At 36.3% G+C, this 60948-nt stretch overlaps 2 protein-coding genes across 2 annotated transcripts; one reads left to right on the top strand and one right to left on the bottom strand.

Moving 5' to 3' along the window:
* The first annotated feature begins 439 nt into the window (after window positions 1–439).
* On the top strand, window positions 440–9767 carry LOC110793791 (mitochondrial uncoupling protein 1). Its single transcript, XM_021998689.2, has 9 exons — window positions 440–756; window positions 1405–1620; window positions 1709–1787; window positions 1954–2087; window positions 2183–2281; window positions 2380–2484; window positions 6243–6320; window positions 8840–8926; window positions 9435–9767. Exons 1-9 carry the CDS (start codon window positions 673–675, stop codon window positions 9468–9470), a joined length of 918 nt encoding a protein of 305 aa, XP_021854381.1. The 5' UTR covers window positions 440–672; the 3' UTR covers window positions 9471–9767.
* Window positions 9768–16121: 6354 nt separating this feature from the next.
* On the bottom strand, window positions 16122–25358 carry LOC110793790 (auxin transporter-like protein 4). The gene is made up of 10 exons (XM_021998688.2): window positions 25023–25358; window positions 24753–24836; window positions 24443–24648; window positions 24166–24351; window positions 23375–23487; window positions 23026–23209; window positions 22029–22126; window positions 19473–19680; window positions 18037–18294; window positions 16122–16766 (listed from the first exon to the last, which is right to left on the bottom strand). Exons 3-10 carry the CDS (start codon window positions 24620–24622, stop codon window positions 16545–16547), a joined length of 1449 nt encoding a protein of 482 aa, XP_021854380.1. The 5' UTR covers window positions 24623–24648; window positions 24753–24836; window positions 25023–25358; the 3' UTR covers window positions 16122–16544.
* Window positions 25359–60948: the final 35590 nt, after the last annotated feature.

Here is a 60948-nt window from a genome sequence, read left to right as displayed (position 1 = left end):
ATAAACGTATAAAAGACCAAACGTAAAGAACATAAATAAATGAAAGGAGTATGTCATAAAAATTTGCACATTACCCGAAATTATGATTACATTCCATAATTATATAAAAAAAAACGATTATGTATACTCGGTATAATTATTGATTCGATTCCAACCACCCTTAGTATGAATGATCTACATACCTAATACCTAATGGCTAATGGAGTAATGGTCCGGGATAGAAGTTTTAACCAACTGAGCTATCCATCACTCTCGAGTAATGGGCATATGTAGCTTTTGCGAAAATCTTTGTTCTCCTCTCCTTTTGCTAGCTTTTACTACACGTACAAGTTGTACCATAAAAAAATTGTCTCCTTTTACATCATGTCTTATTTATTTTTCAAATATTCGTATTCAATTCGAAATAGATGGACAAGTTTCCGCGAGAAGGAATGACTTTAAAAATTCGCTGCTCACGTGGAGCCGCCCTGCTGCTGAAGCAGAACAGCGTCAGTGCCAATTGCCATAGTGTAGCGCTCATCCCAAACTTAATTAAGTTTCCCATTTCTCTTACTCTTTCACATTAAATTCTTTCCCTCTCCAATTCGAATTAACCCTAATTCTTTTCCTTTCAATTTTCGCCCCCTTTCTTCTCTTAATCGCCATTAAACTTTCTTTGTCACTGCTTTTTCAATGTCTCCACCGGCCGATCAGAAGTCCAACATCTCCTTCCATGGTACATTAGCTAGCAGTGCTTTCGCAGCTTGTGTTGCTGAGGTGATCTATAGTTTATACACTGCTTAAATTTATGCTTCGAGTTTTCGCATTTTGTTGTTTTTTTTATTATGCAAAATTTGAGCGTTGTCATGTTGTTTTTTATCGAATTAATTTTAGTTTTTTTTTAAAATAATTTATCCCGCAATTCTGTCGATTTGATGGTTGTTGCAGGAAGATCAGAAATAAAAAATTGAACTAATAATTAAAGATTTTATTTTTAGGATTTGGATCCACCCAGATAACTACTCTTAGTTGATAGAGACATTTTGTTTGATTTATGTAGTTTTTTGCTTAAGATTTTTGTATCTTGACTTTTCCTAATTTGTTGAAATGGACATAGCATATAGCATATTAACATGTATGTAGTTAAAAATTGATGTATGGCTAGAATTTAGAAAGAGAATGGTTGAAAATGAAGAAGGTAGTGATGATCATGGTCCTTCCATATCTGTCATTTTGCTAAGATGAAGAATCTTATGTTAATTAGTTAAAATATCAGAGATCCCATAATTTAGGTTCAGAATTGTAATGACAATGAGTGCATATAACGAAAGGTGATTAATGAACATTGTTCCAACGCTTGTTTCCTGCACACATGTTGAATCTTTACTTTTTAGTTGTGGAACTTTACCTTTGGGGGTAATGCAGGTATGCACCATCCCTTTGGACACTGCTAAAGTCAGGCTGCAGCTCCAGAAGAAAGCAGTTGGAGATGCAGCAGCTTTACCAAAATATAGAGGTATGTTAGGTACAGTGGCGACTATTGGCAGAGAAGAAGGTGTAGCGGCACTCTGGAAAGGAATTGTGCCAGGATTGCATCGTCAATGCCTGTTCGGTGGTCTAAGGATTGGATTGTATGATCCTGTGAGTTTTAGTAAATTTTCCTGATTAACCCTAAAAGCTGCGTGACATCCATCGAATAAGTGTAACTGTAGTGTTGCTATTTGTACAGGTTAAGACATTATATGTGGGTAAAGACCACGTTGGTGATGTTCCCTTGTCCAAGAAGATACTTGCTGGACTTACTACCGGTGAGGAACAAAACCTAAATTATTAGTTTTATGCCGAGATAAGATACTCAAAGTGTCAGCTTATGGGAGGGTAAAGAAGAAACTGAAAAGATATATGTCATGATGTGTTTATTTTTGTTCAATACATTGAGGGGCTAAGTCGCTAAGATGTTTGATTCTATTACAGGTGCTTTGGGAATCATGATTGCTAACCCAACTGATCTTGTAAAAGTCCGCCTTCAATCTGAGGGGAAATTGGCACCTGGTGTGCCTAGGCGCTACTCTGGAGCATTAAATGCCTACTCAACTATAGTCAAGCAGGTTCTTGCCTAATTATTTCTACATCAGAACATTTGGTTTGTTTGATTTAATTCCTAATTTCTCACTCCTGGCTGGTTAATCCTGTGGTGTTTCAGGAAGGACTAAGGGCCTTATGGACTGGTCTTGGGCCAAATGTAGCGCGTAATGCTATTATAAACGCTGCTGAACTGGCTAGTTATGATCAAGTGAAGCAGGTGAAATAGGACTCTAGCTCACTAGTTATGTTTCTGAACAATTTTCTATTCTCAATAACTTTATATGGTTTACTGACCCATATTTTTTTTAATTGCAGTCCATTTTGAAGATACCTGGATTCACAGACAATGTTGTCACCCATTTGCTATCTGGTCTTGGAGCGGGATTTGTTGCTGTCTGCATTGGCTCACCTGTTGATGTGGTTTGTCTTTAACTTTTCAGAGCAATCCTGGTTTCTCGAGTCTTGTTGAGGTCCTGCCATTAGCATTATGCATGGTTGTATTTTTAGCATAGTCCCAATTCCCAAAGATTGGTAATGAATTGTTGTCTAGTTTTGACCCCGTGCACGACTCTTGTTATGTTTAAAAAGTGAGTTTTAATTTTTCAGTTATAGAAAAAAAGTAAATGCATTTCATGTCGTGTTTCACTAAGAAAACAATGAACGTAGAAATATGAATTGGTATATTACTTGAAATTAATAGAAAAACTAAAAGATGCAGGGTCATGAGATTTATTGGAGGTGAAAGTGCATGATTTTTTTTGGTGGTGAAGAGACACGAAATTGGAGAAGGAAGGGGTGTAAAATTTAAAGAAAATAAAACGGGAAGATGTTTTAAAGGAGGGACACGTGGCACTCCAAATTTCTTGTAAATTTTCCTGCTATTAAATATTAGTATAGATGTAAAACTAGCATCAATTTACTAATGACTGGGAAGGGACAGCTGAATATTAGTATAGTGGCTTAAATTAGGGGTTTTCTAGATATTTATAGTTATTAGTGGTCATTGATTTGAATATTTTGGTTGATTATTTCAAAGTATATTTTTTTCGCTTGAAAAAGTTAAATAGGTTGTAGAAATAGTACTTTGCCAGCATCTTGGGTTGTGAGTTGACAAAAGCGGATGTGGGGAAGGCGAATTGAACGAGCCATTCATTAGGATGAGACGGAATGTGAAGCAGGAACAGTCTAGTGTCAGAGCCGATTGATCAAAGAACTGTTGAAACTAAGTCCCCTGTTTTGGTTTACAAGAGGAAAAATTCAGGAAATATGTGCAGAGTTCTATTGTTTTTTTAAGGGCTATATGAGAGTTCCACAACCATCCCCTGATTTCCCCTCAATAGGAAAATAGAGAACTTAAAGAGGAACAAACATTAATTGTTAATCTTAGTATGTAACCGGGTAAGACCTACAAAATTGAATGTATGCGATTTCCATAATTCTCTGAGGTTTTTCAATAGAAGTTAAGTGAATCAGAGCTAGCAGCTTTAGCAGGTTCGCTCAATGTTGATGTAAGCTGAGGCATAAAGTAAAAGAGGCCTTCCTTTCTTTTGTAGGGAGTGCTTCTCACAATGTGGAAACTGGAAAGAAAAGTAGGAAAATTCTCTTCAGACACTAGGATTGTTTCAGAACTCTATGTTTGTCATAATAAGATTTTTGATATGATGATACACATCATTTTTTTTTTCTTTTTTATATGTACAACCATCCTACAGAATCATTTTCTAAGAATTTTGGAAAGGTTTTATGTGAACCTGCTAGTTCTGGTCTGATGACTAAAAATAAAAAAAGTGCTGAAAGGTAGAAGTTTAGCATGTAGTTCGGGGAATTGTGGTGTCCGAATGCATATGTTTAACTTGAGCCTTTATTCTTAACCGAAAGAACTCTAGATGAGGCCCAAGAAAAGCCTTATCTTTTCAAAACAAATGCTATGCATTTAATTTCAATAAAATCCTCAATAACCATGTCCGAAAGGTAAGCCCTTGTTGTTTTCATTGTTGTTTCGAGCATTCAATTTGTTTTTTTCAGTCCATTTGTTATGAATATCTTATCACAATTCTTATTTTGAGCTTGATATTTAGGAGAGGAGATTAAGGTCAAAATGTAGCTGATGGGATATTTACGAACTTGAGAAGATGAATTATGTACGGGCAAGGTCAAAGCTACATTTATTAACCAGTTCAAGGACATGCTAGGATGCTACTATAATCCTTGCTTCTTAAAGATAGAAGCAATACCCCAAGTTTCCTAGATTTAACCTAGTTTTGCATCCAAAAATTGGGAGTCATATCCACCTAGTATAATAGTCATTCAAAAAAACGCTAAGAAATCCACTTCAAGGTGATGAATATCACTCTCTTTATGCGTCAAAAGCCACACAAAATGCACAAAAAAATCCGCCGCCACCACCACCACCAACAAAGCGGCAAAGTCCGAGTCCCAAAATGATTTGGTGCCTGCTAACATGATCCGTTATAAGGAACCGTCTTACCTAAAATTCAGAAAGTGAAGGTGAGATGTTAAAGAGAGTGCATACGTAAAATACAGAAAGTGAAGGTGAGGGTCATGAGACATGAAAAATAGGAACAAGAAAACAAGGTCGGTTTAATGTAGAACCATAAAATGTTAACAAAACTATTTAAGGAAAAGAAGTTTGAACAGGAAAATACATTAAGAAGTCAGGTTGAGTCGTCGACATATATTATCTCCATCCAAACCGCCTTATTTGACGCCATATTTTCGTTAATCCCCGATAAACTCATATCACTCTCAGTCACCCTATTCCAAGTTTGTTTTGGTCTTCCCCAACCCCTTGCAATTCCATATGTTTGCCACTCTTCTAACCGACACATCATTTGGTCTCCGTTTTATGTGGCGAAACCACCTTTGTCGATTTCCCCTTGTCTTCTTCTCCATCGATGTAACAAAGACTTTCTTCCTAATTACCCCATTCCTTAACTGATCCTTTCTGTATGGCCATATATCCAACGCAACATAGAGAACGGGGTGAATAGATGGCATTGCTAGGCAATCAGGATACCCTTGTGGGTTGTGGCATGTTTTGGAGAAGAAAGGAGTATGTACTATACTCTTGGAGTGTTGGTCCATCAAAAACATACAAAACATTTGGTATGAAGTTGCTAAGTAAATGGATCCCTCTGTCAAATAATTTGAAATTAAGTGAATTCTTCACTCCAATAGTGACCAACTAACCAATAGTGTCAAACATCTTGTTAGACTCAGATAGCTAGTTAAATTTGCAACACAATGAGAAGGGCCTTAAATTGCCAAGGGACGAAATTATATTTGTGAAAGTATTTTGAATGGAATGTTTAGCTTGTTTTTTCTCCCTTGAACGACTAGTTTAAGTATTTTGGAAGATATTAATAGATTGACAAAATGTTGCAATGTAAATGAATTGCTAAGTTCGAAAATGTTGCAGATTCATTTCAAAAAAGACTCGCATGAAATCTTATTTAATTTCGTTTTAATCCAAGCAAGGCGTTTAAATTACATTACTACGAAAAGTCGAAAACAGTCAGGGAGGTTTATCCTCCAATATTACAGCCATAACAAAGTCAGGGACTTGTTCAAGAATAAGTCTATTGTAGCTATGATCCGAGTTAGTTCTACACATTTTTGCTAAGAAATCTGCAACCTTGTTTGCCGTTCTTCCCCCGTGCTCCACTCTAATGCCCGGAATCTGCAAAATCAGCTCCCTGCAATTTGCACATGAAATCTATTTACTAGACATACCTTTAAATGTAAATAGTGAGTTGTAATTGACAATAATTGTGTGTTAGTATAGTGGAAAGTGAAAAAGGTTGATTCGTTATATACATATCAACTAACAAGGATAACTTGATTCCCACTAATTCCACTTATACTGTCAAGCTAAGAGCCTTTAGAAAAACCATTTATGAGAAAAAAAGAAGGAATTATTTTTAATTACCATTCCCATTAAAAAGGGCGTTAATTTTGTGGAGGTTTGTTATCATTGTATTGCTACAGTAGATTGAAGATATTAACTTTTGGTCGTAAATGTTACCTAGTATCTTAATAGAATAATAAAGTAAACAAACCAGTTTAGATTCTACCTTTGTTTGGCATGAAGCCTGCATGCTGTATTGCTGTTACTAATTGTGTGATTTTGAATTTAATGCTTGATGTATTTATTGCAGGTCAAATCCAGAATGATGGGAGATTCTTCTGCATACAAGGGTACACTTGATTGTTTTATGAAGACCTTGAAAAATGATGTATGTTGATAATCCTCTTTTTTTAAAGCTCTCTTAATGTCTTTCTCTTCCACCTCTTCCTTGAAATTGATGACCAAATGATATCATTTGGAGGATACTAAGGGCATGTGTGGATTAAGATGAATGCATTTGAGGGGGTAAATTAATGTCAAACTAAGAAAAAATAAGGTGAGTAGAGATTGTGATTAACGGGATGAGGTGGTGGTAGAGGAATAAGGTGTTGTTGATATGAGGAAGAGAGAAGGATGAAGGAATTATTACCCTCGTATCTGGAGCAATAGTTTTCTGAACAATTATCCTCCAGACCTCCATATGAGGATAATGGTTTTCCCCTTCCTCTTTTTCATCACACTTGCATTACTTCACCTCCTTACAACCACCTCTTCTCACTTTAATTTTTTTTTGTTCGACTTTTATTACTCCCCTTAATGCATTACCTTCAATCCAAGCATGCCCTAAAAAATTGATTTTTTTGGGAAACTAAAATGATTACTTTGATAATGCTTATTCTACATATACATGTATCATCTTTTAGTATAATAGTTTTCATGGTCATGTTTATGTTGCACAAGTAATATACATAAAGAAAAGGTGGGATGCCAAATTGCCAACGTCAATAATCTTACTAAAATTTCAGATTCAAAAAGAAAAACAATGGGTTTTCATGTAGGGCAAATCAGGAACAATGAAAGAACAATGGTTTACAGTTTCTACTAAAGATTAATGAACAAAAGGTGCAAGAAGAGCAATCTAAACTCTATATACAATATCCACCAAAAACCAATCACGACAAAAAAACGCGGTTGGCGGTTGCATTGGGCACAGTGCAGGTTCTTACATCATTCCATTGTCATCAAGTGTACTTACCTAATTAGCTAGTAATTGTACGTCGTCATTGCACTGCCGTCGAAATTTCAATTTCAAACTACCTTGTCTGTCTTATTTCTCTGGTAGGCTTGTCGAATGATTAGAATCCTGCCAGACCAGAAACTTGGACCTAGATTCCAGAACAAACCCGGATTTGAAGATTATGGTTAGGTATCATAACTTATTTTCCGGAGCTTGGGTTATGGTCTGGTCCAGGCCCTAAATTTCCCAGTTTGAATCAGATAATGTTTTGGTTTCGGGAGTCACCGCAACGAGCTGCACTTGAGCTCACCGCACCGGCTGGCTGTCTGAACTGTTAACCTATTCATTGCCCGCAAAATTGAGTCTGCGGCTTTTATCTCACTTACTGCTGTACCCAAGATTTAAAACGGTGCAACAAATTCTATAATTTACTTGTGTCTTTATTTGGAAACCTACCAATACTAATTTGTTGAGATTTTAAGTGAATATGAAAAACCAGGATAGTGGAGAAAGGGCAATGCTGCATCTAACGAAAAATAAAATTCTCTTCTCACAAATTTTTTCTACTGTTCTGGTAATCTTTGTTGGTAATTAGGTGCCAAAAAGTTTATTCAGTATCTTTTGATAAGTTGCAAGCACAAAACTTAGAAGTTGGTAGGTGTTCATCACTCCATCAATAAATTTAGTACTCTAATTTTTTATTAATATGTAAGCAGCTAAGTAAATATAAACAAATCACAAAGTTCAACAAAGAGAAGGAAAAAACTGTATTCCGTCGTTTCCGAACTCCTTTAATTTTGTTTTCCTTTATGATCCAGTCTAATAAAAAATTTCCAAGTTCAGTTTGTGGTCCATTCTTTTGGTTGATTTCGGTCTCTAATCCATTGTTGGAAAGCTCTCTAACATAACTTTGTATGCCAGTGGACTAACCTTTAAAAGATGAGTACTGAACGAGATATTGCTGATGCAAGTTGACCCTTGCACAAATAACCTAGTTACACCTAACTTTTTTTAACCATATGGGATCCAAGAATGTCCATTATACCTGCATTTAGATACAGTACATCTTGCATTTTTTCTATGATAAATATGTCTAACACATCTTGCATTTATAATCGCAATGAACATATCAACTTTGCTATAATGGTGTGTCCACACTCATTTTTGCTCATGCTCTCCAGATGAGCCAATGAGCAAAGATAATGGCCAATGTGCCATGTAATCTGTGCCTCAAATAATACTCAGTCAACTCAAGCCTATAAAGTGCACGAAGGACAACAAAAATCAACCTAACTAGAATTCAAAAAACAAAAACTATCCTTTTTCTTTATTTGAAGCTACGTGAGGAAGTTTAAGGATAATTGAAGTCTGTTTAAGACTTGCTATAAATGCTCTAGCATCACCTGGGAAGTTGTTACCTTCTGTTTAATAAATTGGATTTTTGAGCAATTTTGCCCTAGCTTTTTTTAGTACTGTATCATGTCCTTAGATATCTTAATTCATAATAAAGGATATGAAGAGGGAAGGCTCTCCCCCTTACCCATCCACCCCCCCCCCCCCCCCCCCCCCCCCACACACACACACACACACTATACCTGTATCCCATCTCACAGTGGTTACACTGGATAAATGGGAGATGCTTCACTTTTTAATCTCTCTATATCTTGCAGGGTCCTCTTGCATTTTACAAGGGTTTTGTTCCAAATTTTGGACGCCTTGGATCATGGAATGTCATCATGTTCTTGACTTTGGAACAGGTATGAGTTTGAAGTATAATGATAATTTCTATAAGCTTTATTGATGATCTAATACTTTATCAATGTTTATAGTGTGGTTGCTGTGTGCGCTTTTCAGATTAGTAGAATAATATCCATATATAGTTGAATTAGGTATGTTCAGAAGTATGGTAGAACTAAAAGGATACTCTATCAAGTGAATTAACCTCCTTGATGGAAAAAGGAAATCAATATGATTATATAGGAGAAAATAGCTGCATGGGAGAATTGAGAAGTACTAAGTGAGAAGTAACTTTTGCAAATAATGAAAATATGTAGGGGCATTGTGAGGGTACTAAGTGAGAAGTAACTTTTGCAAATAATGAAAATACATAGGGGCGTTGTGAGGGTTGTGTCTCCGAAGTACTTGACAAACATTGTTAAGAAAGGGTAGAGAAAGCTTGTGGATGTCATCATGGGATAAAACTTGGAACAAATTTTATTTTTGCATTTTAGTTCATCATAATGAACATCTCTTCCACTTTGGCAGGCGAAGAAGGCCGTGAGGAATTTCGAATCATCTTAAGTTGAAGATTTGCCGATATTCTTTTTTAGCATTGTCTGGGAACTCGTTAAGAAAAACAAAGCCTTTCTGTCGCAGTTTGCAAGACCTGCTATTTTCATACATGGCATGCAAATAAAAGCTAAGGTGGTAACAAAGTAAATGTAGGAGAAGAGCTTACATAAACTGTGAACGCAATTACAGGTTACAATTTGATGGGGATAATGTCAAACCCCAAATACAACCTTTGTATTCTTGTATTTCTTCTGAATCATATCAGAATGGCTGATTAAATTCATCAATATAAATTGTTTCAGCAAACCGCTTCTGCTTTATATTTACATATCAGAATGTTGACAAAGTAATGTTTTACCTAAACTCGGCTACTTTTGCTTGCCCGTGATATCCACACTTGAACTGATCAGTGATCACCGTTACTTAGGAGATGCACATAAGAAAGGATGGCTATTTCTAGAGTTTCCCCTAATCTCCTAAAAATCTATATACAATGTGTCGTAAACCACGAGCAGGCCGGCCTAAACTGTGAACGTAATTATAGAACCTCTAATCACAGTTTAATATTTTGAACTAGTTTAGTTGGTTAAAATTCTGTGGCTAGTACGCAAGACTAAGATTTCAATTGGTAAAAGGTACACCCAGTTGCATGTAGTTTTACGTGCAACCAGTTCATTTTATACTTTTAACCCCTCAAAAATATATTTTTATAGTTTAAAAGCACATATTTACAAATTAAAAGCACTTTTTACAGTTTTAAAGCACATTGTTACAGATGAAAAGCAAAGTTTTGCAAGTACAAGAAAATGAAAAATATATAAGTATGTGCTTTTAAATCGTTAATGTGCTTTTTAAGTATGTAAATGCACTTTTAAGCCGTAAAAATATGTGATTTTAACCCGGTTGCATGTAGAATTACATACAACCAGGTGTACCTTATAATTTGTGTCCCGGTTGCATCATTTGCCAATTGTGACTTAAAAAAAAAAAACTACACGAACTTGTGAATATAATTGAACTTGATTTTCTCCGGCTTTGTTTGGGCAATGATTTAGATGGATCAAGAATTTGATTTGAATGTCTTGCTTGCCAAATAATAGTGGAAACTGCACCGGTTATTAGGCCATCTCGTGGTTTACGATAGATTGTATTTTCATTATTGCTACGGAAGTTCTAGTTTGGAAACATTTTTATTGGAAGCCAAAATATTGACAATGGGTTAGATTTTAAACGTTTGCTCTAGATTTTTAACTTCTTTTAATAATATTCCATTTGATTTTCCACGTTTTTCAAGACACGGCTTAAAACTTAAATAACTCTAATTCCACACGCGTAAAAATTATAAAAAATTGATATTTCAAAAATATATATTGAAATGAATCTAACAAGACTCCACATGACTATATTATTTCTTATACGCTAATGGGAATTCATTGTTAAAGTTTTCAAAGTTTGACTCAAAAAATTGCAATGAGACAGTCTTTTAAGGATGAAATGAGTTGTTTAGTTTGATGATTTTAAAAAAGTATGGGAGGTGATTATTCCATGAAAAAATTTCACTACTTCCCACTAAAGTATGGGAGGCGATTATTCCTTATTCGGTCGTATTTTGATAAATGTTACACTATCTATTTTTGGTATGTCATGGTCCCTAGTCCCCACTCACAATAATATTAATATTTCTTTCTCTTCAAAGGTCCTCACACATCTCACATCCTATATTTTCCACAATAAATTATTCACCACTATCAATTTATTACAATAAATAATAATCTTCTACCCCCACTTTCATTTTATTTTAATAAAATCAACTTAACCTTCTAAAATCCGTTTCGGCCAAACTGTATCACTTAATATAATATAGAGGGAGTATATGCTAAAACATACACGTAACAAACTAACAATTTTAATTAGCTTGAATAATCATAAATTGTATGTCAATTATTACCTAGATTGTTACTTGTTAGTGAGTTGTCAATTATTACTTAGGTTGTTACTTATTACTACCTACCTTTCTAACAATTGATGTCAATTGCTACCTTAGTTCACTAATGGCATTATAATTAACCCTTAATTATAATTTATTCATTTTAGTCATTTAATAAGAATTAGAATACTAAAAAAAATCCCAAATTTAAATTCTAAAGTTACTTGGAATTACTTAAAATTAAAAAAAAGTTCCCGAAACTACCAAAAATAATTTTGGGAGTTTTTTTCACGAAATTACCCAATTTTTTTTAAAAAAAGATCCAAAATGATCATTCTCGAAAAAAAAATTCAAACAAAAAAAAAATTGATGTTTTGGAATTTTTAATTTGGGTAATTTTGAGAATAATTTTTTTGGCTTTTAATTTTTTTTATTAATTAAAATGATTAAATTACAATTAAGTGTTAATTATGATGTTATTAGTAGACTATTTTGCACTAAGGTAATAATTGAATCAACTATTAGAAATGTAGGTAGTAACTGACAATTTTTAACAACTTAGGTAGTAATTGAAAACCTTCTAAACCCTAGTAGTAATGGATAAATTTTCCTAATTTAATATATGTGGAGTAGGAATTTTCTTAAAATGGTAATTGGTATCTATTGCAACTTATTTGCAAGTAGTGGAATGAGTTATAAATGAGCAATTGTGAGTTTGTGGTTACTCCCAACACCCTCTTGTCTTTGTGAGTAAACTCACCATTGTAAATGTTGACTCTTAACTTGCTCACGGGATGGGCTGTAGTAACTGTCGGGTCACTTACATCCTCAGCCCACGCACCATGTTCCAATGGGAAGCAAGCATAATTTCATGTGGTTCAAGCAGAAAGTGACACTTGTCACCTATTTTTGGGTTTTTCTACTACTTGAGAGTGGTGGGTAACTTCTCCATTGTCGTAAAATAAAAAGAGGTGACACATAACAGTAATTAAGTGATGTGGAAGAGAGATAACTTAATGTATTGTTGTGGGCAACCTCTATTGCTTATACTCTTAACCGGTCTCTTAGTTTTTAAACAAAAATTTAAAGCAATAGATGGTCTCTCATGATCTCATCCATAGATTTAAACACTTGATTTCTCCGGTTACTGATCTCTTAGTGTTTTTAAGAATTTGACCGTCTACGTACCCGATTTCTTATTTCTTTGTTGTATTAATTTTTTAGTAGAATAACTGGTCTCTTAAGTTTACAGTTTCTTTAAAAAATTGAGCATTGGGGTACATTATCCGCCCTGCAAGCCACCAAGGCACCAAGCACGTACTCTCGTTGTTTCTTTATTTACTTTTTTATTTCTTTTTTTATTTTTTGAATTAATGGGATAAATCTCAACCGCTAATTATAATAAAGGGTTAAGATCTTCTCAACTCTATTTTGTAGAGTTTTTCTTCAACTTCAGAGGATCCAGACCCCAGACTTTATAGGTTATCAAAACTAATCAATTAATTTAAAATGACTAATTTGAATATCTGATCTATTAATTTAAAATAATTGACTAACTTATAGGTCAAAGAGCAGCATATCATGGGTTTGTTTAATTTGTAAGCAAGCTTAACAAATCTGATTTCTGTTTTTATTTCGCCCACCTTTGGGCATCATCTATTTAACCTTTGATACAAATATACGTAGTACATTGTAACCATATTTCACTAATTGACTACTGGTTCAGTGGTGATTGAGGCTGAACTTGGTAGGGAGGACCCCGTGTTCGATCCCCCGCAGTAACAATTGGGAGGGGACTGAAACCTATCCACTCAGAACTCGCTCCGAAAACGGATTAGCCCTAAGGGTGAACCGGGTAGTACACCAAAAAAATTGTAACCATATTGTTAGAATAATGCCTTGAATCGGTCAAGCCCCTTACTGCAACGCCCCAGCACGGTATCTGTTATTCTGGACTAGGGTTATCTGTTTTGGGCCTATTTTCTGGGCTTTTCGCATCTATCCAGAGAGTACTATATAAACTCTCTAGGTCATAACCTAGTTGTATTCTGTAATCTGTACTCCTCAAGATCAATAAAGCTTTCCTCCCCTCTGCCTGTGGACGTAGCTAACACATTGTTAGTGAACCACGTTAAATTCTCTGCGTTCCTTATTACGTTCTTTATTCTTTTTGCATTAGTTATAACACATATTTTCACTTAGGCAAAAAAAGATGGGTGATGATAAAGGTCGTAAGTTGCGACAACATTTAGCTGTCGCAATCCTATGTGTCGGATTCTAAATGTACATATAGGCGCCACGTAGGTCATGCATCATCAAAATATTTTACTATCATTGCAATATTTTTACTATGAAAACTAGCTCTTGAGCCCGTTCTTGGTGGTTATTGAACTGTCTTTTAAAATTCTAATTTTTGGAGGGCTTGTATTTGAGTAGAAATACATGATTTAAGAGAGGTGGGAAATTTGAAGGTTAAAAGAATATATAAAATTAAATTATAGGTGAATTAATAATAGTGAAAAAGAAAGAGATGGAGTGGAAAAAATTGAATAATGTTATATGAATTAAAATTGAATGGAGAAGATGAAGTACGTGAAAGAGGTGCTAGAGTTGTAAAATATAAACATGAGAAACAATTGAAAAAATAAATGATGGATGAAAAAAGGGATGCCACATGTCAAAGGATGAATGAAAAAAGGGGATACCACATGTCATCTAAACATCTATGGTTTTGCTTTTTAAATACTAGGTATAGATATGTAAATAAGATAGTCGACACAAAGAAGAAAACAAATATTTATTATATTTATAATTTATAAATAAATTTGAATATTAACATTTTCCTTTTTTTTGTAACATGTATAATAGTTATATAAGTTAAATATTTTAGTTTCCAATTACGTTAATGACACATAAGCATGATATATCATAATAGTGACACGATTTAAAGGTCGCAAATTGAGACTTTTATCATTTTCGAAAAACGATAACAGGTTCGGATCTCCATTCTTCCATTTACAATTTGTAATGTCCTTGTAAATTGTGGCTCATTCGTAAAAAAACTAGCAACCGTGATGCATATTCATAAGGTACTCCCAAACCAAATAATGGAAAGAAGAAGAAATTATCTTAAATAATTCACATTTCTAATAAAATACACGTTCTTATAACCTTATTTTCACTTAGGCCAAAAAAAAAAATACGAAAATGATAAAGGTTGCAACTTGCGATATTTAAATCATGTCAAATGAGGACATGATATGCTTAAGACCTTATGTGTCATGAAGATAATTGGAAACTAAAATATTTAACTTATACAACATATTATACATGTTACAAAAAAGTTTAATATTCTAATTTATTATAAATATAATAAATATTTGTTTGCTTCCTTGTATGGACTATTTTGTTTATATATTTTCATAGTGAAAGTATTGCATTGATATTTTTGATGACACAAGGCCTACGTGACGCCTATATATATCATTTAGAATCCAGCATGTAGTTATCACAACTTGTGACATTTATCATCACCAAAAAAACATTTCATTCCTCCATTTATAATTTGTATTGTACTTATGAATTGTGGCTCATTTGTAGCAAAATTAGCCATTATGGTGCATATTTATGAGGTATCCCCAAATCAAATAATGCAAAGAACAAGAAATTATCTTATGAAGTTTGTGCTGAGGTGAAAAATTAAAAAACTTTCGTAAATATTAAGCACACAAAATGGAGTTATGACTTATGAATAGCATTTGACTTATAACCTATTATACATGTTACAAAAAAATGTAGGAAAATCTCAATATTATAATTTTATTATAAATATAATAGATATGTTTTTCCTTCTTTGTATCGACTATTTTGTTTATATATTTTCATAGTAAAAGTATTACATTGATCTTTTTGATGACGCAAGCCTACGTGACGCCTAATATACAATTTCAATCCGACATGTAGCTATCACAACTTGTGACCTATATCATCACCCAAAAAGATATTTCATTCCTCCATTTATAATTTATATTGTACTTATAAATTGTGGCTCATTTGTAGCAAAATTAGCCATTATGGTGCATATATATGAGGTATCCCAAATCAAATAATGCAAAGAACAAGAAATTATCTTATGAAGTTTGTGTTGAAGTGAAAAATTAAAAATCTTTCGTAAATATTAAGCACACAAAATAGAGTGTTTTTTTTTTTTTTGATAGCACAAAATGGAGTTATGAATAGCATGTGATCCAAGAGTGTATGAAGGCTAACGTGCAAGCCATGTGATGTGGTTAACAAGGACAAGGGTCCCGCCGCAATTCACTTCCACCCATCTTTTGTTCTTCTTTAACCAAAAATACAACTAAGGGCAAATAAGATCATTAAGACTCCATGTTCATACCCTCACTCTAAGATCAAATCATGTTACTCCACAGAACCTTTTTTTAATTTTTTTTACACAAGTTTAAAATAAAAATTAGAACATGGAAGATATTTTATTAATGGAAGATCCTTTTTACTAACATGGTTTGTAATCATGACATTCCAAAAGTTTAGGACATTTTAATAAACAACTAAAAGGATGAGGTTTTAACTTATTAATAATATTGAGTGTATGTCCGTATAAGATATGTATTACGAATGATATGTATTACGAAGTAGATTTGAAATTCTTCCAATTTATACTTTGTATTACCCTTATAAATTATCCGTAACAAAATAAATAAACAACGTACTAAAAGGAAACTAAAAACATCACTTGCTATTAATTAATAAATAATGATAATAACTTACATTTCCAACATCATTTACCACTAATTCTATTCTTGTTTTTAGTAGAAAATAAAAAATCAAACTAAATATTCTTTAACACACTTACTCCATAAATGATATCTAATTCTGTAAAATAAATAAGAAATCCTTATTCCTAAAAGGAGTAAAGGATAAAAAGTAAAAAAGCAAAGCATAATAATGCATTGTTATAGTAGACAAAATAGTGCTACTAGGTTTTTCCCTATGTATGCATATGCATGGTACAAAATCAAAATGCAGAAGGGTTTAGCCCAGTTATCTGCTTGTTTGAGTACCACGTCCGAGAGCGGTGCACGGATTGGATAGGGATCGGATCGGATCGGATCGGATCGGATTCCAGAGGTTGATCAATGAAGCGAAGTAGCGTTGGAGGGATGCAGTGGAGGTGGTTTGCACTGGTAGCACTTAGCAAAGAGTCCGAATGTATCAACCTGCCTTATAAAGTTGGTCATGCTAGCCCATCCTCCAAAACCAAATCCTACTACCAATACCCACACTACTATAAACATATTCACTACATACATTGCTGCCCAACTTGGGAAGTACTTTGGAGGCTTCTCTGCTGCATTCTGCATTAATAATAATAATAATAATAATAATAATAATAATAATAATAATAATATAAGCGAACTGCTTTGTGAATTCATTTCGTTTGATGTATGATTAAACCGATATTAAAATAAAAATAAAAAACTAAATTCATAACAAATGAAAGTGGTGACAAGTGTAACATTAGGGTTGGTAGACTTTGCCAAACTTTTGACTAGAAAAAAGCTGATTTTTGGTACTTGAATAAGATATTGCTACACTTAGAAAGCAATTTTCAAGAAGTTAATAGAGTACCGAGTACCTAAATGATTGTCCCATATTTTTTAAATACTAATACCGATTTTAAATACTCCCTCCATACCTAAATGATTGTCCCATATTTTTTTTGGGTATCCCTTTAAATTTAGAAAATGTTTAGTAGAAAACAAATTTTGGCTGACAATGTGAAGTAAATCAAAGAAAACTAAATAATTATCACTCTCAAACAATACTAGGCAATTTTCACAATTACCACCATAAAACTACAGTGATATAGGTAGCGACAAAGGCCGGGTTGAATATAAGAAGTCAAAATAGAAATATTATTAATTACTCCGTAACACTTAACCTTAAAAAACTGCAATCGACGCGTAATTTTGTGTGAATTTGGAAGAGGGGGCATGTAGTAAATCATTAGGGGGTTATGAGGTGAAAATAAATAGGTACTCCGTATATATAATACTCCGTAGGAAAGAGTTGATAATGGCAGCTCACTAAAGATATGAGACCAAAGTGGTCATCTGGATATGACTAGTAGGAGTCTAGGAGAGTAATAATAACTAAATGAAAATGACAGACCCGCCCGCCCAGCCCATTTGCCATGCCATCCCTAAAATTATTATTATCATTCCTATCTTCTCATATCTTAGAGTTTTGACTTCACATGTCCTTCTATCCCTTTGTAATTCTACAAATTCACAGGACATTAAATGCCCAATCAAAGCACTGTTGGAGTTAGGGAACATAAGAATAAGAATCCCCAACTAAAGCGGGTCACCCCCCACAGCTCATTCCACTTCCCCATTCTTTAATGATATTATCTATCACTTATTCATACACTTGATGGGCCCGGGCCCATTTACTTGTACGGTGCCCGTATCGTGTATGTATATACCTTTTTGATAAAAAAAATAATACGGGAAAGTAACTACTCCGTACTAACCAACTAAGATATACAGATAACAAAATACAATGAATACTACGTTGATAATGTAATTTGAACAAGAAACGTCAAGGAAGATGAGATGATACCTTTCGAGCGGAGGCGTCTTTATAAGTGAGCATATGGGCAAGAGCTGGGATGATATAGACAGTGAAGCTAACCAAGAGGGCACCCACAGCAGAATTGATGGGCCCAAAGAAGGGGAATATGATGGCTAAGAACCATATTGGTATCACAACTGGTAGCCTTGCTAGAGCTCTTAAGCATATACTCTTTGTGTCATGCATTCCAATCAATTTCTCCCATATGAAGTATAATGGTGTACAAGCAAACCCAAATGTAATGAACTGCCCAAATTACCCAACAAATTTTATTAGATCATTTCCACAAATCTATTTACATTTTCTAACATTTTGATTGTTAATTACTTCAAACTATTAACATCGATTTGAACTTTAATATAAGCATAGCTAAATTTAAACATTTATCATAATAGGATCGTACATACTAAATCTATTCAAACTTATTAGACATTATTTAAACTTATCTATTAAAATATATTAGATCTAAAACTTATTCTTTGATGCGAATGAAAAGGCATAAGTAGGAGATTAAGGAGTTACTCATGATTACATTGGTTTCCAAAAGTAACAAGTGATTATATATTTTAAAACATGCTACACCCATTGGATATTAATAAATGACATTAAAATTTATTAATCAGACAAAGAACTGGAATCAAGGAAGCAAACGAGTTCACATTTTTTTTAATTATTATCTTCTTCTTCACTAAATATACTTTGTATTTTTTTTTTTAAAGTATTCAACTTTAGTTGTCCCATGACATAACTTAAACTCTTTTACAAATAAATTCTTGGTAGATGAGGTTTGACAAAATTCTTTTGACTCCAAATTCATAGTCTTAAAGGTTTATTTATACTAAATTATTCTTTTGACATTAAATTAGGGAAAATGTTAAACAAAAGATCTTGCGCGCACAAGGTGTACAATAAATTTATTGTACACCAAGATAACTTTTATGCAGTTTTTTTGTAACTTTAACCTATTTTTCTGTAACTTTTATATTATAAAATTAAAAAGTTGATAGATAAACATTTTAAAGGGTTAAATGATTAATTTATACATTATTAGTGATTTTGAAGAAATAATTTTAATTCAAATGAAAAAATTTATCATTAAAAAATAGATAACTTTTACATATATAAATGTAACTTTTAAGCATTTTGAGTCAACTTTTACTCCGATGTACAATATTTATTGTACACCCATTATAAATAAGAATTTGTGAATGCTAAATTGGCGGATTTTTTACCCGACATAACAATACGATACAAAACCACCCGAAACCTAACTCGTTTTGATCAACTTGTCATAATAAAATTATCCTATATTTTACAAAATAAACATAATACTCCAACAAACACAAATACGATACGACACGTCTAATATAATAGTCCATATGGTTAGAGGATCATAAAACGATGGTAAAAGAAAGGTGGTGAACCTGATGGATGAGCATGAGTATAACGGCGGCGTCACGGAAACGAGACTTAGGGAGGAGAGAGAAAGCATTTGAATGGTTGAGAAGTTCATCACCAAACGCCCAGTAGACAGCCGCAGCAGACGGTAGTGTTAGTGTGAATACATATAGTGTGGCCAGCAGATAAATGTACTTGAATTTTTGGGGTTTCCACATGGCATGCATTATTTCCCTACATAATCCCAATCATTAACCATAATTAATTATATAATTACTCCAATGATAAAATACAATTAGTCCAATGATCAACACGATAAATACAATCAATTATGATCAACACAATAAATACAATTGGCATCAATCTAATTAAGAGCTTTTCAAATAATTCCCACTCGATCACTAAACAAATGTTATTATATTCCTTCCAATTGATTAAATTAATTATTCTTGTTACATCGGATTCTTGGAACAAGATTTGGATGCATCTTACACACAATTTGACTTGGATCATTATTAATGGTAATATGGAAATTTTAAGTTTCACTTACTAAATTTAGAAAAAATGATCTAATTCGGAATCTATTACTATATACTAAAAGAGACACCAGGAATGACACGTGTCATTTCCTGGTGCGATTTTTTCCCGCCAAATTTTTTTATTTTTTTACTTTAAAATAAATAAATTACATTACGCTTTTTTTTAGTAAACTAAGATAATATATTTTAATCACCATAGATGTGTACTGCATAATATATTATTGGAGGAAAGCTAAATCAATATTATTTTTTCCTTTATGACACTACAAGAATTTTTATCTTTAATGACAACCTAATTACGACGGGTCAAAAATCCCGTCGCAAAAGCCTTTTGCGACGGGGCTAACAACCAAACAATGACGGGAATAACCGTGGCAAATGTCTTTTACGACGGGTTTACAACGGGATTTTCTATTAACGACTGCCCCTTTTATGACGGGTTCGCGACAGGAAATCCCGTCGTTAATCAACGATTATTGGCCTTTCGCGACGGGATTTCCCGTCGTTAATAGTACAATTTCTTGTAGTGTGATATAATTTTATTTATGTATTATTATAACTTTTTAATCTGATAAGAAATATAAAAAATATTGATAAATGAACTTCTAATGTTAGTCTACTATTAATAATATAATACATGGTAAGTAGACTAACATATAAGTTTATTTATCAAGATTTTACTCAATTCAAAATATGTTGTATTTGACTAACACGGCTATGCTCGGGTCTTTTCGAAAATTAGTTTTGAGTCATTCGGGTTTAGTTAACGTTGTTAGATCGTTCTACATACAAGTAAACGACTATAATTTTTAAGTTTGTATAGTAATATGCAAATTTAGTTCATTTTAATATTTTTTTTACACAACTTTGAATTTATACTTTTTCATATATCCTTTTTACTTTCATGTTTTCCTAATATCACAAGTCTTTTAGTTACTATTAAAATAATAAATTATTTTAGTAGTAGCCGTGCGTGCACGGGCCCTAAACTAGTACACTTATATGGGTCTCTTGTGCTAATAAGGGTCTGTTTGATTGTTTCAACTTACTTAAACTATTTTGACTTATTTCAGCAAAAATAAGTTAATATAAGTTCATATTAGTATATAGATAGGTTAACTTCGATCAAATTCAGTTGTATGTAACAGAGCCTAAAAATAGGAATTTAATCCCGAGAATATCTAAGAAGAATGCTCCTGTCGATTAGTGCAGTTCATCATTATAATAAAAAGATGTGGAGCTGACTTTCGAAAATGGGTGGGTTTAAACTTTTTACCAACTCTAAAGAAAAGGATATCACAAAAAAAAAATAGTCGTACTAGAAAAGCACAAAATTCTCTTGTTCAAAGATTGAGATCTATATTTCCTCTATCCCACAAAAAATATTCACTTAGAAATTTGTTACTCAAAATTTGTACTAAATCCACCACAAGTTTTTAGGTAGATAGGGATGTTGATAATTTAATAATAGGACCCTCGAATTATGAGATGAGCGGCAAAGGCTGCAATGTGAAGGCGCGTAAATACAAGAAATTGATGGTGAGCAAAGCCATTGGATAAAACTAGAGTCGGTAACACGAACAACATTATATATACCCGGGTGTACGGTGAATATTGTACATCTTGGTATACCCGTGTATTCTGGTATACATTGTGCTCTCATACTTTTATGTATGTATATTATATGAGGGAAAAGTACGAGAGATGTCGTTCATGCGAATGAAAATACCCTTGAATATACGGTACACCCAAATACACTTGAGAATTTGTAGGTTAATACCACTGAAACCGATACAATACTGACACAAAATTATGTAGAGAAAGCACGATATGACACTAAATTAATCCGAACACGAAACCCCGTTCAGATCATTATTTTTTATGTTATGCAATTTTCCTACATTTTTATATGGTGTGATAAACTTTCTGAACATTACGAAATAAATACAACACCAAATACGAGTATGATATCACAAGACAGGTTCATTAACTCTAGATAAAACATTTAATAATCGGTAGGGTGAGGGATAAAAGAAATCTTACACTGTGACAGCATGTCCACCAAAGGTATACAATATGTTAGTGGCTCCCGTAAAATACAACACTAATTTCGTTGGTCCGGAATGTGTTACCCCTTCAACCTGCAACAATGACATTAACATATATAAATATCGTTACATACTAAAGCAAAAGCTATTAAATTATCCTTTCTAATATTGCCTCTTCCACAAATATTGATTTTTATTTCAATTTTGGTCGAATTTCCAAAGTGTTATATTCAATTTCATACGAAACTAGTCAAAGCTTGTGCTCCATAAATAAAAGCATCAAGTATAAGAAAACGGAGAGTGGTTAGTCAAATCTCCTACTTTATGGCGGGAAAAGTTACAATATATGGAGCAATTGATTAATGTCCAATTGTTTCGTTTACTAATTTACAAACCAATCCTGCTTCAGTCATTACCTACTTACCGTATACACAGACTCCAAATTTTCTATCCCACTCCCACGATTTATGCACCACTTCTTATTGATTTTTATTTGTAAATAGTCAATTGCTTTTATTTTAATACTTCAAAATAACATTAATACAATAAAAAGAACCGACACACAAATGATACATGAATTGTGGAACATAAGATTTAGACTCATATATTTGAGTCAAAATCCTCTAATTTCACAATTTATGTACTCGCTCCGTATTTATTTAAGAGATACACTTGCTATTTTTAGTAACTTATCAACCCCATCATCTAATTAATTAATCTATCTACACCTACCCCCACCTCCCACCCCTAAAATGACATGGTCCCCACTTGTTTTACTTATTAAAATATCTATCTAACCCCACTTGTTTTATTTCATTCAATTCTTTTTCTTAATACTCGTGCCCGGCTAAGTGTATCCTTCAAATAAATACGGAGGGGTATCACTTTAGAGTCAAAACCTTCTACGTTTGACAAACAAGAGAGGTACATAGAAGATTTAAAGTCGTATATGAAATCGAAAAATGGATAAAATAGTGTATAAGATGGAATACCTGCCCATTGACAAGAGAAGCAATGGCCATATACCAAGCCGTGTAAGTGGTCATGCCAAGGCCAAGAAAAGACCAAAGACGATAGTTATGGAAAGAGGGGATGAACACAGTTGTAGCACAGCATGCTCCGAATATGTATGTCCATGTGCGTTTGTCCAAATGGTCATTGATATAGTATATGTTACTGTCATAATATTTCCAATTTTCAAACAAGTATCAGCCAAAAACTTTGTTCCCCCTTAATCATCATCATCACTTAGTTTTTGTTTTTCTATCCCAGATAACAAAAAATTGTTTCTGGATATAAATAAACTCAATTTAGAATTAAATAAGTTCGGAGAGATCTAACCTTGCACAGGCAATGAGCTGAATAACTGACCCGAAGCACAGGAAAATAACATTGAAGGCTAGACCCACTACTTTCCAATAGGGTCCCAATAATCCATCCAGCACTTCAAACCACTGCACATACAAAGTAACCAAATATATTTATTTTGGGATGTAAAATATTTTCCGGAAAATTTCCTGTTATGGAAAATTATCTTACAATTGTATTTTGTTCAAGGCAAATTTGTCTACATACACTGTGTTTTTGTAAAAAATTTGAACGTTAAATCAGAATTCCGTGATTGAATTCACCATAATATCTCACATGCCATTTAATTATCTTTCCTCGTGAGATATACCCAGTATAGTAAACTCGAACTGTCAGCGTCTTACTAACTCCGTTTCAGAAAGTTCTTTACGCTTTGAAAAATGTGTCCAAAGTATAAAAACTTTGACCGTAAATTCTCACCATTATATACATCAAAACGTTACATATAAGATATTGTTAGATTGGTCTCGGGATGTATTTTTAGAATATCAATTCTTTATAAATTTTTCACATACGAAATTGGATATATTACTAGCTAAATATTGCATTGGAGTCCGTGCAAATAGTAATCGTAAAGATCTTTTCAAAACGGAGGTAGTATTATATAAAAGTCTTACAAGGTAAAATCATAATTTTACAATGTAATTTTTGACAAATTTGCATTTCCTAACCATTAAAATATTTTCCGGCAAATCAAAGTGAGCCATAATAATAAAGAGTGAAGTTGAGTGAATAATGAGAAAGAATGGGGACAAACACAATACCTGGATGACATGATTTTTGAAGTTGACACCTTCTTTCTCCTTCCGACTTCGATATTCAACATAGAGAACACTGATAAGGTAAGCCGTCCAGCTACCCATAAATCCATAAAATATCTGAAGTAATATTCCCGATAGCATCCCTAATTGCGAGAACGAGTATGGCAATGTTAGCAGCACTTGTGCCACCTGATATGCATAATAATAATTAACCAAATTAAACTCCCAATCTTAAAATGTTTATTCCGTTAACAATAATATCGAATGCCGACAGACTTACTTGATTGGAAGCGCAACTAAACCAGGCATCCCAAACGGAACCACCATGCCAGAGGAAACTCTTTAGCCCAAACATGGAGTGATCATCTTCTCCTTCCTTAGTATCCAGGTTGTTACCTTGATCATTTTCGTTCAAGTTTGACGACACAATTGCTTCCTCGCCCTGCTTCTCTGTCACCATTTTTGTTTTTGATGACTAGGCTAGATCTGCATCCGAACCAGAAATTATGACGATCGAAAACGAAAGCACAGATCGAAATACACAAAATAAAAAAAAAAAATATCAAAAAAAGAGGAAGAATAATTCATACCTTGTATCGAAATGTCACTCTCGCACGCTGGAATGACTTCTCTTTCTTTTGTTCTTCTTCTTCGTCTTCTCCTTTGTCCTCTCTCTTTAAAAGTGTTAAAGGAAAGCAACAATTAATAGGACAATTATTACAGCAGCTGAAATTGCAGTCTAAGAAAATGGCAAATTGGGTTTGATAATTAAATATAAAATAAATAAAACAACGGGGTTTACGGAAGATTAAAGAAAGAATAGAAGGAGTTACTTTAAGAAGCAAGGTTAAATGCGGTACCAATATTTTGCAGAAAGCTAAGCACGAATACGGCTGGAGGAGCCCCCCTTAATCAATCGCACTGCCGCTTCTCCTGGATTTTTATTTTTAATTTGTGTGTGTTTCTCTTTTGTTTTTGCAGGGGGTCGTTGCAGACGAGTGCAGTACTCAATTGATTTCGAAGAGTGGAGAGTGAATGGAGAGTGAGAAAATAAAAAGGGCCTTTATGCTTTCTTTTAACACCAACTCTGTTACCCCTTGTAATCAATAACAAATTATTATTATTAAATGAATCACCATGGACTGGAATTTTGGATCTTGAGTGACTTTTACCTAAAGGGAGTATGCATTGTACTCCCTCCCTTACTAAATAATTTATCCGTTTCTATTTTAAGTGTTTTCTTGTGTTGTATCCATTTCTATTTTTGGACATACATTTTATCCTAAAATACCATTATATTTCTATCTAATTACCAAAATACCTAAAGATTCCCCACCTAAATTTCCCCACCCCTATTATTTAATTCTTTTCCCTTCCCCATATACCCACTCTCTCACCTCCTTTATCACCCATCATTATCACTTCTCTCTCTTATCTTATTTCTTTATTATTTTCTCTCTTCTTTTTTTATTATAATCTCTTATATACAATCATTTTTCTTACACTCAATCATTACACTTATACCAATACAAATTAAGATTCCAATTTTCTTAAAAACACCACCCTTTTCCAAACGGATACATCATTTAGGAACGGAGGGAGTAATATTTTGGATAAGGGTGAGTTTATCCCTAGTTTTGAAAGGAGTGTTGAGGTGAGTCTCAAGCCTAAATCTTCGGACAATGTGGTAAAAGACTACCCCAAGTCTTGAAGTGAGTTTGAAAATTCAAGACTCACTCAAGACTCACTTAAGACTCCACTTTTTTCTTCCTCCAATCAAATCATGCTACATCATCTAACTTAATTTATCTTATTTCACCCAATTAAATTATTGATGGTTTATGTATTATTTTGTTTCATTTGCCTTTAAATTTATGTTCTCTTTTGAATTTAATATGTTGTATTATTGTTTCTAATTTGTACGGAATATATGTCAATTTCGAAATTAACATTTTCTGCTTTTTTTCATTTTTTTCTCGAATTATAAATTGCTTTGTTTTAGAGCTGATCAACATGGGTCCGGGTCGGCCCGACCCGGTCTAAAAATTACCAGGGTTTTGGGCAGAAGATTTCGTCCCGATTTTTAAAAAAAACTTGCGGGCTTTGGACAACGCAAAACAAAATTTTAGTTATAAATTTGGCCTGGCCCGAAATTGGTCCGAAAAGCCCGCTATTTTTGGCCCGAAATAGCGGGTTTTGGGCATACAAAATTGGCCCGAAGCTTGGCCGGCCCGCTCGGCCGACACAATGGACACATTTTTATGCCCTCGGCCCGACCCGAACCCGGCCCGACCCGCATGTTGATCCGGTCTACTTTGTTTGTATATAAGAAAACATAGTTTCAATATAATTTAGAAAATGTACCCCAAAAAAAAATAGATATATACATAAAATATTATTTTAAGAGTTAGGTGAGTTTGAGGTGAGTCTGGGGATAATGTATAAAAATAGGGTGAGTTTTGTGTGAGTCTTGATAATGAAAAAGTTAGTGGAAAGCTGATGTGGCAGAGTCTGAAGATTAGAAGTGAGTCTGGGGATAAACTCACCCTAAATGAGATGAGGACATGTGCCCTTATCATGCAGTTTTGATAGTGGGCTTGGTGTGTTACATGAGATATGGGCCTCTAGTCGTTGGGCCTTTTCATTCAAATATAGATCTTTCATATTCAGAACAACTGCCTAGTGGGCGTGGGGGTGCCACGTGTTATCCTGAGATTGGTTCAGGATGGACTACCAATTTTGGCCACATCATTTGCCCCTCAAAAAGGGTGTTCTATATCGTTAGGGCATCCTTCTTGATGTAGTTGGGTACTTGGGTGCCACGTGTCGTCATCTGCTGAGTCTCAGCTTTTCTTTATAAACCAAGGCAGGGGTTCATTTTCCTTTTGATAACTTCTGATTTCTGAGAGCTAGAGAGAGAATAAAATTTATGTAGTTCTTGCCCAAGGTTGAAGTGTTCTTCCTTGATCTTGCTCTTTCTGTGCTTTTGCTTTGGGGACCAAGTATTTCAACAAAAAATTTCCCCTTTTGATCGTCACATGTACACTTCTTTTGTTATTTCTTTGTTTTTTTTACATATGTTACTCTTTATGCATTTTTATTGTCCAACTTTTGGGGAGACGTATTACTATGGTCGTGCTCCTCAACTATTGTATTGGACGACATCGTCGCTACTTTATTCCCTTTCTAAGTCGGACGTCCTGTTCCTTGTACAGAAAGTCATGACGACACGTATTAGGCAAACGGCTAATGCGGGTGCATAGGGGGCACCCCAAGAGAGCCGTGTTCCTTTTTCAAACCCTACTCATGTGGCAAGGAGGGAAGCTAACCAGTCACGACATTCTGAGGGAGGAAGTGCCAGGACGGCCCATCCTCCAAGGAGGCATAAGAGTGTGGCCCGTCGTCCTCTACTCCCAAGAGAGGACTTTAAGGACAATTCTTCTAGTTCCTCAGACAGTGAGGTAACAAGGCAGCCACCCCCATGGTTTCCGGGAAAGAGGACTTGGATATGTTCCCGTCTGAAAATTTCCTAAGCAGGAAATGACTCCGATATTTAGCTGAGCAGGGACGTGACTTTGCACGTTTTCCCTTTTTTCCTTGTGGCTTCAGTTTCAAATATCCTGGCTCCAATAGTACTGTAGACCGCCAGTCTTCGGGTGAGGTTGCTGTTTATGTTTGGTTATGATACATATGATATTACATAAATCATGCGGAAACAACCATTAACCCAGGATTACATATTATTTACACATAATCATATAGCATAATTTAGATGCATACTCTTTGTTGCGTGCCCTCCCTAGCTGCGCCCGAACCGAGCAAGAACAAGTCTTTAGGACTCCAAGTGTCGTCCCTCCGTAGATAGTCCACAGCACGTCCGGATCCGCCTTAAGATTGACCAACTAGAATCGCCCTTAAGGTACTAGAATTTTCGGCACTTTTGAGCAAGATGTGTGATTGAATTTTTCTCTCAAAAACTCACTTTGAATACTTTTAAACTCGTTATAAATTGTGAACCCAGGCCACATATTTATAGGGGTATGGAAAGGGAATTGGAATCCTATTCAGATACAAATTAATTAAACCTAGAATCCTACAAGAACTCTAATTAATTAATTTATCAAATAGAATTAGGAATTTAATCATTAACCGAACTCTGCACGTTTTAGGAATCGTGCATGAACACAAACACTTACGCACACACACACGGCAGCCACGATGGGCCGCCCATGCGCGTGCGTGCGAGCAGCAGCCCACGCAGCGAGGCTTACACGAGCTACAAGCCCACGTAGCTCCTGCGCGCGCTGCCTCGGCCTGCTGGGCCTGGCCTTGCGCTGGGCCTGGCGTGGCCTTGGCTGTTCGTGTGGCGCGCTTGGCTTGCTGGGCGATGGCCTGGCTTCGTGCTGGGCCCTCGTCCGGCAGGCCTCGTCCGATGCTTATTCGTACGATACGCTTCCGATTAAATTTCCGATTCCGGAATTCATTTCCGATACGAACAATATTTAATATTTCCGATTCCGGAATTAATTTCCGTTTCGAACAAATATTTAATATTTCCGTTTCCGGAATTATTTTCCGATTCCGATAATATTTCCGATTCTGACAATATTTCCGTTTCCGGCAATATTTCCGATTCCGGCAATATTTCCATTTCCGATAATATTTTCCGATACGTACCATGTTTCCGTTTCCGGCAACATCTACGACTTGGATAATATTTATATTTCCGATACGATCCATATTTCCGTTTCCGGTAATATCATCGTTTCCGGAGTATTCATTTCTTTCCTGTGACGATCTCAGCTCCCACTGAAACCAAGATCCGTCGATTCCGAATATTCATAGATGGAGTATTTAATGCCATTAAATACTTGATCCGTTTACGTACTATTTGTGTGACCCTACGGGTTCAGTCAAGAGTAAGCTGTGGATTAATATCATTAATTCCACTTGAATTGAAGCGGCCTCTAGCTAGGCATTCAGCTCACTTGATCTCACTGAATTATTAACTTGTTAATTAATACTGAACCGCATTTATTAGACTTAACATAGAATGCATACTTGGACCAAGGGCATTATTTCCTTCAGTCTCCCACTTGTCCTTAGGGACAAGTGTGCATTTCCTAATTCCTTTGTCGCTCGATGCTTGCTCTTGAACATAAGGTAAGAGTTGTCATCCTTATTATGTCCAGAGGTGTTCCTCGGTTTCAGAGTTCAACTGATCAAATAAACAGATAATCATAGCCTATGATTCATCCGAGCACGGCCATGCATTTCACAGTTTCTAGCTCTCCGAGTGGCCTTGTACAACTTTTAAGCATCTCATCCCGATTTATGGGAGGACAATCCCAATCTTGCGATCTTGAGATTAGACTTCGTTTGATAGGTGATTACCTGAGCGTTGCCTTTATAGCCTCCTTTTACGGTGCGACGGTTGGTCAACGTCAAAGCAACCAGTTCTCAAACAAGTAATCTCAAATCACTCAGGTATTGAGGATTTAGTGTCTAATAATTTAATGAAATTTACTTATGACAGATTTTCATCTCTTACAGTAAAGTTTCATAGGTCTTGTCCGATACTAGTCTTCCCAAAGTAAGTATCTATGCAAATGATTATGACATTGCCATGTCCACATAGTTCAAGAAACAGAACTACTAGTCATCTTGCATTCTAGTCGTCTAACGTTTTCTATACGTCCAATTTTATAGAAAACTCCGACTAGGGACCATTTTCAACCTTTGACATTCAAGTTCACTTGATAGACATTTCTTAGTCACAGGACTGGTCCTGACAGTCTATCTTGAATATATCGTCAAATTTGAAGGGACTCATCATTTAATACTAAACCAAGATTAAATGGAATATGAAAACACATTTCATATATGATAAATGTTCAACCCCAATGTTTTATAACCATGGGCCTCAAACCCATCTTTAAAACAGTTCATGGAATTCAAAGCTATGCTTGATTTCCAGTGCTACAATGTGAGTGTTGTTTCTCATTTGTTGCATAGGTTTAGTTATCATGCTTTGCCAATCTTAATATCCTTTTCATCGAATGTTCTTCGAGATAGATGATAAGATCTTTTCGAGTTTGTTTATTATGTGATCTAGTCTTTCTTACTTCGATGGTGGTTTTACTCATTTTGCAATGAAGAACCATCAAGTTAGCAGACGTTTTTCTTGCTTCAAGAGTGGTTCTACGCATTTTTCAATGAAGAACCATCAAGCCAGCAGATAGGTGATCTACCCAAGTTTAGTGAAGAACTTTAAACAACCCTTTTTTATTGCTTCTTAGGCAATAATTACTTTTACTTCAACTGTTTAGGTTGCTAGTGATGCTTTGTTTGGATTTGCTTATCCAAGCAGTTCACAGATATGTGGAAGACTTTCCAGCTGTATCTTAGAACATAGAAATTAATATTTTAATTTCCCACGCAACAACTCATGGTCTCCAATCCATGTTGCCATTTCGAAACACGATGCTCTTTAGCTCGTCCTTGTCAATGGTTAACTCCAAAGGGTCTTTGCTTGATCCTTTGCCAGTGTTTATGCGTACAGCATCAATATTTAGCATATCTTTATTTCCTTGAATCAAGAACTATTCCTACGTACCTTTTCAAGTACCATAAGTATTCTTGATTCAATCTAGTTGATCTTCACTTAGATCAATAGAGACTGGTATATGTTCGTCATGCCTAAAGTCATACGATACGTTTTTGGCGATCCTCATATTATATCATACATGATAAATTCTTTTGCAGAATAATTCCCAATTGAATTCTATTCATGTAACTTTAGCTTATCTAGTTTCAGTAGATACTAAATTCAGCTAAATTCTTTGACATATAATATAGGTTAAGAATCTTATTTAGATCCTTTGATGTTTAACTTAGTAAATGCTTATACCTAGTTCAAACATCCTTTACTTAGATTTATTCACATGGGTCGAATATCTCCAATGGAGACTTTCGTGTTTGATTTAGTAAATGCCATTACTTAATCCAAAACAATATCATAAGATCTTTGTAAATAGATCTTAATACCCAGTATGTACTAAGTTTCGCCATGGTCCATCATTGATGAATAATCTCAAATCTAAGTCATTAGCATTTGAATGTTATTTCACAATAGAGAGATATGTGTGTAGTACACATAGGACCAATTAAGTTTTAAGTACTCCCACTAAACTTCTTATATATCTATAAGAATCATGTATATTTTATGAAACTAAAATGCTTATTAGCTTCACTTAAAATACAGTTCCAATTCCCAATTGCTTGCTTAAATCTGTACTTAGATTTTATAAGCTAGCTTTCCTTTTCAAGCATTTATTTGGATCCACAAATTCTATGACATACCATGTACATATTATATTCCAACGTTTGATTGAGGAATACGTTTTGTTATCCAATTTCCATATGTACCAATATGCAATCATTTGCTTGAATTATAGACTTGAGCATTGCGATTATGCATGAGGTTTCAACACAATTCACACCATGAATTTGCTTGTAACCTTTAGCAACTAATCTCGCTTTGTGTGTGAACACAATTTCATGTTTGATGGTTTTTATCCTTGCAACCAATAGGTGTGAACCTATTCTTGCAAATCAACAAAATTTCAATTTTGTCATCAAAACATTGAGTATGTTTTATGGCCTCTAACCATTTAAAACATTTGAGTCTATATATGGCCTCTAACCATTTTAGGGAATCTGGGTTTCGTCATAGCTTTCTTACAAGTCACAAACTCATTAATCTACATGATAATAGTTTGACTGCAAGTTGTAGGTTTCTTCACTATTTAATAGAAGAATCTCATAGTTTCATTGACCTGATCTCTATGTTTCTTCACTATCTAATAGAAGAGTCTCATAGTTCCAGTGACTTGAACTCTATGCCTACTAGGGTATAGAACATCAAACAATAGAATATCAATAGTCACTTAAAAGTCCTTTGAATATTCTGTTCTCCTTGAAGCACTTGTAAAGTCTTCTAAGAGATGTCTATTCTTTAAAGCCACTTCTAAAGTCCTTAAAGAATAAGTTCGGATTTTCTGAAGCACTTCGAAAAGCCTCCGGAATGTCCGTTTATGTTTGTTGTTCGCCTCGAAGACTTTCGAGGTCTATTTTCTCCCACTTGTCATTTTGGAAACGAATCTCCAAAAGGACATTATTTCGAGCAAACAAACATTATGTTCTCAAAAATTCGTGGTAGAAACAATACCCTCGTGTCTCATTTGAATAAATCACAATGAAACATATATCTAGACTTGGGCCTTAGTTTGTTGAATAACAAAAACTAAGCTCCCACTGAGTTTAGCAACTCTTTAGATATATATAATTGAAAAGATATCCTGAAATTACTTTTCAATAGTTTTGACGAATTTGGTTTAGTTTGGTGGTAGTTGAGCATTTTGTTTTAGAAATTATAGGAAAAGTCTTTATGATTCATCATTGATCGAATCAAGTACTAATTGACTTCGATCATTCCAACGTAGATATGCCAAATCTTATGGAGCTAGACACAATCATTGATGATCATATTTGGTCTCAAGTAATCATCAACATGATCTAACCTAGATCTTTATGATTTCTTGCCAAGTGGTTTTTATACTTCTGAATCTTTGAACTAGCCAAACAGATTCAACTTATATCACATTTGAGTAAATAAACCTATATTCACTCAAATCCATGTGAAATAATAAAGTCATAAAACCTTTCTTTAGCTTTGAACTCTATCGTCTAGGCGTTCTAACAATAGTTCATATTCTTTGTTACTTTCAACAAGTAAGACTAGGTTGTCTTAAGTTGATCTAGAAATCAACCAACTTTCAAAAAGTCCATCAAAATAGAGCTTATGAATGTTAACTTGTTGATATGGTCTAAGCAACAATGCCAAAGATTAATGGAACTCAAATCAAGGGTTTGATTTGAACCTAGTAAAGTTCTTTAAAGAGTTGTTTGTTTTAATCAAGCATATTGACTCAACCTGTAATTGACCATTTCATTCAAATAAACAAACAAACATTGTTTTTGTTTTTCTTGAATGTGAGTCTTTCTGTGTTTGAAGCAGAAATTTAGGTATGCTGATTATGGAACAAAATAGCCATTAAGTTCCAGCCTTTGAAAGGACTTAAAACAAACTTAGATGACCCTACAATTAATGTAGCATTGCCATGCTTCATTTCCCACTTGTAGGTCATTAGTGTATCCTAGCTTCCATTGTTTGAGTTATTACCGAAGTAAGAACCTCAAGCGGTATATGATACCAAGGAAGTTTGATTGCTAGGTCACTTCTCTTTAAACATAAACTTATAGGTAGAAACGGAATCGTAAATTCCTTTCATTTGTTCCTCGTTTTCCTATTTCTTGTACCCTTTCTTATAGTCTTAAGAATTGAATTCTTTAGTGTTGACTTTTATACTTTGTTAGACATGTCCAATGTCACCAACAAGGTTCTTAATCATTTTAATTTATGTTTAATATTTTGTTTCAACTAGATGATCTTACCAGAAGCTTCTAAAGTTCTCTAAGCATCGATCTATTCGAATGTCTAGGGACTAGACTCATTCGAGAATTAAATGGACAAAGATATTAGGTTGTTAACCATTGGTAAAGCTGAGCGTTTAAGCTCAATGCTTTATGATCTCAAAACTACAGTGTATTTTGATTTCACAAGCACCAATTGGTTTGCCATTCGATTTTGATATTCGAAAACAACCATAAAAGTCGATATAAGAAACGTACATTTTAAATTGCTCACTTTCTCTCTTTTCCGTGAATCGTTCTTGGATTCACTACCAATCGAGGAAATTTACTGTTACCTTTCTAAAAGGATTTATTGCAGTGCAAGATATTTAACTATAAACAATAATTAAAACATACATTGAAGCATGCAAAGTCTAAACATTTATCATGAATAATAACTTGAAAATCAAAGCAATCATGCAATTTCAACAAGTTATTAGCATTTTATTCAAATTTATTGTTCCGGCAGGTGTGAATAAAATGATTCCAAGATCCTAAAATCATTGAAGAACTAAGCACAGTTTGTCGACTTAATCCTAAAACATCTTAGGTAAGCAAAAGCCTTTTGCTAATAGTCTAGAAACTACTCTTGGTTGATAGGTACGTCTAAGAACTTATTAGGTAAACCTATCGATTTTGCCACGACATAAAAGGACTCCTTACTTATATCGTTGAGTTTCACCAAAACTAACATGTACTCACAATTGTTTGTGTACCTTGCCCCTTTAGGACCAATAAGTAACACCTCGCTGAGCGAAAACTATTACTAGATTGATGTAAAGGATATCCAAGCAAGTGTATATTTTGGCATGGCACCTTTTAACTCAATTTTTAAGTTTGGAACTTAAGGCTCTTACTATGTTGGTTAGATTTTAAGTGAACTAAAATCCTTAATCATGCAACATAATCAAGCTTTTGATCTCATGCATTTTAAGACATATTTAAAAGCAATAAATAACTTAAAACATGCATAAGATTAAATGTGATCTAGTATGGCCCGACTTCATCTTGAAGTTTTGACTTCAAAGTCCGTCTTGAAAATCTCCGTGGGAGGCACCATTTTCTTCAAATAGGATAAGCTATAACTAATTACAACTATTTGATGGTTCGCAGACCATATTTGAATTGAAAAATAACTTTGGTACTTTAGACCAATTACATTCAAATTAATGGTACGCAGACCATATTATCTATCCTATTTGGGCCATACTAGTCACTTCATAACCTGCAAAACAGTACATATACAATATATACCATTCACCCATTCATTATCATGAATGGCCCACATAGCTGGTTAGTAAAACACATTATGCATCACGTAAACATTTGCAGCAATTAATCAAGGGCACCAATAATCTACCAATTATTCAGTCCTTATTAATTCTAATCAAGTTGTTTTAACCTTAAGGATTTGTAGACCTAATCAAGAGTTTATGACTAAAAAGCGCTCCCACTTAAAACAATAAATTCATATGCTTTACTAATTTTAAACATAAAAATGTATTTCTAGTCTAACCGGAAACATACAAATTTAATTAAAATTTAAAGCTCATATAAATTTATAATTGAATCCAAAAAGTTTAATTTAATTTCAGTCGTTATTTAAATTAATTCATGATTTTAATTTTAGTAAAATAATTATAATAAATAAAATTTATTATAATTACAATATTCAAAATTAAAATCCAAGAAAATAATTTAAATTATTAATTTTAAAATTAATTAAAATTACGTGAACTGAAATTTTCAAATTAAACATTCAAAACGATCTAATCGTAACGCAAACACCCTACGCATTGCACGCCCATGGGCCGCACGCACACAGCCATTGCTGGCCATGTGCGCGCAGCCCATGCGCTCGTCGCATAGCTGCTGCATCTCCCATCGCAAGCCATCGCACGCTGTGGTGCTTGCTGCGCGCGCGCCAGCGCTGGACGCACGCGAGCCATCGCTCGCTGTGCGCGCTCGCCAGCCCACGCTGCGCGCGCTCCATCGCTCGCTGTGCGCGCGAGCCATCGCTCGCTGTGCGCGCGACATCGCTCGCTGGGCGCGCGACATCGCTCGCTGGGCGCGCGACATCGCTCGCTGTGCGCGCGAGCAACGCTGGGCGCAGCGCTCGTGGCACGCGAGCTTGCGCTCGCTGCGCGCGAGGCTGCGCGCTCTTGCGCGAGGCAGTGCGCGTTGTGGCGCAGCTCGCTTGCTGCCCACACGCGACTGCCTTGGCTTGCTTTTCGCCCATGCCCATTTGTTCATAGCTCGTGGCCCACGACACAAGGCAGGGCTGCTGCCTTGTGCTCGTGAACTACGCCCTTGCTCATTGCATTCGTGCCGCACGGGCGACGAGCTCCCTTGCTCGTCGTCGCATGCCCGCACTATACAACACCCCTTAAGGGTAACACGAAGCGTCCATTGCTTTGTGCGTGCAAGTTTTATGAACGAATCGCATAAAAATTTAAAATTTATATTTAAAATTAATGACAAATTAATAAATAATATTAATTTCATAATTTTAGGGCGAAAAAATCGAAAATTTATTATCCAATTGATTTCCGATTGTCATGGATTCAAGTCTAGGTCATAAAAATTTAAAATTTATCATAAATTTACAATTTTTATGGTGGTTTTTAATCATAGGTTTCTAATTAAATTATAATTAATTATGAAAATCAAATTAATTCTAAATTATTCTAATTTTCAACAAATTAATCATAATTACAAATTAGATTGCATAATTAACAAGGCTAGGCATTCAAACTTGTTAAACATATACAGTAGGTCAATCAAAAATTCAAGATTTATCAACAAGAATCGCAAATATTTAATTTAACATCTTAAATTTACGAAATTTTGCATTCGAAAAACTAAAACCTTCGAAAAGTCATAGTTAGGCTTCGAATTTGAGAATTCTGGGTTAGGCAGAAAAACACTATTTTTGTCAAAATTTTAGAATGCCATTTACATGCGGAATTGACACAAAAATCACTCGATTTGGATGAGTAACGAAGAAACTGCCGAAAAACTGCGTACGTATAATTAAATAAACGCAATTTGCAATTAATTAACAATTACGAAAATTAATCACCCCTTTTAATTCTTGCAAATTTGTAATATTTAACCATGTTTATGCAAATTAGATTATGAAAATAATAAGGGGCTCGTGATACCACTGTTTGGTTATGATACATATGATATTACATAAATCATGCGGAAACAACCATTAACCCAGGATTACATATTATTTACACATAATCATATAGCATAATTTAGATGCATACTCTTTGTTGCGTGCCCTCCCTAGCTGCGCCCGAACCGAGCAAGAACAAGTCTTTAGGACTCCAAGTGTCGTCCCTCCGTAGATAGTCCACAGCACGTCCGGATCCGCCTTAAGATTGACCAACTAGAATCGCCCTTAAGGTACTAGAATTTTCGGCACTTTTGAGCAAGATGTGTGATTGAATTTTTCTCTCAAAAACTCACTTTGAATACTTTTAAACTCGTTATAAATTGTGAACCCAGGCCACATATTTATAGGGGTATGGAAAGGGAATTGGAATCCTATTCAGATACAAATTAATTAAACCTAGAATCCTACAAGAACTCTAATTAATTAATTTATCAAATAGAATTAGGAATTTAATCATTAACCGAACTCTGCACGTTTTAGGAATCGTGCATGAACACAAACACTTACGCACACACACACGGCAGCCACGATGGGCCGCCCATGCGCGTGCGTGCGAGCAGCAGCCCACGCAGCGAGGCTTACGCGAGCTACAAGCCCACGTAGCTCCTGCGCGCGCTGCGCGCGCTGTGCGCGCTGCCTCGGCCTGCTGGGCCTGGCGTGGCCTTGGCTGTTCGTGTGGCGCGCTTGGCTTGCTGGGCGATGGCCTGGCTTCGTGCTGGGCCCTCGTTCGGCAGGCCTCGTCCGATGCTTATTCGTACGATACGCTTCCGATTAAATTTCCGATTCCGGAATTCATTTCCGATACGAACAATATTTAATATTTCCGATTCCGGAATTAATTTCCGTTTCGAACAAATATTTAATATTTCCGTTTCCGGAATTATTTTCCGATTCCGATAATATTTCCGATTCTGACAATATTTCCGTTTCCGGCAATATTTCCGATTCTGGCAATATTTCCATTTCCGATAATATTTTCCGATACGTACCATGTTTCCGTTTCCGGCAACATCTACGACTTGGATAATATTTATATTTCCGATACGATCCATATTTCCGTTTCCGGTAATATCATCGTTTCCGGAGTATTCATTTCTTGCCTGTGACGATCTCAGCTCCCACTGAAACCAAGATCCGTCGATTCCGAATATTCATAGATGGAGTATTTAATGCCATTAAATACTTGATCCGTTTACGTACTATTTGTGTGACCCTACGGGTTCAGTCAAGAGTAAGCTGTGGATTAATATCATTAATTCCACTTGAATTGAAGCGGCCTCTAGCTAGGCATTCAGCTCACTTGATCTCACTGAATTATTAACTTGTTAATTAATACTGAACCGCATTTATTAGACTTAACATAGAATGCATACTTGGACCAAGGGCATTATTTCCTTCAGTTTATACAGCCGCTTTCAGACTAAGACTTAGGTTTCCCTTGCACCCATTCGTACTTGATGATTTGGAGGGGTATGATATTGGCCTGACCTAGCTAACTCCTAACTCTTGGGCCGACATCTTTGGTTTTATAGCCAAGTGTGCTTTAAGTGATGTCATCTCTTCTTTTTCTTCATTTGTTAGATTAGTGGAGATTGCACCTTCTTCTCGTTCACCATAGGGATGGTTCACTCTTTACAGCCAGAAGGGCTTCAAGAAAGTAGTAGGGAAGTCGTCCAACTGGGTGTGGTGGAGGACTAAATGGTCCATTATTCAGATGGAGGACATCACACTTTGCAAACGTCTTAACCGATGGAACCTTTATTTCAGGCACAGATGTACAGGATGTCTTCCATCTGTCATGCATGGGTGTCCAATAGTTGGCTTCCTCACGTAGCCCAATTCACCAATGGCGGCAAGAAAGATTTTCCGGCAGGAGGTGGTGGCTAGGTGTCGGCGCAGCGGTGGTGAAACAGAGGAGAGAGAAAATGGTTGAAAAATGGCAAGATAATTTGGGGTTTGGGTTATAATTTTCTGGATTTAAATTGTTGTCCTTGGGTATTTGCAGTAGCAGAGAAAGCTTGTAATACTTGGCTATGGCAGCCATAGTTCACGAAAAATGGAGGAGAAAAGAAATGGTAAAATACCCAATTAAAATTGGTACCAAACTCAAAATTAAAGATGGGTCTTTGAGGTTGAAGATGACTGATTGGTTTCTATTTATAGGATTTGTGAGACTTGGTGAGTCATAGAAGCATAAGAAATCATCACGCATTTGGCTAACAAAATATGAAATGGAGATTTGCTATGAACTTGGACTATTTTAGTACTTAATAAGGGAGTCAAAAGGCTTGCTGGTTAATCCTTCCATATACACGTGTAGGAGGGGAAAAAAAAGAGGTTGTTGATTGTTTTGGAATGAAGAAAGTCAGAAGTTTGATTACCAAGCTCTCTAAGTAATACGAAGAAGAGAAAAGAAAACTAAGACTTTGGGTTTTCAATTGACTTAGGGATAAATATGTCATTTCAGATCTCAAAATGAGTAATCAGATTTTGGAGAATAAGATTGGCTTAAAAGAGAAAACTTCAAGTATGAAAAATAAATTAGACTTAAATAATCGGTATTATGTCACTATAAAAAGATAGGCATAATAGGATAATTAAAATAGATCGGAAAAATTTAGGACGTAATTACGTTAACAATCGAAATTACAGAATAGTAAAAAAGGCTTAAAAATACGGGGTGTTACATTTATGTAGGGATTCGGAATTACCTAGTTAGGATTAAGTTGGATTTCCGATTAGTGCTCCCAATTGCTTAAATGCTTGAAATTGTATAGGAATTTTGTAGCTTAAAATTGAATTTTGTATTTGGATTTTGAGAGCAGATTTTGAAATTACGACGTTGTGTTTTTGATTTGCTGCCTTAAATGCTTAGGAAATGAGGGCTTAAATATAGAATTATTCAGCTAAAATCCAAAAGCCACCTGCGCCTGGCGCGGGTGACGTGGCTCAGAATCCGCCAAAGAAAGGACGATGACATCGTCCTTGCATTTGTCTCTTATGGGTGTACCTTTGTACGAATTGTACGAAGTTGACACGTAGTGGATGCTTAAGGATTAAGGCTTGATTTGCGTCTAAAAACAAGAAGTTTTGGGTTTCGAAATTGTATTTGGACTCGGTTTTACGGGACGGGGACCAGCATGCTCGGTTTTGTGGGTCGGCGCCCGAATTTGGATTGCTTAGTGTCATTTTGACTGGAAAAGGACTTGTAAATCCAATCGAGAGGTCCATTGGGTGAGATTATGTTTGGATTTTGAAATTGATTTTTGGAAATTGAATTTTGTACCGAGTTCCGTAATGGGAACGGGCTCGGGGATTGGACTTTGGATTTTGGATCTTGGAATACATTTTAGCAATTGGGACTTCCGCACGGAGTTGCAACAACCACCTTGCAAGGATAATAGTATCTTCATCATCCCATTAGGGGAGACACGATTTAGGTGTCTACAGAAGCCTAACCAGAACAATAATCGGAACAACAACCAGAATAAGAATGGGGGAAATGCTGCTAATAATGGAGGAAACCAGAGGGGTTACCAAGGCGGTAACAATGACATAAACCAGAGTAATGGAAAACCTGAAGGAAACCAACAAAAGAATGGTAATAAGAACAATAATGGGAATGCCAATGGAGGTGGCTACATGTAATACCTCGTATTTTTATAATATTTATAAGTATATTTTATTATATTTATAAAGCATTTTACGATTTTTGGAATTTATTTCGCATTTAAATAATATCTAAATGTATTTTATTTAATTAGAATATTTATTATTTTAATTAATTATGAAACGAATTTAATTTTCGAGTCGGGAAATTTAATGGGTCGCAAGTAATTTTAAAGGTTCAGGTTTTAAATGAAAAGTCCAATTCGATTTATTAAACGAGCCCAATCAAAAGAATTTAATTCAAGTCCTAAGCTAGCCCAATCATTTAATTTCCTAAGCCCAATTCTATTTTCCTAAGCCTAGCCCATTGAAAATAGGGAGCCTATAAATAGGACTCCCCATCATTAAATGAACCCCTTTATTTCATAAACCCTTTTTGGCTTGCTTGCACCTCACTCCTCTTGCCCCTCTTCCTCTCGGCCGGCTCACACAGCCCTCGTGCTCGCCGTCCCCTTTGCTCGCTGCTACTCGTTCCTCTCGCACGACACAACCCTCGCCCCCTTGTTCCCTTGCTGCGTCGAGTGTGTGTGTGTGTGCCGTGTGGTGTGCTGCTGCCCCTCGCACACCCACACCCTTGCCCCCTCTGTTGTTGCGTCGAGTGTTGTAGTTGTGTGGTGTGCTGCTGCCCCTCGCACGCCCACACCCTCGCCCTCACTCTCTCGCTCGCCTTCCCCTCTCGTCTCTCGCTCGCACGCTGCGCCTAGCCCGCGCGCGCTGCCCCTGTCGCTGCCCCTTGATCGTCGCCCCTTTGCTGCGCGCGCACAAACACGAGCGCGTGTGTGTGTGTTGTTCGTGTTCGTTATTCAATTCCTTTTCGCCCAATCACTCTAATTCGTGATTGTTCCGTGCTATAGGCTGGATTGGTATAACCCTAATTCTTTTAAATTATTTTATTTATATTCCGTATTTTAAATTATAATATTATTATTGTTTTGAGTAATTAAAATGCTGGGAATCGGTTATGAATACCGTGCTTTGAGGATTTGCGTGCTGTGATTCATTAGGGTTGTTTTAATTATTAAAGGATGAATTTTCAGATTTGTTTATTTAATAAAGAATTGATTTTTATGATGATAAATTGGTTTTATTGGGATTTTCGAGTTAGGGTTTTAATCTAGACCTAATGAGTCAATTGATTAGCATAATTAGGTGATGATTTTAATTATGATAATCAATTATATTTTCAGATTTATAAAAAGTCTTAAAGTGTTGTTTTTTTTATTGATTTTTAAAGGCAGAAAAAGAATGTTTTCATACTAGGGATTGGTTTTGCAATTGAGACGATTATATTATTGAAAAACGATTGAATTCTAAAGTTTAAATGAGGTTTTAGATTTTATAAAGTTGCTGGAAATTTAATGAACATGGAAATAATTTAAGTTTCATTATTTTGATGATAGAAGGTGATTTCTGAGTGAGTGCTCGTTATTGCAAAGTGGCCCCTACGCTTAGGTATTCAAGGTACGTACAAGTCTAGGGCGACCACACTATTTGTCAAGGACATTACATGATTGTTGTTGATGTGAGTTATATCATGTGGATTCATATTTGGTTTGGTGAACGATCATGTGGATTATTATATTGGAATTGTTGAATTATTGGTTGAACAAGCATGTTGAGATTATTATGAGTATGAATTTCATTGTCAATCATGTTGTTCAATATTTATGCATGTATGGTTTGTTTCACATGCAAGGGATGAATTATTTAATTGTATTCTATTGTACGGGATGTCTAGCATACTTTGAGCCAATTATTCGTACTTCGTTGTACTATTTAATTTACCACATGTGAAGGGTTAGCTCACGTAAGCCACCGCACATGTAGGGTTCAGTCGGGAATATTTTGTATGAAATGAATTAGGATTTGTCATGCAAGGGCACAACCCTCATATTAATGGGCATGATGTGGAATCTCACTTTCGTGAGGAGGAACATGGTAGTAATTTCACAAGAGTCTTGCTTGGTTGATCACAAGTCCTAAAGCATTAAAATAAGATTGTTTTGTTTGTCGTTTATTAATTGTATGTGTGTACATTGTTGAGTCTTGAGTTCACCTTTAATAAAATATTAATAACGTAAAGTGCAACCAGAACAAGCTTTATTGGAACGTATATACCTTGAGTATGAACAATGGGGGGAGTCTTGTCGGAAAGCTTGTACTCCTACTAATGATACAAGATGTTGTTTCATTTATATTATGGGCAGGAATTCCGTCGGTATGGCCCGCCACTCGGTATGGCCCGATTTTATTATTTATTATTTGGTGTATGGTTGGCTCCCATCACCTTCCTTTATGGAATATTATTTTGGCCCGTTCGAAGCTTATTCTAATTAAATTGGGAGTCAAGAGTCGAGTCAATAGTCGAGTCTTGTATTCATGATTGGTTTGTTAATTATTATATGGCTTTTGCATGCATGTTGATTAGTACTTAGTGAGTGATGCATGATTTTAGTTTTGTTTCACTCTATTCTTGTAAGTACTCAGCTTTGGATGACTACGTGCTTTGTGTGTTTTTGGTCATGGCCTTCGCCTTAATGACCCTATGATGATCTATCATTTGCATTTGCATTGATGGGGAGTAGAATAATATAGCAGGTTGGTAGATCGAAATCATGTGGCTTGGGATGATCGAGAGAGTTACATGCTTTCGTATTTTGAACTATTTATTTATACTTTAATTATGTTTGAAATGGTTGAACTTTTTATACTTTGGTTTTTGGGCCGTCGTGGTTCCAAATTGTAGGAGGCCTCGATATTTATTAATTATGTTTTTAAAAGTTAGTTGACATTAAATTCCGTTGCGTAATTCTGGTACTAGCCTTAACCGTTATCACGGTGGCGGTAACACTTTAGTAATTCCTTTATTTTAAGTTGGAAAATGGTTTTATAAAAGCAAGGAATTATTAGGGTGTTACACTACAACAAAAGAATTGCCCAAGGAAAGATAAATGTGATAAGTAGGCAAGAAGCAGAAACATCATTTGACATCATAGCCGTTACTTTTTCTATTAACTCCATTTTAGTTAAAGTTCTATTTGGTTATGTTGCAACTTATTCATTTATCTCGTTAGACTCTTTGATAAAATTAGGTTTAAGTGAACCTGGAACGATTGAGGTACTGATGAGCGACATTTATGTCGCTCTTAGCTTAGGATTTTATTTCATTTTATTAGAATTTTATTATTACTTTTACTTAGTTTTATCATTTTTAGTTCGTTTATCGCGTTTTTGCATTAATAGTAACATTATCTCGTCTTGCGTGATTTTATTTCATTTTATTATGATTTTATTATTATTTTTACTTAGTTTTATCATTTTTAGTTCGTTTATCGCGTTTTTGCATTAATCGTAACATTATCTCGTCTTGCGTATATTTTAGTCGTTTTTGATCTAAACGTGCCTTATATGCTCATTTTGACAAGCGTAGGGTCCTGTGGAGTATTAACGTGCTAAATAATGTGAATTCAAGCTTAGACGACTATTGAAATGATTTACGATTTGTAAAAATGTGATACGAATTAATAATGTGCTTTCCGAATTAATAACGTGCTATCTGAATTGTCGATGTGCTATTACGATTTTATAATGTGCTAGGCGATTTTCGAATGAGCTATACGATGTTATTTGCATGCAGCGACGAAGCATCACAGCCCCACTACACGAGCCATAACACACAAGCAGCGACCAAGCTGTGTGCACATGGGCAGAGGCACTGCGCCCACAGGTACTCGGTGCGCCCACACAGGCGGTGTGCCCACACGCAAGGTCTGCGCGCCCGCACCTGAACTCGTCGCGCCCGCACACTCACCAATCTTGCATTTGAAAAGTTCCTGCCTTGGAGTCAGAATATGGAATTCCCGTGAAGTGCGCCGGCACCGCCGCGCCGGCGCGGCGGCGCGGCGGTGCCGGCGCGGCGGCGCGCACCGCCGACCGTCGCGCTCGCACCGGCAGTCGTGTTTAAGCAGAAGAGCATCGATTTTTTGGGGGTTCGATATTAGATTTTTAAGAGCTGAATCAAGCAGCGACGATTGAGGATAGATTTAGGATAGAGAATAGCGATAGATGAGGTCAATTAGAAATTAGATACGTAGCCTAGAATTTGAATTTTGTTTTCGAGATTTTGATTTTCTTCTTCGCATTTTCGTTCTTAATTTCTGCAGTTTTGTTTCTTCTTTGGTTCGAGCAATAGAACAGCAGCAACAATATTAGAGAAATTCGAGCAGCTAAAATTGGATTTAATAGTTTAGATTTTCGATTCTTAGGTATTACAAACACAAATTTCAGTTTCTCTTTCTCTTTCTCTTTTAGTTTGAGTTTTGTTTTTTTCAATTTCCAGAATTTTGTTCTTCAATTTTGGGCCAAATTTCGATTATCAATGGTAAAATTCTTGCTCTTCTCTTTAATTGATTCCTTAATGCTTTAATTGCTTGATTAGTTTAGTTTATACTTTGATTTCGTTGTTTGATTTTGGATTGATTTCATAGTTTGGATTAATTTCATAGTTTGCATTTTGTTGGATTTTGGCATTGAATTTTCATGTTTGATTTTAGTTGATTGAATTAGTTTGATTTCTTTAATTAGTTTCATGATTAGTGTTTTGGGCGAATTCTACTTAGAGACGAACTTGCCTTGATAATGGTGCTAACAATCGATCGAGCTAGATAATTGAGAGTGACGAGAGAAAGTTGTAATAGCATGGAATAATATTATTTTTATTGCTTAGAATTCGTATATGAAGACTGACAAAGTTAAGCCATTTTATAGGCCTTTACAATAAGAGTGTAACGTTCGTGCTTAATTTCACATAATTGAACAATAAATACGTAATGAAGGCCGGCTCCATCAATGACTTGTAACGGTTGTCTTGATCCCAACCGTTGAGAGTAAGTTAGAACGGTGCCACCACATGTCTTGCTGGCAGCCACGTATACAATGCTTGCCACGTCTGTCCACGTCACCAAGAGGGTATTTTCCCCCCTAACAATTGTCCCCAAACCCATTTTGAATTTATTCCGGGAAGTTCAAAAGGAAAAATGGGTTTCACGGAAGGAAGGGTGGAAACTGCCCCTTGATCCTCCCAACGCTGACGGCGTTAGAGTAATGATGACTTTTGCTTTGGAGAGATCAACCGCCCAACTGCGCCAATAAATAGGCTGTCCGTCCAACCACCCCTACTCACTTCTGCATTCTCTCTCTTCTCTCTCCCAGAAAAAGCAATCGGCGATCTTTCTCTCTCTTTTCTTCAGGTAACTGCTCTGCTTCCATCTTCTTCCCTTCTTCTTTCTTTCTTCAATTCCTTCTATGTCGCAACGAATGGGAACAAAATCCACCCGTGCGAAGAACAAGAGGGCAGTGGTGGAGTGCGATCTGGTCGAGGGACCAATCTTCAGCCCTACCCACATTCTGGAAAGGAAGAATGCTCGGCCGGCCACTTGGGGGAAGCAAGATGTGGAGGCGCTCAAGGAGGAGTGTGGTTTCCCTCCGTCGGCGGTAATTCGGTTGCCGCAGCCCGATGAACGGGCCGATTGGGTATCGGACGATTGGGTGTGATTTTATGAGTACCCCTTCAAAATTGGGTACACTTATCCCTTCTCGCCACTGGTGCGAGGAGTTATGAGGGCACTGGCGGTGCCGCCGGCGCAACTGATGCCGCAAGTCTGGAGGGTAATGCATCTGGTCGACCATTTGGCCGGCAAACTGGATATGGAATTCCGGGTTGAAGACTTGGTTTACACCTACAAAGTCCAGAATTATGGGGCTTGTAGATACTTGTTGCATGTCAAGGATGTCAGGGAGGCTCTTCTTGGTGCGGACAAGTCGAACGACCGCGGGTGGATGGGTCAGTTCTTTTTTGTGGGAGTTGGCTAGTTTAGGCCCGACTCCGACTTCTTGACGGGGGATTGGATGGCTAGAGGTATTTTGTTTGTTTTGTGTTTTTTGGGCTTGTCGATTTGACTTTGTCTCACTTTCCTATTTTTGTAGGTGCACCCTTCGACACGGTTGGAGTCGGTGCCGAGGCTGTAGAAAAGACTGCCGTGCTGTTGGGAGTCCCTCTAAAGGACAGAGCTTTTATCGGTATCAAGTTCGATCGTGAGGAAACCTCTCAAGAAGAAGAAATCTCTGAGCCTGCAAGCATGTCGACATCAACAGGTAAACATGGGTTAGGGTTAGTTTACAACTTTGGGTTCGTTGACCTTTTCAAAACGAATATAAGTTACAACTGCTGTGACGAGACTGAGTCGTCAAAAATGCTTTCAACAGGAACTGGCCCGTCGACACGCTCTGGCAAGGCTCCCTCTGCGGACGCGTTGCTGAGGAAAAAATGTGTTTGGTTTTGTGTTTTGTTTTGCAGGTTGGGCACATACCTCGAGTTCGACTTTGGCGACGCCTCCAGCCTGTCAGAGGAGATGCTGCAAAATGTATACTGTAGAAAATGTTGATCTGTATTCCAATGTGTATGTAATGTACATTGTAGTGTACCAGACGTTTTTGTAATGGCCTAAATTGTAACACCCTAATAATTCCTTGTTTTTTATTAAAAATTTTCCGACTTAAAACACAGGAATTACCAAGATATTACCGCCACCGTGATAACGGCTAAGGCTATTTACCAGAATTACGCAGCGGAATTAACTAACTTTCAAAAAATAATAAATAAATAGTTAATGGTCATTAAACAAGTTGGAACCGTTGAGGCCCACATCCAAAGTAATAAACCATTTGAAATCCATTAACTGAAAATAGCAATCATGACTTTAAATAAAAATAGAGTTTGTTAAATACGGAAGAATAAACTCTCAACTCGAATCCCATGATAACTTCTCCCGCAAGTTATCTCTACAAATTTGCTTTATTAAGAATCTACTCTCCAACAACGCAAATGCAAATGATGGATCATCATAGGGTCATTAAGGCGAAGGCCATGACCAGAAGACATCAAGCACGAAGTCAGCAAAAGCTGAGTACGAACAAGATAGAATAACATTCTATCCTAACATGCTTCACTCGAAAAATTAAATAATCAACATGCAAAAGCCATGTAGTAAACAGATAATCATGGAGACAAGACTCGACACATGACACGACTCTTGACTCACAGATTAATAAAAAGCAGCTTCGAACGGGTAAAGTAAAGTATCCTCAAAAGGAAAGAAAGGGTGATGGGAGCCAACCATACACCAAAATAGGCAAAGAGACCCGTTCAAAATGGCCTAAGAGACCCCATTTAAGGGGGTCTCTAGATAGGGGGGTCTCTTTATAAAAGAGACCCCTCATCTAGAGGGGGTCTGTTTGTTAAAAACAAGAGACCCGTTATTTAAGAAAAGGGGTATGTTACGTTAACCATGTAAAAAATAATGTAGAAGAAGAAGAGATCCCTTATTAGAGATATGGGGTATGTTTGCAAAAATATTCAGACCTAATATTTAACCTAGGGGGTCTCTTTGAATTTTTAAATAATATTTTTTCCATCAAACTCAGACCCCATATGTAAGATAAAGGGTCTCTTTGAATTTTTTAATATTATTATAATTAACAAATTCAGACCCCATATGTTAGATAGAGGGTCTCTTAGAATATTTTACTATTTTTTATTATTATACTCGAGAGAGCCCTTTTTATACCTAACGGGTCTCTTTTCATTAACTTTTATTAAAAAAAAAATAGCATAAATGACCATTTTTCGGCATAAAAAATCAGCATTTAACCAAATTTTTAATTTCAAACTAATTCTTACAATTACCCAATAAATTATTTCCCACTTTACATCAATTGTAATCTTCAAAAATATAAAAATAACAAAATAAAATAAGGCTCAAAAGTTTACATAATTGTGACAAGCATCAACAAATTGACAATACTAATTATTAGCCAATGCGGGCACAAGCATATGTTCTCCTCCAACACTGTTTGGCTGGTTTCCAAATGTGAACTTCCCTTACACCTTACCTTCAACAAGAAACAAACCTGCATTAACAACGAAATTAAATTTAGAAAACAAGTAATATCAGTTGGATGTCTCGAAGCAGAATTACACATTATTAGTTAAAAGAAAGTAAGAAACCATCAAAGCAGTTTTCTGGCAAGTTAGTGCAATACACTCAAAGCATACATCTATTCACAATATATGTCTACCTTTCTAGAAGGTGCAGCAAACTAGAGGTGTTACCATCAGGAACTTTGACGGAGAAAATCTGAGCTTATACGGAAAAAATGTTGTAGTTAATCTATGACACGTTTAAACATGCCTTCTGATAAAAGAACACAAAAAAAAGGAAGTTTGATAGAGAGCTCATGTTGCCACCAATACACATTTCAAAAGCTTCGGCTCCTTTGCTCAACCTATTGGCAACAAAGTCCATCCAATCCCCTCTATCACAAAAGCCCCGTTATTCCTTCTGTACAAGTAAATATAATAAATTAATAATGTTAATAACTGTTCTATAATTAATGTACTGAGGTCATGCCAGTTGCAAGTAATGATTTTATGTAGCAGTTAACTGCTATTTCTAGTGTGGAATTGTAAATTAGGAGATGGTAGCAAACTGAGTTTATAAGATTCATATCTTGAAATCAATATCCTTAAACTAACCAAATATAACCCAAAAGAATGGAAAAAAATAGATCTAATCTCATATTCTGGAAAACATGAAATCGCCTCTCAGTAACACAGGTTGCATGTACTACAGATAGATAAGTGTAAACGAACACCAAACAAATACAGAGCAGAGTTCAGAAGACTGACCGTATAACCTCTATAATTAAGTTGCTTGGGTCTTCGTAGCACAATAATATTGTTCACTTAACATTGGCTCTGGTATTTTCTATTGAACAAAACTCCTCACATACTGGAACTCAAGTTGATATTGAAGGCTTTTGACAAGGGCTTGCTAGTCAAAGGACCAGAAAAGAATAGTAAATTGAGTTTTTTGCTACTTGATGCGATCTCAGGCTTAAGCTGCTGCGCTAAAATACTCTCAGTTAAAGGTGGGGGCAGTCTGTTATTAGTGCTTTCTTTCAATATTGACTTTGAGCTTAGGATGATAGGCCCAGACAAAATTTCAGTTCGTACAAGCTTTTCATACGTGTTCGGCACTTGAGGGGATGAATGATATAAATTTTCAGCAAGCAAAGGATTTGGCTTGGTGCTTAAAACACGATTCTTGGATCTAGAAGAAATCCTACTCGTACCAACTGGTTTAGGCAAAGCTCAACTAAGAAAATGGTTTATATGTCAGCTGAAAATCTTGACACTTAACTAAAGTTGTGACTTGAACCAGATATACCCTATATAAGACTAGTAGCTCAAAAACTAAACTATAATCCGACCCTACCACACACACACAACCAAACCAACAAGCCCGACAACCTAAGAACTACCTGCACACTCCCTCCCTTAAATGAACACTCACCTGCACAACATAATTCAGCCCCCTGCCAATAGTAATCCAGCCAAAAAGATCCTCATCATCCCCAAACACATTCAAACACCTTGATACACCCACACTCACCCACATTCCCTCATATTAATAGCACACCTACACAATATAGTACCACTACGAGACTGCCACTGTAATACAAAGAAAGTATACTCCAATTTGATTACTTCCATATATCATATTTCCAAGAATTATGGCAAACAATAACAGAATTAACCATTAAAGAAATTTAGGATCAGACACGGTTGTTCAAATTAAATTTCTAAATGATCAAAATTATCTATGAACATCGAAATATTAAAAGCGAATACCAACAAAAAATTGTAGAAATGAAGGATTTGAACCAACAATTAGAACAATCAGGAAAATCGGGAGAGTATCTGAATGCCTAACATATCTTGAAACTCATTCAGAACTGTAATTGCTAAAAGCTTAAAACTGAAACTGAGAAAATTAATCTATTTGGAATTGTAACAGGCATTATTTGTGTCAGTTACTACTACTTTTTTAAATAACTGGTTATTTATATGCCCATTACTAGTGGTACAGCTGCAGTATCTTTGGATTAGTATTCTCAATGATATGATTCTATAAATCTCACAATTAACCTTTCACTAAACTGGTTAAATGGAGAAATAAATGGACATCTCAGAACCTTTCACTAACTGGTCAAATGGAGAAAGATTGAAAATATTCATTCAAAGTAATGAAGCACGGATTCAGAACTTGACAGAAGCAATTTAGCAGCTTACTATACACACACAACCACATATGAAAGTATAGCTACATATCAAGCAGATGTAGCGGAGCTTGTGCACATACCATTATATATCAGCAAGAAAAGAACAAATAAAACAATTTTTGAATTGTTTTAACACTTCATACAAATGAAAGATATTGATGTGATAAAGATCCAATCATCTCATAGAAGCATAGGAAAATTTCAAGCAATACCTCTGCACAACGAATACCAGCAGATGGATCAATGGGTAGATCTAGCTAGTAGGCCACCTACAGGGTCATGTGATGAGAACTGGAGTCCATCAATCACACCATTGTATCTATTAAACACCTGTGAAGAGGCAAATAGGACATGTTTCAAATTATGAACTTACCAAAGTGAGCAAAAATAAGATATAACTTATATCTAGGCAAAATAAAATAAAATATCTACTTAATAGTGAGCAGGAACAAAAGTACCACTCTGGGGTCTGGACTTCAACAACATTATCATCTCTAAAACTACTTTCAGTCAGAAACAACGAGTTATTAGAGCGAACATTAAGTAAAATATGACGAAAGGGGATGGACAAGAATAAATTAGCTTTACCCTTTACACTTAAATATTATTCAATTAAATCCAGTTGAGTCGAGGGTGGCTATGTATGCATCACTTTGAAACAATTTGATGACAAGAAGATGTGCGAATCTACGAGGGTTCTATTTTGGAAAGGGGGAGTCAAAGCCCATCTTCTGTTATGTTACTAGACTATTGGACTCGACATTTCCAGTGTCTACATCATATATTTACTCAGATTTGTATCCATCTAGATGCAAAATAGTGGGTTCCCTTGTTCGATACATGATACTCAAACATAGGTGTGCCTTGATACTTGACACTTCAAACTACAAAATAAGAAAATTTTAATAAAAGATGAGTCTGATACTTGGGCGCATCCCATAAACACCCAAATCTGGATACCATAAATATGTTGTGGAGGTTTTGAAAGATCAAACATATTCAGTGTCTCACTCATGCCAAGAAACTCTAGAAAGACAGTATTCCAACAAACCATGGCGAAACACTTTCCCATGAAACTGGAAAACCTAACCCCAAAATTAAAATTACAAATCGCAACAATTGAAATATCAAATTTTTGGGGAAAAACAATTTCAGGAAAAAAACCTAACTTGTAGCAGAAATTACAAATTGAAACCGAAAACCACACGAAATTCAGAAATTTGAAACAAGCTATTACATGAACATCTAAACACAAAATCGCATCAATTGAAATTTCAGAAATTCAGAGGGGAAAACAATTTCAGGAAAAAAAAACCCTAAATTGTAGCAGAAATTACAAATCGAATTCCAAAACCGAAAACCATACGAAATTCAGAAATTTGAAACAAATAATTAAAGAGAAGAAGAGAGTGATGAGAACAAAAACCTAAATTTGTAGTTTGCTAGCGATTGTGTCGAGGTCGCCAGTGGGAGTGAAGTCGCCAATCGTAACTTAGTTCTCCGATTAGCCGTTGGTAGTGGTGAGTTCGTCAATGAATTCGTCGATGGTTGCCTTAGGTTGTATGTCCAGGGAAGAAGAAAGAGGCAAAGAAAAAACCTAGGGGTTGTATGTCCAGGGAAGAAGAAAGAGGGAAAAGAAAAACCTAGGGTGAAATTGGGTTTTGCGAAAGTCTTGGCGCCAGGAAATGAATGAAAATAGAGACCCGTTATGTTAAATGACGGCTCTTTTGATATTTTCCAATTATTTTTTACGAGAAGTGGTGGGTCCCTTGATACATAAGAGACCCGTTAAGTAAATAAAGGGTTTATTGCTTCTTTTATTTTATTTTGCACGGCATTTAAATGGCCCCTTTTATACGCTAGAGACCCGTTAAATCAGATAACAGGTCTTTTATTTTTCACCCCTCTAATTTTAATGGGCCATTTAACTCATAAGAGAGCCGTTATCTATAATATTAGATCTCTTAAATTAAAGAGACCCGTTACGTCGACCAACGGGTCTTTTCTAAAGGGTCTCTTTGCCCATTTTTGTAGTAGTGAGTCGGGCCATACCGACAGGAATTCCAATGCACAACGGCATAAAAGAGAATGAAACAACGTCTTGTATCATTCTAGGAGTACAAGTTTTCCGGCAAGACTCCCCCCATTGTTCATACTCAAAGTATATACGTTCCAAGAGTTTTGAAACTCTTTTGGGTTACACTTTACGTTAATTAGTATATTATGTTCAAGGCAACTCAAGACTCTACTCAAGACACAACATACAAACAATTGAACAATTAAACAATTCAACAATGACACTTTATTATTTTACTTCTTTAGGACTTGTGATCAAACATAGACTCAAGTGAAATTACTCCCATTGTTCCTTCTCAAAAACACTGTTTGAGATAACCCGACATTACCTATTAACAAGCGGGGTGTGCCCTTAGCACGAATTGTCCTTAGTTCAATTCACATAGACTCTCTAACATATTCTACCCCTTGGTAGAATATATATTGCTCACTGGCAATATTCGACTGGCTCAATAATTATGCTAGACATCCTGTACTATAGCATAATAATAATAACAACTTGCATGCGCAATACTCATACATGCAAACCAACTTGAACAACATGCTTGACATAATTCAACGATTATAAAAGTCCATAACATGATAGTTCAATAGAATCTACAAAGCATAATTCAATTCATAACATGCTCGTTCACATAGATTCAACAACAATAATAACATGCTCGTTCTCAACATTAAACATGAATCCATAATAACATAATCATTCCCAATCATCAAACATGAATTCATAACAACATAAGTTCACATGATTCGCATTCAATACACTTCACAAAGTCCTTAAGGGATGGGCGGTCACCCTAGTCTTGTACGTACATGGAATACCTAAGTACGGGGGTCACTGTGCGAATCACGACTCACTAGAAATCAACTCCTATAAACACAAAAGGAGAACTAAATTATTATCCATGTTTACTAAATTTCCAGCAACTATTTAAGATTCTAAAACCTTTGTTTTAATTAGAAATAAATCTTTATTCATTAAATTGATAGTCTCAAATAGTCGACTCGAGCCATAGTATAAAAAAAAACATTGGCTTTTGACCTTAAAATCATTAAAAATCAACACTTTAAATCTTTATCATAAATCTAAAAATTAAGATTGATTCCCATAATTTAAATCATCTTTAAATTATGTAAATCAATTGCCTATACAATTGGGATTAAAACCCTAGTAATAAACAATCATAAAAACTATGTTTTGGTAATAAAAATTGACACTTTATTATTATATTAAATCTGAAAAAAATAAATCTTTAAATTAAAATCAACCTCATGAATTCAAATACGAAAAACATCATAATACGGTGTTCATGCCCATTGCCAACAATTTAAATAATCCAAAACAATAATAATAATAATAATACAATAATTTAAATACGGAATTGGAAAAAGGGATTAAGTATACGGAGTATACGGAACAACGAACAACACACACAACAAACACAAGTGTGTGTTGTGCGCGGTAGGCAAAGGAGGCAACAACGGGGCTTCGGCTTTGGTGCACGACAGGCACGAGAGAGAGAAAAGAGAGGCGAGTGTGTGTGGGCGAGGGCCAACAAAGCACAACAACAACAAGAACAACACACAACAACAGCACGCTGTGCGGGTCGAGGGCCGTGAGAGGCGAGAGAAAAAGAGGGAGTTAATTACTGCAGCAGGATTTTAGAACGCTCATAACTTCTAATATATAACTCGGAATAGATCAATTCTTGAAACAAAGTTCAAGAACTTTTCGAGATCTACAATTTTGAAGAAGAAAACTTTTTTCTGAAAATGAACAGAAGTAGTAGAAAAACGGCCGAAAAGAAGTTCGACAAAAGAAAGAGGAATTTAGGGTTAGGGTTTTACTTTTAGGTTTAATGAATAATAGTGAGGGATTTTGAGAGTTAGCACTTATATTTATAGGCTTAGGAAACTCAAAGATGGGCTAGGCTTTAGGATTCCCTTTCGGGCTTCATTAAACATAAGATGGGCTTGCTTAGTTTGTTTGGACTTGAACTTGGAATTGGATTGGGCTAGATTAATTTAAAATCGTTTTACTTTTGAAACCCAATTAAATTCCCATTGAAATAATAAATTTGTTTGGTAATTAATTAAAAATAATAAATATTCTAATCAATTAAAAATACATTTAAATAATATTTAAATGCGATTTAAATTCTAAAAATCATAAAAATACTTTATAAATATAATAAAATATATTTATAAATACAGAAAAATACGAGATATTACATAAATTGTGTTTTGTAGTTTGTAAAATTGTAAAATGTAATGTATACAATCATGTTTGAATAAAATTGACAATGTTTCCTTTCACTTAGTTTCTTTGAACATGCGTGTACAATTTCGAGTTTTTATTTTCCTGTATTCTGTGTTGTATATTTCACTTCATCCGTTCTCTCCTTGTCGAATCCATCATCATGTGGGCATCATATTGTCAACATAGCAGAGCGTGAGGATTGGCCGTTGGTGGAGCCAACGGCCCTCCGATGCTTAAGTCAGTATAGAGCGACATGAAAATGAGAGAAAATTACGATGAGGAGAGAAAAGAAAGAAAAGGTTAAGGAGAAATACTGGACGAAGTCGGGTCGAATGCTTATGTTTGTTACTTCTTCTAAGTGTGCACTTATCTTGGCGTCATGTTGTCTGCAAAACAGGATGATGGCGTGAGGATTGGCCGTTGATGGAGCCAACGACCCTCCGATGCCTAAGTCAGTAATGATAATAATATATAGAGAGGAAAAAAAGTAGAAAAGATAGAGAAGAGGGACTTAACTTTTTTGTCACTTGTAAGTGTATATTGTCCGAGATGTTCTCGATTTCGTGATACGTCATGCCTACTCCGTTTTGGGGGTGTCGACATAATGGCGACGAATGCTAGAGTGCCTGTGTGTTAGGAAAAACTAGAAAGCAAGAAAAAAGATTCGAGTGTTCAGAAATGGTACAGTTTTAGGTGTGTTGCATTCCAACTTCTTGGGATGGATGTGCCGTCTTTGTCAATCAACTCGTACGCGCCATGACCTGTTCGTCTTACGATCTGGTAAGGACCTTCCCACGTCGGAGCCAATTTGCCGTGTCGAGGATCCTTTTTATTTGGGAAGACTTTACGCAGAACCCAATCTCCTTGTTGAAATACTCGAACCCTCACATTCTTGTTGTAGCTGTTCGCAACTGCTTGTTGGTAGGACGCCATTCTGACCAATGCTGCTTGTCTGAGCTCGTCGACAGTATCGGTGTCGTAGGCCAAGACTGAGTCGTTCATTCCTGGAGCCATGAAAATGCTTCTTGCTGTGGGAAGCTCGACTTCGGGAGGGATGATTGCCTCACAACCAAAGACTAAGGAGAAAGGAGTGTGATTGGTCGCCGTCTTGGGCCTTGTCCTGTCAGCCCAAAGGATCATAGGTAATTCGTCTGCCCATCTTCCTTTGGCGTCGTCGAGACGCTTCTTGAGGTTGTTGATGATGGTTTTGTTTCTTGACTTGGCTTGGCCATTTGCTTGAGGATATCTTGGTGTTGAGGTATGCAAGGTGATGTTGTACCTACTGCAGAATTCCTTGGTTTTGTTGCTGATAAACTGAGAACCATTGTCGCAGACGATCTCGGAAGGGATACCGAACCGACTAAGGACATTTCGCTTGATGAGTGAGATGACCTAAGTATCTCGAAATCGTTTAAATGCTTCTGCTTCGATCCATTTGGATAAGTAATCAGTCATTGCCAACATGAAGACGCGCTGCCCTGATGCTTGTCGTAAGGGTCCCACTATGTCCATCCCCCACTTCATGAAGGGCCAAGGGGACAGGATGGGGTGGAGTACTTCACAAGGTTGGTGAGAGATAGATGTGAACCGCTGGCAAGAATCGCATTTCTTGGCAAAGGCGATTGCGTCTTGGCTCGGGCTGAAGTTAGCCACAAAATCGGCTAGAGCTTGCGACTTGATGGATGTGCGAGGTTCGTACCTGATGTCACAACAACCTAATTGTATTGCCCATTTGGACATCCTGCCAGACAACTCAGGCTTCCTCATGATTGACTTCATGGGATAATTAGTTCTAACAGTGATATGATGACATTCAAAATAAGGGCGTAACTTAACAGAAGCAACAACTAGTGCAAGGACAAGTTTTTCGAGATGAGAGTACCTTGTTTCGGCGCTAAGTAAAGACTTATTGACGTAATAAACAGGCAGCTGCTTCCCGTCTTCTTCTCGTACTAGCACTGCACTGATGGTCGACTCCGTAACTGCGAGGGTGTAGACACCTACTTTTGTCCCCATTCCCGAAAGGGAAAGGTTCGATGATGAGAACATAAATATCCACTTGGCAACGCATCTCCTATAAAATAACGAATCTCAAATCACCCTTTCATTTCAGCCAAAGCTTCCATTTATAGAAACCTGCTAAAAATAGTAGCTGCCGTAAAAGGTAATTGCTAAAAGTAAGGATAGGAACCTGTCAGAATTAGGTGTTGCACTCCAACATAAATCCTAAAAGAGATAGAAATTGTAAAAGGAATTCTATTCCTATCGCAATTCGATAAAAGAGTTAACGTATTAATTAAACTCATAACGAACCTAGAAGTTCGTAAAGGGCCCAGACGCATTCCGTCGTAAATTGGTACGCACCAAATAACTCGGATTAAGTCTCTTAATGGACTCCGTACTCTAGAGTCCAATCTGACAAAGAATTCTGCCCAGAGCCTATTTTTAACGCCCACCCTGGGCGCCGAAATCTTTGACGCCTAGTGCTGGGCGCCAAAAATACCTGGGACGGATTCTTTTCCTAATCCGTTTCGTATTCATATTCCTGAAAATCTATCTTTCTACGCCACTTTTTCCTATAAATAGACCCCTAAAGCCGACGTGAAAAAGACAATTCATAACCTTGAGTATTGACTCTAGCCTTAAGCCTAAGCCTCACGCTGCAAAACTAATCCCGCGTTCTGTCGCAATCGACCCAAAAGGCGAACAGAACGCATCCTGTCCCTGTAGCTGATGAATTAAGCCATCAATACTGGAACATTTCTCGGGAACCTGAGATTCGTTAAATAAAGGAGAAATAACAAAGCCAAAGTGGTTAGTTTTCTGAGAACTACAACTAACCTCTCAAGGGTGCGTTGTAATATGTCCCTCATGTGATTTAATTACTTTTTATCGCCCTTTATCATGTGGTTTAATTGCTTTCCTCGCCCTTTATAAATTGCTAAAACTATTAAATTTGATTGATTTATCACACCTAATAAGATAATACCTCGGGACAATCAAATTATCATGCTAAGGTCCCTTAAATCAATCTAAACAAGATAATCACGTTCGATTTAGTACTATGTGTTGCATATTGCTAAAATCAATTCAGATTAGTCTAAATAGTTTAACGCATGTCCCTTTCAATTATTTATGCTGAGCTAGTAAGGATAACCTGCCTCTGGAGTATTATCGATGAGCACTCCTCTCGGTAGTCACAGTCCCCCGAACTCTCAATCTCTACCCTGCGGGTGTACGTTGAGCGATCCCCACACCAGGGATCACAAGGGAACCTATGGCCGTCGTGGTCAAACATAATTGCACTCCCTTTATGTCACGATAACCGGGTTTTGTCAGTTTTTCTCAATGTCGTTAAAAACTGAATGACGACTCCTATATTACTAGTCGATTGGGTGTAAACTCACAGGAAATCTAACTACACTTGATCTGACAACGTCAAGCCCACGAGGGACGAGGTCACGCATTAGCCTCGTGCTTTTTCGATCCCCTCAAAGTGGGGACTCCGCTGGGGAACGTTAATGAAATACTCGTGCTCGTAGGTAATCAAAATAACCGAAGGGTGAAACGATCCTACTCCGCGTTTATTTCCTTATCAAGTCGGGACGACCTGAAAATCAGCATATTAATGTGAACGGACAGAACAACATAACGAATCTCGGCTCCCTTGGCATGTTTCATCTCGGGAGTTGGGACTAAGGATACCCCATCGCCAACCGGGGGGTGCATACGCTTCGAATGTTGTCCACTAGGCACTTGTCGCTAGTAGTACACCCGTCCCAAACCCAATCGCTCGCCCACTAGGTCCCTCTCATTGGTGCATGCCCCCTTGGCTTACATCGTGATTGGCCTTTTGGGACGAAATTCGTCTGTTGAATGCACTACCTCGACCGGGGCATGTGTTGGATCTATGATAGAAGCGGTACCAAGCCGGCGCCAATATTACCCATAGAAGCCTATCATAAACTACGTGACATATTTATTTATGCTTCATGTTGTAATGTTAGTTATGTGTAGAAAATTACGTGACTATGTTATGATTGTACGTACAAATAATGCTAGACAAATAATGCTAAGAAAACCAACGACCCTAAAAAATTGCCTAAACATTCATACCAATTGGCCAAAGAGTTATACCTAGATACGCGTCCGTCCCGGGTGATCGCCACAAAAATAAGCGACGCCCAGACGACCTGTAACAGATCCCACGATGCGGCATGACGCGCAAAGGACGTTATTGGGCGAGCACGCAAATCAAGTCGTATGTACGTAAAAATAAACGAACAGAATACGAGTACCAGCCAGGGACGCATTTTCAACGCCCCTGGCTGGGCGCCAAATATTCCAACGCCCCTGCCTAGGCGCTGAAGTTGCTGCCTGGCCTTTGGGTCAGGCCCAGCAGCCTCGGCACCCGCGCATAAAATATATGTCGCAATAAAAAATTCGCAACAAACTTGCTACGAGGACGTATGGAAAAGGCACTCTATCCCAAGAACGACTAAAAAAAATATAATAATAACTCTTTGTGTCGGCGTTAGGATTCCTACGACGACAATGTTCGGCACCAAAACCGAGCCTTCTAATTAAAGATAACTTTGAATGCCACACGGGCGAGTGTTTCGAAAATCTAAAGAATGACCAAAAGAAAAAAAGAAACCAAATGTAAGAGTGATAATGGAAAACCAATAGGAAGAGTCAAAAGTCTAGACTAAGTAATGATTAACTATAGGCCTAAACTTTAGCTTGTCTTATGCATAGGGCCGGTTCTGCCGCTTGGCGTCGATCTGAAAATCAAAGGTTAGTACGTCTCGAAGATACATCACCAACACCAAGTTTGGCAACTCCGAGCTCCATCCGTCACTTCCCCTTTCAAGGATCTCCGATTCCCCAACCTCGATTCGCACCCTCAAACATGTCTATAGAAGAGCTACAGAACCAAATGGCCCAAATGACCCTGCTTATGAACCAACTGAAAATGGAAAACGAATCCTTAGCGGCTGCGCAAGCCAAACCTTTTGCATTACTGGTCATTTGGCCTCCTGAAACTGAATTGATCCAAAAATTCATTGACAACCTAGACCCAACTTACAAACAACATCTTAGATACTTGGGCCTTGCACTAGTAGAAAAACATTAATTTGCTGCCATGACTTTGCTGCGTTAATTACTTAACGCCTCTAACTAAACGAGAAATTCGAAGAATTAGTTAAAAATTAACACTTTGCGGCGTTATTTACCGTTATGACGCAGCAAATTAATAAAAAAATAAAAGTTTTGCGGCGTGGCTCCTTTAACGCAGCAAAGTTGTCACCTGTCCCCCCCCACAGAGACACGCGTATTAACCCCAGATTTTTGGAGCCAGCTGCTTTTCTCTTTCGTCTCTTTCGTTTGGCTTGTCTCACTTCACAGAAACACTAACACCTTCTTCTTCCTTCATACGACTGACTCTGACCTACTCTCTTCACCACCGAATTTCGCCGGAAAACTTAAGCTCCACCGCCGCCGTGGTCATTCGAACTCATCTCCGCCGCCGCCGTTCTCAATTGAGGTAAATTATGCTTCCACTGCTCCTCCTCTTCCTTTCCCTTTTTTCGTTCAATTGCTCTATTTCCCCCTCATATCAGTCTCGCAATTAACATGAATTGTGTTTGAATTATCTAATTAGTGCTCTCTTGCTCTGTCCTCTCCTCTCCTCTCTCCCCTGAAACTGTAAATTAATTAACCCTAATTTTCAATGTCAAATTTTGGCTTAATAGAACCTTAAAAATGCCTTAACTTTATCTCTGATTGTATCCTACAAATTTGGTATTGGTTCAGGCTCAAGACTAAGAAACTTGAAAATTTACCTAGTGACTGCAGCTTCTCTTGTAGCCCCTGAGCT

Source organism: Spinacia oleracea, chromosome 5 (genome assembly GCF_020520425.1).
Source record: "Spinacia oleracea cultivar Varoflay chromosome 5, BTI_SOV_V1, whole genome shotgun sequence".
Classification (NCBI taxonomy): domain Eukaryota; kingdom Viridiplantae; phylum Streptophyta; class Magnoliopsida; order Caryophyllales; family Amaranthaceae; genus Spinacia; species Spinacia oleracea.
This window is presented reverse-complemented; position numbering and strand designations above follow the sequence as displayed.

Bases quoted from the DNA above. Each gene is read 5' to 3' on its own strand.
- LOC110793791 (XM_021998689.2), top strand. From the start codon at position 673: ATGTCTCCACCGGCCGATCAGAAGTCCAACATCTCCTTCCATGGTACA. The intron at 1,621-1,708 runs GTGAGTTTTAGT...CTATTTGTACAG, and splicing joins GGATTGGATTGTATGATCCT to GTTAAGACATTATATGTGGG. The intron at 2,088-2,182 runs GTTCTTGCCTAA...GTGGTGTTTCAG, and splicing joins ACTCAACTATAGTCAAGCAG to GAAGGACTAAGGGCCTTATG.
- LOC110793790 (XM_021998688.2), bottom strand. From the start codon at position 24,622: ATGGTGACAGAGAAGCAGGGCGAGGAAGCAATTGTGTCGTCAAACTTG. The intron at 23,488-24,165 runs GTATTGTGTTTG...TTGTATGTGCAG, and splicing joins TCAAAAATCATGTCATCCAG to TGGTTTGAAGTGCTGGATGG. The intron at 16,767-18,036 runs GTATCATCTCAT...TTATTAATGCAG, and splicing joins AAGACGCCTCCGCTCGAAAG to AATGCAGCAGAGAAGCCTCC.